Here is a 72,089-nt window from a genome sequence, read left to right as displayed (position 1 = left end):
AACTAATGAAGAGGGGGCAGCTGGGTAGCTCAGTGGATTGAGAGCCAGGCCTAGAGACGGGAGGTCCTAGGTTCAAATCTGGCCTCAGACACTTCCCAGCTGTGTGATCCTGGGCAAGTCACTTGACCCCCATTGCCTAGTCATTACCACTCTTCTGCCTTAGAGCCAATACATTGTATTGACTCCAAGATGGAAGGTTTTAAAAAACAAAAAACAAAACTAATGAAGAATGTTAAAGTTAGAAAGTGCAGTGGAAAGAGCCCTATATTTGGAGTGAGAGGACCTACATTTGAATCATAATTCTGACAGTTATTGTCTAAGTAACATTGGACAAATCTCTAATGAATTGCTTTAAGTCCTAAATCCTAAATCCATGTACAGGAATTGGAAATTAAGAATACATATTCAGAACTGGTGCTTTATAATCAGATAGGATCTCATGGAACAACTAATCTAGTATACTTTAAAATTTATTTAGTTATTTGTTTGCTTTTAGAACATCGAAAGTTCACTCATGGTGAGAAACAGGATCAAAGACTTTCTGAGTATTGTTTCTTCATCTAAAATCCTATTTATGTTTATATCTAAAATTCAAAGATTTAATTAGTCTAATGGGTCCTCTGCAAGTAGATATCTGAATGTAATCCTTAACAGAAACAAAGATATGAAAATAATTATCTTGGGGGATAATATACTGCCAATCTGCCCAAGCAGACCCGTTTTGCCTTGGATCTCCTTATTTGAGTATTGGCTACTTTTCACAAAATTCTGAAAACTGAAAAACACAATTCTAAAAATTCTCAGACTCTTTGTTCTGAATATTTTGCCAGAGCAGAAGATCCTATAGATTACTTTCTCCACACTCCACCTGCCAAAACAAAAAATGACAACCCAAACCTCGATAGAATCATTAAAAATGCTGGCATTTCTTTGGATAAGATACCAGTGAGAGCTTTCTTAACCAAACAGCCCTCTATATATGCTAAGAGAAGAGAGCAGAAGATGGAATACCTCAAATATCTTCACAAACCAATAATGGTCTTCAAAATAAACTTTGTAGTATAAGAAAATGTTCTCTATTTTGTCATACTTTTCTTCCAAAGGCACGATCTACATTTGGAGTCCTCAGTGAGGGCTCTTAATGTCTTGTGTAATGCTGTTTGGTGTACTTGAATGTCCTGAAAAATCTATGTAAGATCATACTAACATTTAATGTAGGACAAATAGAGTATATTTTACCTTGTATTATTGCACTTTGGAGGGGCCACCATAGGGTGGGGTTAAAGCAAAATACTCTAAACAGAGATTTCCAAGAAATAAGTTTAAGAGGTAGGTGTAAGCACTCTCCACAAACCCCCACTACCAATTAACCTTTTTTTCCCAAATGTTTGGGGTTTCTAATGGTTAAAGGAAATCATCTTCAGCACAGCTGGATCTTTTCTGCATAATTGACCCATCCTGCTTGATCTGGTATTGAATTGTTTACTCCATTTTAGTAATTAACCATTATCAGCCTCATTAATGAAACATAAACCACCTCTTATAATCATTTATAAAACACTTGTCAAACAAAATTTAAACAAAGAACAGGATCCCAGCAAGTAACAGGCTTTTAAAAGCTACTGAAATGAATTACAGGAGTCAATTTAGTTACTTTGTTGTTGTTTTTAATTTTTTTTAAGAGAAAGCTAGGGATCAATAATATTCTTGTCACGAATTTTTTGTTTGACATCTCTTATTCAAGGACAATTATATTTGTACAGTAACGTTGATCTACTAATATAAAAACATTTTTGAACACTTATTTCTCCTTAAATTATATAAACCAGATTCCCATGAGTTCATTTCATCTCAAGAAACCTTATTGCTCATTCTAGTTAAATTTGTGTTGAATGAGGAGAAAAAAGGGCATTAGAAATGGTAGGAAATGGCTTAGTTATATTTGTTATCAGTTGACTGAAACAAAACCATGAAAGTTAATATATATGTGTGTATATATAAAGGAACGGAAGGGAAAGGATGGAATGAGATGGGATGAGATAGGAATAAGGCAAAGAAGAGGGGAAAATTAATTCAAAATATAAGGAATAATAATGTTTTCCATGTCAGCTAATGTTAGTAAGATACCTAGGCAGCTTAGCAAGGTGAATAGAGTGATGGGCATAGAATCAAGAAGCCTTGGGTTCAGATCTCACTACAAATATATATTTGCTAAAGGACCTTGAGCAAATCACTTAAGTAACTCGAGCAACTCTGTAGGACTTACCTATTAAGTCTTTAGGAGGAATTAGTCATTCAATCAACAAGCATCTACTAAGTGCCTTCAACATGCTAGGCATTATATTAGGTACAGGGGATACAAAGAAAAACAGAGTCCAATAACAAAGACATAGAAACAAAGCAGATGCCTATTTAACAAACAAATACAGATGGAAAGGCAGAGTCCTGTGCTATATAAGAAACCATGAATATAATGAAAACAGAAGAGAATGGGAAGGCATGTACTGATGCAATAGAAAATAAGCAAAATGAGAAAATAAATGTATACAATGACTACAACAATAGATAGGGAAAAGACAATAAACAATATAATTTTTAAGATTCTGTGAAGTTATGATGACTATGCTTGGGCTTTGAGATGGGAGAAGGTTCTTCTTCCCTTTCAGTGCGGAAGTTGGGGACCACTGGTATAGAACATTGGATATGTCAGACTTCGGTGGTATATTTATTAGTGTTAATAAACTGAGTTGGTTTTTCCTTCTTTTTGTTCTTTGATGTAGCTGACAGTTCTTGAGAGGAGTTGAGGGAGAGATACAATGGGAAATAAAAGTGATATGAAAATCAAAAATATCAAAATTAAGTTTTTTAAAGAAAATCTCTAACCTCAAGGAACACATTCTATCAGAGAAATCAAGATGTTCTGATACAAATATGTGCAAAATAAATACCAGGTAATTTGAGGAAAGGACACAATCAGCTGGGATAAATAACAAAGGCTTCATGTAGGAAATGGCATTTGAACTGAGTTGAGAAGCAAAATATTCTAAGCGGTTGAGGAGAGAAGGAGTGTATTCCAGGCATCGAAGACAATAAGTGAAAAAGAACAGAGGCAGGACAGCTGGGTATCTCAGTGGATTGAGAGCCAGACCAAGAGTTCCTTGGTTCAAATTTGACCTCAGATACTTCTAGCTGTGTGACCCTGGGCAAGTCACTTGACCCCCATTGCCCAGCCCTTACCACTCTATATTGGTTCCAAGGCAGAAGGCTTAAAAAAAAAAAAAAAAAAAGAATAGAGGAAGGAGACAGAGTACTGTGTGAATAGAGAGAAGGGGGACAGAAACAAAACATATAGAAGAAGAAATGACAATATTTGGCAACTCATAGGACATATGGAGCAAAAGAGTGAGAAGTCAATTATAAAACTAAGTTTATCCTTGGGATTTATCTATGTGACTTCAAGAGACTCATCAACCAACTTAGATTTTTAAAAGAAAGGCACAGACTTCCAAGTAACATGACCATAAAGATAGAGGACTAGACATTTTCTCTGGCTCTCATGAACTTTCTAACCTCTCCAAAATAGATTTTTTGCGTAAAAGATAGGCAATTTAAATTGTCTTCATTGTCTAGTCTAGGGCCTTGGGGAGCTGCTCTGTTCCCCCTCTTCCCAGTGCTAGAGGATATTTTTTGCATATCCCACCCCTCTGTCCAGTCACCCAAAGCAAGCACTTTCTCCTCAACTCTCTCTGGTAATCTGGGGGCTCAGAGACAGTTTGAATTTGCCCTCTGGGCCCTCGAACTGGGAAAAGGTTCGCCAATCCTGGTCTAGGACAAGAATCCAAATGAGGTCAAAATCCTGTAAGTTAACAACCAAAAAGTCTAATACTCTCTTAACCACGCACTCAGTACTCCCTCCCTGACCACCCATTGCACTCTGGCAATCAGGATGCACAAGATGGCGGACGGGCTTGCCATAGAACTCTCAAATCTACCCTTGCCCCAGTGCTGAGGAGATCTGAATTGTAGATGTTTGGTCAAGCTGTGATAGCAGTCAGCAGTGCAAAAGCACCAACAGAGAGATCTGCCAGAGAACTCAGAAAGGACAAATGTGTGGCTGTGAGGTACTTCACCAAGTTTGAGGAAAAGCAATAGCCAGTTTTGTCCCTCACCAGAAGTTTCTTGAGCCAGAGATTAAGGTTGGTGAACCATAAATTGCCTTGGGTGTGAGGAAGTTGAGATGGCTTTGAGATCTAGCCTCACAGGGAAACCTGCACCAAAAAGGAAAAAGTCAGAAAGTGAACAATAGGAGACAATAAAGAAAAGAGTCTGAAATGACCAAAGATCTCATGAGGAAGAAAATTCAATTTAAAAAAAAAAACAGATAAAACAATAGAGAAAATAAGATATTTGTTCTTTTTTTTAAAGTGCTTAGCACAGTGCTTGGCACAGAGTATATACTATATAAATACTTATTCCCTTCCCTTCCCATTTTCTTCCCTTCCCTCTAATAACAGAAGAGAATATAATCTCCAGATAAGGTCAAAGGTTTTAGGCATCTATGAACAAATGTTGCAGGACAAAAGAAAATTAATCAATACCTGATGATGCAAAGGACCTTGTGGATTCCCAAAAGAGAATACAAAATTACAGCAGGCTGTCTTCAAGAAGTTCAAAGGAGAAATGAAATCATGAAAACAAAACTTTAGGCCTATGCAGCAGAAACAATCAGCAAAATGGAAAAACTTGAATCTATGGTGGAGAATTTCATCAAAGAAGCAAAAGAGAGAATAACTGATTGGAATGCAAATACATGGAAGCAAAAGACAATTTGGAAAAAGAGAAGAAAAAGCAATAGCATTAAAAGAAAGCATGATCTCCGTACAAGCAAAACACTTTGATCTTAAGAGAGGATATACAGAGTCAATCTAAGGATTAAAAGGCCCACAGAAGAACACAAGTCAAAAAACCTCAACACAGTGCAATAAGTAATACAAGAAAATGCCAAGAACTGAATACAGAAAGCAGAATCCAAAGAATGCATAATTTGTCTCTAGAAAAAAAAAAATATGGGGCAAACTCCAAGTAACAAAGTAGTTAAATTTAACCATTCTTCTGACAATAAATTCTACAAGCAATCAAAAGAAAGAACTTCAAAGAAAAAAAGAAAGGAAAACTAAATAACAAGGCAATTCTGCATCCACCAAAAACCAGAGGAAGGAATGGAACAATGTGTTCTAAAAAGCAAAGGAACCTCGAGATGCACCTGAGGTGGCATATCATATAAATCTGAGCATAACCATTAATAAAAAAAAAAAGAGGTGTTCTAAACATTCCTAGAAAGAAAAGTAGACCTGAAGAAATTAGTTTTTTCTCAAACATGCTAAACAACAGAAATACAAGAAAGATAAGCAAATTTTGCAACCAAAAACAACCAAAACAACAAAATAACAGACCACTAAGAAGTTTTTCCTAAATGCACACAAGGGGACAAGAACAAAAATAGAAATCAAATAGAATATGGAAAAACAGGCTTGAAAAATCATAGTCTAAACTTCACAACAGGGCAGCAAGTTGATGCAATGAATAGAGCACTAATCCTGAAGTCAGAAACACTCATGAGTTTAGTGTGGGCCTTAATCAATACTGGCTATTGGCCTTCCTTGGTAAGTCAGGAGCCTCCCATTTTTAACAAGCATTTCTTTACGTGGAACTCAAAGCTCTGAACATGACAATATTAATCTACTGGATATTCCAATCTAGAATCTTCCTCTGCCATCATCCTCCTGATGAACCTAAGTCTTGTAGAGTATTTGAAGTCACAAAGTCACCTCCAAGCCTGAATACATTTATCCTGAGGTTGAGGTTGGTACTCCTAAATACAGGAGTAAGACACAAAATAGAAAAGGCAGCTAGGGCTTTAATATAGTCTCTGGTTGGAGTAAGCAGTAGATGTACTTTAGTTACCAAATGCTCACAGCCACAAGACAACTAAGGCAGGAAAAAGGACAAACTACCTTTTCCCAAGCGCTCGTAAAAAAGAGATTCAAAAGCATTGTTGATGAGAAGAACCCAACCTCCAGTAGATCACTAACTTTTAAATCGCTTTTGCATCATTGATTCTTACTGTTCATTTGTCAGTAAGGCACTGCTTCCTCATTTCAAACTCTTTGTATGAAACCAGCTGCTGTTAGAAACAGCCAGGAGCTCTGTCATCCCTTAAAGTGTGTAAGCATTTCAGCACTGAATAGGCACATATGGTCAACTGAAAGCCCCTGTTATGTTCTGTAATAAGAGGATTAAACTGGTAAGGTTGTAATAAGTGGATAAGGCAGGTGAAATTGTAATAAGGGACTAAAGCGGGTAGGGTGATAAAGTAGTTGTAATAGGGATAAGGCAAGTGAATGGGGTTTGTGGGTCCCTAAGTCAGTAGATGGGAAAGGAGGGTAGAATGGTGGAGGTAGTAAATTGAGGTGGTAGGAGGTGTAAGGGAATGACTGAGTTTAGGGAATATCAGACGTTGAATATAAAGAGCTGCAAAGGGAGAGGATGAGGTAGTTGGGCAGGCAGCTGTAGCAGGGAGACACAGACTGGGTACACAGGTTTGAGACAGAGACACTGAAGGGAAATAGACTGAGCCCACCAGATAGGAAGGGCACTTCTACAGACAAAGGTTGGGCCAGCCAGAAGTAGCTTGAAACTGACTAGAGGGCTTTCTAGTCAGTTTCTCAGGTTCACAAGGAAGAGTCCAGAGGAAGTACAGAGATCACCACTTCCTCCAAGATGGATGCCTTCAACTCCCCTCAGGACCCACAGAGAATACTATTCCTTTCTCTCTATTTATCCCTCTTTTATCATTCAACCAATGATTTAGCCAAAGGTTTGATTAAATGACAACAGGGTTTATTGAGTTTTAGGGTTGATTGTAAAGGATGGAGGGATACAAGGTATCTCTAACAACTGCCTAGGGAGAAGCTTCAGGTGGGGGAGGGACACAGGAATGTGAGACTGAGACAGGACCTGCCTTATTCAGTCTCTGGAGGTTTTGTTGCCTTTAAGTTTAGGGAAGTTATACACAATGATTCAGTAGATAATTTGTATCAAGGGTAAGCTCTACTTGACTACGAGGAAACTAAGTCTAAAAAATTTGAATGCTACCACCCAGATCCACCCTGCTTCCAAAAACCCACAGGAAATTAGAAAAGGAAATAAAGATTGGGATAGGGAAGGTCAGGGAGATCCAGAGGAATTAGCTATACTACAAATCTTTTTTTTTTTTTTAAACCCTTGTACTTTGGTGTATTGTCTCATAGGTGGAATATTGGTAAGGGTGGGCAATGGGGGTCAAGTGACTTGCCCAGGGTCACACAGCTAGGAAGTGGCTGAGGCCGGGTTTGAACCTAGGACCTCCTGTCTCTAGGCCTGACTCTCACTCCAGTGAGCTACCCAGCTGCCCCCTCTTTTTTTTTTTTTAAGTGAAGGATTGTGTGCTTTTATTTGTAATCAGATTCCAACAGTTCCTTCTTTGACTGTGGATAGTGTTTATTTATCATGGGTCCATTGGATCTTGGAACCTTGTTTTGCTGATAATAGTTTAGTCCTCTACAGAAGATCATCATACACTATTTCTGTTACTGAAGACACTATTCTGGTTTTGCCCTCTTCACTTTGTTTCAGTTCATATAAATTTTTCCCTCAAAACATGTATAGTCAATCAAAATAAGTTTCCCCATTAGTTAAATTTTAAAAAAATGATCTCATCGTGTATTTGGAGATATTAATCCTCTGGAATTGTAGGTAGTCATTATGTTGATAAAAATTCCTAATTATTTCTAAGTTCTTTGTCTTTACTGATTTGATTGTTTGCTTTAAAAAAAAAAAAACAGAACCTTTACCTTCTGTCTTGGGATATAGAGGCTCCATTTTTGTCATGTTATTTAAGTAGACCAAATATTTTTTCAATTAATTTTCTAGTTTAATTGTTTTGCTATAATATCTATTGCATTTTCTTCTACTTTTAAATCTTTTAATTTGTTTTACTATATATATTTTCCTCCTGGAGTCATTGCATTCTAGTTGGGCCATCCTAATTATAAATGAGTTTTTTGTTTGTTCATAATAACAAGTATTTATATGTCACTTGTACCAAGTTTTTCATTTTATTTCCAATTTTTTTCTTCCATAGATTTTGTTTTACAACTTCTCAAATTTCCCCATTCCACTTATTTTAAAAAATGTTTTTGAAAGTTTTGCTTAATCTTTTCCATAAATTCTAATTGATATTGTGCCCATCATATTTTTCTCAAAGATTCTGCTTGTAGATATATCAGACTAATTTTCTTCTTTTGGGATTATTTCTTGAATTTTCCTAGTATCATAAAAGCTTTTTTTTCAGTGAGATCCTTTTTTTAATTGTTTCTTGATTTCTCATGAAATCATTAGTTTCTAGATGGTCAATTCTGATTTTTAATGCTTGATTTTCTTCTGTCAATTTTTGATTGTTCTTTTTCAATTGGCCCATTTCTTCTTCCATTACTTTCCTTTCTCCTTGCATCATTTCATTTCTCCTTGCATCACTTTCATTTCTCTTTCCCACTTTTCCTCTGCCTCTCTTAATTGGGTTTTGAAGTCTTTTTTGAGTTCTTCCAGAATCTGTGTCCAATCCATATTGATGGTCTGAGGGCTGAGAGCTCTGATAGCTCCCTCCACCTGCTGATTCAATTGACCCTTTTGATGCTAATAGCTTAAAGACTTGCCTCAGGCTTGGGTGTAAGATTGTGATCTCTCTCTGATCTTGATCAGTTCAGGGACTGATTGAATTCTGGCCTCAGGCTTTGTCTCAAGTTTTTGGTCTCAGTGTGTACTTAATCCAATCAGACACACCCTTGATTGTCCTGTCTGGGAGATCTGCCCTGAGCTTTAGCCAAAAAAATCAGTACTTTGTATTTAGTACTTAGTACTATCTTCTACCCCGAAGTATGAATTAAGTCCTTGTCCCAAACCCAGACTAGAATTCCCTGGGCTGTGTAAGTAAAGTTTTGCAGGATTTGCAAGAAGTCATGTCTGGGGGCAGGGCTGCCAGTTAGATACTTGGAATCTTGGGAGATTCCTGATGCCATGCCAGGGCATGAGACCAATCATCAGTTGTGCTGTGCCCTATATAAGGGAGAAAGAAACTGAATTCAGGGACTCATTCTGGAGCCAGGGATCCAGGGTAGTAGGGACAAACCTTTCTCTCCTCAAGTTATTAATCAAGCCAAGAATCAACCAGCATACCTGAAAGTTACAGAATTACTACTGAGCTTTAGGGTCAATTAACACCATTCAACAAATTATTACAGAAGATGTATACATCTAATTATCTTCAATCAAGCTCTAATCTAATCCATCTATAGGCAGGCAGTGTCCACCAAAGCGGGTCAAGCAGGCCAGTGTGCCTGGCTGGCTCAGCCCAGCCTTCAACATTCTAAAGCTCTTAGATTATATACTTTGAGCTACCATTAGATTTCACTTAGAGATTCCTAAAACCCTCTTCCCTTTCCTCAGTTTCCTTGTTATTTGATTGCATCAAATAAAATCCTTAGTTATAAAACTCAAACCAGTTACTGACCTTTTGTGGGTTGGCCTGTCAACAAGGTTGCCTCGAAGGAGTTCTAGGGGAACTTAAAGGGACAAAGAGGTATCCAGCTTTACTCTATCAAGCTGTGATTAATTACCATCATCAATTTTAGTAGTCAGATGCTTTATTTTTTTTAAATTTTTTAATCATTTATTAATATTCATTTTTAACATGGTTACATGATTCATGCTCCTACTTTCCCTCCCCCCCACTCCTCCCACCCATGGCCAACGCACATTTCCACTGGTTTTATCATGTGTCCTTGTTCAAGACCTATTTCCAAATTGTTGTTAGTTGCATTGGTGTGGTATTTTTGAGTCCACATCCCCAATCATGTCCTCCTCAGCCCATGTGTTCAAGCATTTGTTTTTCATATATGATTCCTCTCCTGTAGTGGGTAGCATTCTTTACCATAAATCCCTCAGAGCTGTCCTGTGTCATTGCATTGCTGCTGGTACAGAAGTCCATTACATTCAATTTTACCATAGTATATCAGTCTCTGTGTACAATGTTCTTCTGGCTCTGCTCCTTTCGCTCTGCATTAGTTCCTGGAGGTCTTTCCAGTTCACCTGGAACTCCTCTAGTTTATTATTCCTTTTAGCACAATAGTATTCCATCACCCGCATATACCACAGTTTGTTCAGCCATTCCCCAATTGAAGGACATTCTCTCCTTTTCCAGTTCTTTGCCACTACAAAAAGTGCAACTATAAATATTTTCATACAAGTCTGTTTATCTATGATCTCTTTGGGGTACAAACCCAACAATACTGGATCAAAGGGCAGGCATTCTTTTATAGCCCTTTGAGCATAGTTCCAAATTGCCAGAAAGAATGGTTGGATCAGTTCACAACTCCACCAGCAATGCATTAATGTCCCAATTTTGCCACATCCCCTCCAGCATTCATTACTCTCCCCTTCTTTCATTTTAGCCAATCTGCTAGGTGTGAGGTGATACCTCAGAGTAAGCTACAAATCTTAAGAGAAAAGGTACAGAATCAAGGCCAGGTTTTTAGCCCCAAAGATTGAGTTCAGTTGACCCTCCTGCTCTGACCGAGCCTCCAGGATCAACTGCCTCTAGTCAGGGTTCTAAACCCTTTTCAACTGTCAGAAATTCTGCAGTAAGGCTTTGCAGGGTTGATTTGCACCTTTTGCACCACAATTCATACACACTTTCTTCTTCACACCCAGACAAATGTAAACTTTTGACAAGGGATTGTTTCATTTTTTTGTCTTTGTATTCTTATTACTAGCATAGTACCTGGCACAGGATAGGTACCTAATAGATGCTTGTTGACTGCTTGACTTCTATAGCAGCAGGAACTCATGGTTACATCCATGCCATATTGAAATATCAAAGTAGAACTCAGCAATATTTCAAATTAAACTCACACAAAATGGTCAATATCTTGTTTCCAATTTTTTTTTAATTTTTTTTTAACATTTATTAATATACATTTTTAACATGGTTACCTGATTCATACTCCTCTTATCCCCTTCACCCCCCCCCCCCGCACTCCCCCCACCCATGGCCGATGCGCATTTCCACTAGTTTTGTCATGTGTCCTTGATCAAGACCAATTTCCAAATTGTTGGTAGTTGCATTGGTGTGGTAGTTTCGAGTCCACACCCTCAATCACGTCCACCCCGACCCATGAGTTCAAGCAAGTTGTTTTTCTTATATGTTTCCTCTCCTGCAGTCCTTCCTCTGAGTGTGGGTATTGTTTCCAATTTTTGAAAATTGTATTTGGCTAGTTCATTTGGACTTGTAAAAACAGCATATTTTCTACTTTCAAAAAATTATATGTGATTAATAAAAAACTTAGAAGACTTGAATATTAAAATCTTTTCTTCGCTTATATTGGGAAAAAATTTCCCACTAAAGTTCTCTAACATTTCACAATGGCAGAGAGGTAAGCTGGGGTTCTTAAAAGTTCTGTCAGTTAAGTCCAAGATTTGGCAGACCCTCTCAAGCTAGAAAAGCTTTATGTGCAACTGATAGTGTGCCTAGCTAAGGGCAGAGAAGCTTATCACCAGAAAACTAAGGATGAGGGGATGAATGTTTCTGGCCAAAGTTCTTATATATTTTACTAAGGAATAGAAGGATGGCCACCTACAATAGGGTTATGTATAAGTACCCATATAGTTGACATCACACATTTTTTGAAATATTAAAAAAGGTATATTTTTGAAAGTAGTAGAAGAGCAAAAACCCATGGAGTCTGATTTTGTATCTGATAGATACTCTTCACCTTTTGTAGATACATTACCCATCTATATTCATGGGCTGTTAATAAACCAGATATTTTGTGTCTAGATTAAAGATGTGCAATTCAGTTCTCTGAAATATTTTCATTTTTTCCTTTGCTATTAATAAACAATTACTACACATAATAAGTACTAAGGAAGCTAGGGGAAGTGAGTATTAGCTTTTATTTATGATCTTTAATTTATGACATGTGTAGACTTTCTGGAATTGTCATGTTCAGTGCATAAAGGATGCTAATATGCCTTTCTAAAGTATATAATCTCAGGTTGCAATTGAGAAACATTTATAGCTCAGATTTGCTTTAGATTTAAAAATCACTTTATTATCTCATTTAATTTGCACATATCCCTTAGAGCAAATATTGCTAGTATTATAATCCTCACTTTATAGATAACTAACTTGAAGCTCACAAAGGTTAAGAGCTTGTATAAGCTCATGGAAACTGAAAGGGACTTTTTTTAAAAGCATGTTTGTTTTATTGATAATGCCCTGTAGCATTTTTTTTTAAATTCAAGGCCCCTTTTTGAAAACATAATTATCTAAAGTTCCATATGTTTTGTTTCTTTTCAGAAATGCAAGTCATCCCTTTTTAGTCTGCTCAATTCCTGTCAGAATGAATCATATATATTTTGATAAGATGCAGTTACAAAGATAATAGTTATTTAAAAGCATTAAAGCATTAACCTTTAGCAACCTCATTTTTCACTATGTACACATACTTGAATATTTAATCAAACCAAAGTTAAGAACTAAAATGTTGGAGTGGGTATACTTACCTATTCTCTTCAGTTTAAAAAAATAGTTATGATAAGAAGCCCATTAGAAAGAGAACAAGGCATAAAACATTGTCTTAAGAATTCTGTATATATAGTGAAGTTCTCTAGATATTCTTTGTTTCAGAAAACATTATGCTGATTGCAGTAGAATACTTTAGGATTTTGTCAGTGAGATGTATAATATTCAAGAAAGACATATAATTCATGAATGAAAAATCAAATGGATGAAGAACAAATATTGTCCAGATTGTGGCAGGCAAATTGAAGAACAATCCGTCAAGTTGGCCCACTAATGCTTCATCCTCTGGAGTTAACCACCATATGTCAAACAGCCTTTTTTCTCTGCCCAGTGTTAAAGAAATATGTAGGTAGTAAATGAGATATATATTTAATGATGGTAATGATGTGTATCTGTCTATAATCTCTTCCCCTGCAGTTGGTGGGGAGGAACACCTACTCTTCTCAACCTGCCTGCTGCTGTAAATTATCCCCTTCTCCCTGACAGGTTTGGTTGATAATCTGTCAGTAATTCCTTTAACAGCTGCCCAAGTACCCTTGAGAGGATAGATGGATGGTTAACCTCTCCAGGCCCAACCCTGGGTTGAATAGATTGGTAATGGGCTATTGATCAGCTTTGGATAATGATCAGGATCTGACTGCGTATTTGAACTCCCTTCCTGAGGGCTGTGATAGAAAGACCGCTCAGGAAGGTACTTGTTATTGAACACTATTTTATCTATGAATAGGGAAAGTATAACAAGGTCAAGGATTGGGCATTGGAAACCCTATTATTCTATTGTCTTTTTTTTTTTTATTATTACATTGTTATATTGAATCTCTGGGAGCTTGAAGTTCATCTTTGATTGACAACTAAGTCAGTTGGATGGAATGTTCCCAGGAAAGCATGCGAGGGGCAGGAGGGGCAGGAGGGGCAGTTGAGAATCCTGAGGAGAGATTCTGGGTCTTTGACCTGTGCTGAGGCTAGAGATCAGTGGATCCTGGTCTTGGAGGGAGAGGGTGCAAATATCTCTCTGCAAACTCTTCCTGTACTTGAGATACCGTTTTCAACCTGTACTTAACCACCACCTTGGTGTCTACTGCCCTTAGATATTAGGAGTTTCATCATCTAGATATCTAGATGGGAGGGATCCGGGAAGTGGGCAGGAGACGAAGAAGAGGGTGGAAAGGGTGGACATAACTCAACTGTTAAGGCTGAAGATCTGAAGAAGAAGAAGCTGAAGATTTCCCAGCAGTTTACCTACTCTGGTTTAGTCCTGGCCAGGCTGAACCAGAGGGAAGCTACATTGATTCTTCATCTGCCAGCAGTTGAGATTTCATTAGTAATAATTAGAGTAGGGTCTCCTATACCACATTCCTTTACCCTTATCCTTCCTGTTTAATATATAAAGTTTAAAGTACCTTCCTAAATCAGTTTCAAAGTTTGTTTGGGAAGGGAGAAAACAAGTCGTCAGAATACAAGTTGTTATCCTAGCTAAAGAGCCCAAATCAACATATCAATTAACCCCAGGTGGGTCCTGAAGGGATATACCTCTTGACCTGAAGGATCCTGCCTGGGCAACTGTTATAAAGGAAAAGGGTCATCTTATTCCTCTCTGTACATCATTTCTACCACCTCAAATAGATATAAGAGACCTCCGATAATTATAACAAATCAAAACTGAGTATCAGTTTCAAGGCAGAAGAGTGGTAAGGGTAGGCAATGGGGGTCAAGTGACTTGCCCAGGGTCACATAGCTGGGAAGTGTCTGAGGCCAGATTTGAACCTAGGACCTCCCGTCTCTAGGCCTGGCTCTCAATCCACTGAACTACCCAGCTGCCCCCTCCTATTATCTATTAAACTAATTAATAATCAGGACTGGAGGCTACTAAACTGGTGGAGGCTTGAGATCTTCACCCTCTCTCTCTATCTCTGGCCAGACCTGGCCACAGCCAAGCCAGAAAATAGAGAAGGCTATTGCTGCTGATAAATATTGATGGTCTTTATTCTCCCAGCTCTCTCACCAAATAGTGTTGATGGTTCACTAGCTCTCACAGTCTAGCAAGGAAATAGATTCAGGCTTTTCCTACCCTCTTCTTCTTCAACCTCTCAGACACCTTTCAACCACCCTTCAGCCCCCCACTGCCCAGATTGAACCACAGAGGCTTGCAATAGTCTCAATTCAGAGATTGGTGATCTCCAGTTCTGAGCCTCTGAATCCAGAGACTTCCTTCAATGTAGCTGTCAGGGGGTATATAAATGGTGGGGCTAACTGAGGTTTGCCACTGGCTCATAGCACCTGGGAACATTCCAAACTCTCAACTGCCATCCCTGTCATTCAAGGTGGCATCCATCTCATCCCAGATTATGAATATAACACCAGTGGCTCCTTTCTTTCTCCTTTCTTCATTGATAAGTTATTCCCAGAATTTCCCCTTTGAGGAAAGGCCCTAAACTAATTATCTTTCATTCCCTAGACTTTGCCACTATGCCCTGAATGGGTAATATTTCAGATACCTCAAAAAAAACCTTTCCAGTTCCCTTTTTTGTGTTTCTTTCCCCTATTAGAATATCAGAACCATGAGGGCAGGAACTTGCCTTTGTTTTTGCTTGTATTTATATTCCCAGTGCTGAGGAAAGTGCCTGACAGATAAGTAAGTGCTTAGTAAGTGTCTGTTGATTTGAATTGATTTAGTACATTAATTTGGGACAAATACTACAGTTAGACCATGAGCCAGGGCCATGGACGCATTGTGATAGAGGGAAAAGAATACCTGACTTATAGCCAGGTGAATCCTAGAATCACATTCCCTCTTACCAGTCGTGTGACCAGGAGCATGCTCCATGAGCTTCATGTGAAATGTAGATACTATCTGGAAGCAGTCACCTTACAGGGTTATTATGAGGTCAAACAAGATAATATTTGTAAAATGCTTTATAAGTGTCAACTGTGATTATTATTGAGAACGAACAGAAGAGGTCATGAGTTACAATTAGAACATAGTATAGAACTTTCAGTCATCCCATACTACCATCTGATACCAAAAACATCTATCTTTTAACAATCTTTTCCCAGCGATGTCATGTTTGTGATTCATAGAACATCAAGATCTCAAAAAAAACCCAAAATGGGTGATCCATAAGGCAATAAAATAAATAATAGGAATACCCTTCAGGTTCTTCAATATTCTATCATCTTAAATCTCCATTCTAGTGTGCACCAATCAGCACAAAAATAAAAGCCAGAAGCCTATAGGTCCTAGGGAAGGAGTCTAACCACATAAGCCTGGCCTCCATGTGTAGTCTAGTGAAGCCTTCCAGTTAAGAGACCAAGGGAAAGCTAGGCAACCATATAACCTACAGCCACATCCCTCTGATCTCAAGTTTGGGTCAAAAGCTTGTGAAGCCAGAACTTGGAGGGCAATGATCAGGGCTCATCTGAATTCAGACATCCTAGAATAAAATACAAACCAGCCTCATATAGACTAGCCCTCAAAAACAGTTTCTATGCCACTCATATAGATTGGCTTTGGGCAATATGCTGGCTAGAGATGCTTCTGAGATCCTAGAAGAGCACAATGCTCATTATCTAGATACCAGATAAAACAAATCAATACCAAAAAAGACTTCAATTTTCTTGTCAGAAAAACTTAGAGCATGGTTTTGACAGAAATCCTATTTCATGAAATGACTAGAAAAATGAATAAACATAAAAATATTGATAATAAAAGAGTATAATAGAGCCAGCAATACTCAAGACACAACCCTATAAGGAGAGGATGATGCCACAGAACCCAGAAACAAAGCTTTAAAGAAAATTACAGATGTCATAAAATTTTATTTGAATTCCTAGAAGAAATGAAAGTTTTTAAAATGAACATATAAATTAAATGAAATATCAAAGTAAAGAATAGAAAAGGAAATGAGAGTTTTTGAAGAAAGAATTGGAGGAGAAATAAATAGTTTAGTAAATGATATATAAACCTTACTCAAGTAACAGATTCCTTGAAAATTAGATTGAACCAAGCAGAAATCAAGGATACCATGAGAAAACAGGAACTATTATAAAACAATTCAGACAGAAAATATAGGAGAAAATGTACATTATCTCCTACTAAAAAATAAAAACCTAGACACCATATTTCAAAAAACCACAAATAAAATTGCCCAGATCTATAAGAACCAGACCAAAGTAAAAATAGAAAGAACATACTAGTTATGTCTTAAAATAAATTAAAAAATGAAAACTTCCAGTATCATAGCTAAAATCAAGAGCTTTCAAGTAGAACTTATAATCATAATAAGACATGGAATGTCATGATCATATAAGACTTGGAAACAACCACAACAAAGAAGGCAAAAGTTTGAGAAAAGAAATATTAGTAATTATTTTGCTCAACTTTATGCCAATAAAACTAATACCACAAGTAAAAGTTATGAATATTTTAAAAATGTCTTCAAAATATTTTATAATTAAATATTTAAAATAATTTAAAATTTAAAAAAATGTTTAAATATAAAATGTCAAGATTAACAGAACAAGAAATAGAGGATTTAATCCAAAAAGGAATTGAACAAGTCATAAAAGGGCTCCTAAAGGGAAAGAAAATCCAAGACAAAATCAATTTCCAAGTAATTCCATCAAAAATAAAAAAATAATTCATTTAAATGCTACAAAAGCTATTTGGAAAAAAAAAAAGAAAAGGAGTTCTATTAACTTCCTTCTTTGATACAAATAAGTTCCAGATAGCTAAACAAAGGAGATCAAATAGAGGAAGAAAAAACTTTAGATCTATATTTCTAACAAATATCAATGTAAAAATTTTAAATTAAATATTTGCAATATTAGCAACAAATCACAAAGATTATATACCATGACTGTTTTGGATATATACCTGGATTGTAGAGCTGGTTCAATATTAGGAAAACTATAATATGATTTACCATATTAATAACAAGGACAATGAAAAGCATATGATAATATCATTTGATGCAGAAAAGTTTTGACAAGATCTGATATCTTTTCCTGTTTTAAAAAAATACTAGAAAGCATAGAAATAAACATATATTTCCTTAATATGATAAGCAATATCAATCTATAGCCAAGAGTCAATATTTTCTGCAATGTGAATAAACTAGAGTCTTTCTAATAAGAGCATGGTAAAGTAAGGATATTCATTATTACCATTCCTATTCAATATAGTGCTAAAGTGATAAGACTATAGGAAGGAATAAATATAGGCAAAGAGAAAACAAAATTACCACTTTTGGCAAATGATAGGATTTATTTAAGAGAACCCTGGAAAGTCAACTTAAAAAAGTACTTGAAATGATTCAACCTTCATCAAAGTTGAAAGATATAAGCCAAACACATAAATTATCAGCATTTTTGTTTATTACCAATGAAATCCAGCAGGAAGAGAAAGAGAGAGATATTTCATTTAAAATTATTACAGATTGTATAAAATTCTTGGGACTCTATCAGCTAAGACACACAGAACTATATGAACACAATTAAAAAACACTTCACATAAATAAAAACAGATCTTATTAATGAGAAAAATACTAGTTACTCTTGAATAGGCAATACCAATCAAATCACCAAAGGATTTTAAAAATAAGATTTAAAAAACAAAACCCAATGAAATTCATCTGGAGGATCAAAATGTTAAGGATCTCAAAGAGGTTACATATGTTTAAGGTAGAGAAAATGTGGAGTCAAGAAAAGAAAAAAGGAAGGAGGAAAACATACATAAGGAGGGTCCATTTGAGGCACTGGCTTTGAACCATTAAGCTAGTTGTAGTGGAATCACACCAAAGTTGAGTCAGGGACATATAAGACCTATTACTTCTTTCATCAGGAATAGAGTGACAGAAAACTGTAATGAATACAATTTTCCATGATAAATGGAAACATAAATGAAACTGAAATTTTCATTAATAAGGACTATGCAGTTCATATCAAGTTGCACTGTTAAAGACAGTAGAAGAAATCTGAAGGTGGTAATAATATGGTTTGTAGTCTAAAGAAGTAGTCTCAGTCTTTGTGCTTCTAATATGAACAGAAAAGGAGTGATATACAATTGTAATGAACACATAAATGGAGACATAAATGAAACTGACCCTTCTTATTTCTTTCTACCTGAACAATGCAAAAGTTTAGTTAACCAAAATATAGATATCAAGCTTCTGCTGTGCTTTGAACACAAGACTTAAACTGAAGGATTATACTGTGGGTTTTCAGAATGCCTCTCTCTAAGAGAAAAAAAGATCACTTTGTTCTTCTAGGGTTTTTTGGCTTTGGAGGGATTTAGGTTGATAGGGTTTGGTTTGGGTTTTTTGTTGTTGTTTTTTGTTTTTAATGTTAACATTTGGTAGCTTTATAGACTCCAAAGAAATATTTTAGCTACAAAAATTCAAAATCACATTGCTTTTATAATTATGAATAATATTTTGAAAAATCCTGTTTTAAGTCATCCAATATTCTGAAGCTAAAGTTAAGTTGAGCTTTTTTTTTTTTTTAATACAGTTTGGCAAATGTGTAACAAAAAATGAGATCAGGCTAACTGAGCTTCTGTTCTTATTTGAGTTAAGGGATGTTTGCTATGAAAGGGAACAAATAGAAATATTACTGATAAGGTGAAGAATCAACAGATTAGTAAGCCAGTACTTATCAGACTGTGTTTAAGGAGTATTTGAAAAGATAACCAAAACCCTTTTAGGTCAAGGATGTCTACTTTAAATTTATAAAAATGAATAACATTTGCATTATCATTATAATTATAAATTTAGGGAGCTTTGAAGTACTTTTAAAATGCATTTTGGTTTATGATGAATTTTGATTACTTTTAAGGTTTTAGAGTTGGGGTTTGGTGGGAATTATTTTCTTGCAAAAGTTTTTCATTCAAATTTTATCCACTACTGAATACTTTTAGCACTTTTTTAGAAAAGGAAAGAAGGCATTGAGAGTAACTGTGTCTATTTAGATTGTTTAGAAACTACATTTTATAGTCCAGAAACACTAGAAGAAAAAAAACCTCAGTTTTTATCAGAGAATTTAAGTGGCATACCCACCATCTTACCATCAAGGGCTAGCCAAAAGCAGGATCTTGATATGGGTCGCTCTGACTCCCAAGTCCAGTACCTTGTCTATTGAGAAATCCTGCCCTTCACTATATTCAGGGCCCTGTTTTGAGACATAGAAACATTGTCATTAGATCAGTAATTTCCTGATGAAATTTCTTTCAGTTCCAGCTTTCATGACATGGCTTCCTTCTCTCATGACTTCTGATTGACCTTAGCTTTCCTAACACAGTTTCCTGGGAAAAAGCACAAGAAGTCCCAGTCAAGGGTGTACTGAGCTTCCCAGATTCTGTGATGCCAGCTGGAGATTATGTGAGTTGCCAAATCAGTCTCCAGAGGGAGACTCGGAATGGAGTACAGGGAGAAAGGGCTCCTGCAAAGATGCAAGGTGCTCCTGTATCCTTGTTGTATTTTTATTTTTGAGGCTTAAGTGACTTGCCCAGGGTCACACAGTTATTAAGTTGTTGAGACTGGATTTGACATCAGGTGTTCCTGACGCCAAGCCCAGCACTCTATTTACTGTGCCAACTTCGTTGTATTTTCTTGCTATATGTTAGAGCAAAGCAGAACTCTGTCAAATTTTGCTCAGTGATTTGTAAGGACCTCATTTCATCCCAATCTCTAAATAAACTAAAATAAAAGAGTGCTGATGGTAGAGGTATACCTACAACGAGTACTATCCCTGGAACACAGTAGACAGTTAGCAAATGTTTATTAAATTTTGATGACGTTTGACAAAATTTCAAGTTCATATTAAAGTCATAAGTTAACTTGGCTTCAAAATTCACTTAATCCACTAAACCCCAAATTTTTATTTACTCTACTAGGAGCATTCACTTTATTTTCCACAAACCTAGACCAACCATGCTACTAATTGGCTTTCATTTTACCACAGACCTGAGCTCCAGCTTCTATTTTTGACCTAAAATTTGACTTGTATTGTCTCACCATCACCTTTTTTATTCCTATTCACATGCTATTGAATGGCACTAGACAAGAATCATAACACTGTGCTGACAGGTCTACTACAAAAATATTACTAATTTTTAACTGTGCCCTAGTTGATTCACTGTCCCACTCACCACCATGGCTTTTCCAAACCTTTTCTTTCTTCCTCAGACCTCCAACAAGATCCGATTCTCCCTTTTCTATGCTGAGAACTTTGTCTTGTATTTCTCAAAAAAAAAAAAAAAAAAAAAAAAAAAAGAAAGAAAAAAGAAAAAATTGAGGCCATTGACTCAGAGTTCCTCCTTCTTCCTGACTTACCTGACATCACTCAGTTGAATTCTCCTTCACACATCAGAAATAAAAGCTTAAAACCAAGACAAACTTTGTGCGTTCCCTTGATTCCTTCTCATCTTCCTCGATAGATTGCTTCCTCTAGTATCTCCACTTTCAAATCTTGGATCTCTCCCTGTTTACTGACCCTGCTGCCCACAAACATGTCCAGGTATTTTCTATCCTACTATTCCTGCTAGCTATCTTCCTACATATTTCACTCTCCTTCTGAGCTAAACTCCTTGAGAAAGTCATCTACAGAGGCAGAACCAAGCTGGCAGAGTAGAAGCAGCATATTTTAGCTGAATTCTACCAATATTCCCCTCTAAATGATTCTAAAATAATGCATCAGATCAAATTCTAGACTGGCATAGCCAATAAAAGATCAGAGTGAGAGATTTTTTCTGCCCAAGACAACTTAGTAGGCCAGAGAGGCCTGTGACTTTGGGTTGGGGGCTTGGACATAAGCTATACCAGCAGCAATGACAGCAGCAGCAGAAACAGTTTTAGGAGCTCTTACTGAATAGATACAGTAAGGGGATTGGATAAATAGATTATAAGGAACCCCTGTGAAAGCACTGAGCAAAGAACTAGATCTGAAGATTGTAAAAAACTATATACCTTTATAACATGAACATTTTCTTTTTCAAAGACAAATGGGGAGGGCAGCTGGGTAGCTCAGTGGATTGAGAGCCAGGCCTAGAGACGGGAGGTCCTAGGTTCAAATTCAGCCTCAGACACTTCCCAGCTGTGTGACCCTGGGCAAGTCACTTGACCCCCATTGCCTACCCTTACCACTCTTCCACCTATAAGTCAATGCACAGAAGTTAAGGGTTTAAAATAAGAAAAAAAAACAAAACAAAACAAAACAAATGGGGACTGGAAAACGAAGGGATGCCCTTCAGTTGGGGAATGGCTGAACAAATTGTGGTATATGCTGGTGATGGAATCCTATTGTGCTCAAAGGAATAATAAAGTGGAGGAATTCCATGTGAACTGGAAAGACTTCCAGGAATTGATGCAGAGTGAAAGGAGCAAAGCCAGAAGAACTCTGTACACAGAGACTGATATACTGTGGTAAAATCGAATGTAATGGACTTCTGTACTAGCAGCAATGCAATGACCCGGGACAATTCTGAGGGATTTATGGAAAAGAACACTACCCACATTCAAAGGAAGAACTGCAGGAGTGGAAACACAGAAGAAAAACAACTGCTTGAACATATGGGTTGAGGCGGGCATGGTTGGGGATGTAGACCTGAAAAGACCACACCAATGTAACTATCAATAATATGTAAATAAATCTTGATTGATCACACATGTTAAAACCAGTGGAAATGTGCATTGGATATGGGGGGGGGGGCGGGGTTGAAGGGCGGTGAAGGGGAAAGTAAAAACAAGAATCAAGTAACCATGGAAAATGTTTCTAAAAAAATAAAATATTTTTTAAAAATGGGGGAAAAAAAACAAACAAATGGGTAGGCACTATGCTAAATAACATAAAAAATTAAATCAGTTTCAGTTTTAGGGACAGGAAAAGACTTGGTATTGATATAGGAGGAGGAAGAGGAGAAAATATATAAAATATATTTAAAATGATTGAGGAAGACAAACTGGCAGAGGAAAGCAACATTCTAGCCAAACTCTCCCAATATTCTGCTCTAAATAACTTTAAAATAACACATCAAAATAAAAGAAAAAATAAAATCAAATTCTAAAGTGGAATTACCAACAAAATGTTGGGATGAGATTTTTCTAACCCAAGACCACTTAGGAGGCCAGAGGGAGAGGTCTATGGCACTGGGATAAGGGCTGGCTAGGAGTGTAGTATGGTAGTAACACCAATTGTAGCCCAGAGACCACAGTAGTAGTACCAAGAACTCTCATAATCTAAAGAAGGCAAGAAGACTGAACACCTGGTTAGAAAGAGATTAGAGGGGATCCCTGTAGTAGCACTGGACTCAAGACTGAGAACCATTTGGTAATTCTACTGCCCATTACCCATTTCCAGGTTGCAGTTCCAGTGCAAAGAGGTTTGCTTGTAGTCCTAAGGAACAAGGGACCTATCATGATAAGGCTGAGAATATTAACCAAGAGATCAATGGCAACACCTCTCCCTGGATCACATTACCTGGGAAGCAACAAAAACTTACAGGTCTCCAGAATTAACTGGCGTGTTATTTGGAATTCTGGTGGTTCATTTGAGCCTTAAAATATTTAGATATATGACGAACTTCCTGTGGATGTTTAGGGAATTTGGAAACTACACTTCCCATGATTCAATGAGTTTCCCATCTTACGTGATGATGTGAGCCAATGTAAAGCATAGCTTAATTGAGAGGACTCGATTGGGGGCGGCCCCTTTTGGTACAAGGGAGCCAGGTGGGAGAAGATATGGCAGGGAATTTGAGTTAGATCTTAGCAGGTGCGTGGTTATCTTATATTTTACCAACATGGCCTTAATTAAAATATTAATATGTCTTTTAATATCTTTCTACATCAATTTTAATAATAACACTGGGAAAAAAGCAGGGCAAAAACGTCTTAATTTTGGGACAGTGAACAGAGTCAAAGTCTAACAAAAAGTTCAAAGTCAAGAAATAGGTTGGGAAAAGGAACAAAAAACCCAAAACCTGACCATAAAATCTATAGGGTAAAAGGAAAGATCAAGACAAACTCAGAAGAAGACAATGATTGAAAACACATACAAGCAAAGCTTCAGAGAAAAATAGAGATTGAACACAAGCCTGACAACAATTCCTAGAAGAATAAAAGAAAGACACTTTTTGAAGGAGCTAAAATTTTTTTAATCAAATAAGAATAGTAAAGGAAAAATGGAAAAAGAAATGAGAGCAATGCCAGAAAATTCTAAAAAGAAAATTAACATCTTGGTAAAAGAGGTTCCAAAAAATACAGAACAAAATAACTCCTTTAAAAGCAGAATTGGTTAGGTGAAAAAAGAGGTACAAAATAAAAAAAGAATATGGCAAAAGACTTACAGATGTGGATAGTGGTAGATCCGCTCAGAGATCCCCCTGAATACCCAACTGGGTATTCTAACCTCCAGTTACTGAGAGTGAAAATGAATCACTTTCTCTTACTGGGTCAGTTACACAAATACCTTGGAGACAATTGTTATAAAAAACAGTATCTCTTTTATTTTAAGAGTGAATACAAACTGAGGATCAGAACAAGGGGTCCCTAACTCTAAAGGATCTAGATAATTTCCCACAATCCTCTACACCCCTCACAAAAGGGAGCTTTCTGGATAACTTAACTCCCTGTTTTTATCTAGGTGTCCCCAAAACTGACTAAGTTGACTATCTATGACCCTCAGTAGTTGGTTTGATTTATTCCCCAAAAACTGTCTCCAAAAACCATTATGAATGAAATGCAGAAGCTAAGTTCACCCCAGGGGGTCTGACCTGACACCCTGAGATAAAATCTCAAAACTGATCTGACAGGATTTTTTTTATAAAACCTTCTGAAAAGCACAGAAAGTATGGCCATATCCTTTTCTAGATCTTTCCCAGTTAAATAGAGTACCTCCAAAGATGAATTAGGGATATAGTCCTTCTCCAGTCAGGTGAGGTAGATGAGCTCCAATAAGCTCACCTTTCCTCCACTGTTCCTGGACAGGAAGCCCTCAACCTCCAATAGGAAGTCAAGTCACTTTAGCAGTTGTCACTTCCAAACTGTTCCTCCTCTGCCTTTTGCCTTCTAAAATCCTTTCCCTTTATTTCCTAGTATGTGCCTTAAAGACAGCTTTCCATTTCTCTTAAATCTTATCCTATCTCTATTCTTTTCCCATTACAAAAACCTAACTGAAGAAAATAATTTCTTAAAAATTAGAATTGGACAAATGAGACTAATGACTCCATGAGGCATCAAGAAATGATAAAACAAAGTCAAAAGATTGAAAAACAAAACAGAAGAAAATGTGAGATATTTTATCAGAAAAAAAAATGTAAAAAAAAAGAAAAACAACTGAAATGAAAATTCCTAAGAATGTGATAACCAAATTCCAGAGATTTCAGATCAAGAAGAAAATATTGCAAGTAGACAGAAAGAAATAATTAAAATATGGAAGAGACATAGTCAGAATCACACAAGATTCAACAGCTATCATGATAAAGGAGCAAAGGGCTTGGTATATGATATTCCAGAAGGTAAAGGAGCAACCAAGAATAACCTATACATCAAAACTGAGTATAATTTTACAAGCAGGAAAAATGGATATTTTAATGAAATAGAGGATTTCTAGCCATTCTTGATAAAAAAAATGTCAGAACTGAATAGAAAACTTGACATTTAAAATAAGACTCAGGAGAAGCATAAAAAGGTAACATGACTGAGAAATCATGAGGAGCTTAATAAGGTTAAACTATTAACATTCCCAAATTGGAAGATGATTACATATAACCTGAAATAAGTAACTGGGGTAACAAGTGAAACACAAGGATGCCAAACACAATCAGGACCACATCCACAAACCCACAAGTGATAGGACTCACAAGATACATTGGAAACCTACACAAGAGATGTGGGAAATGGGTAATGACAGAGTACACACACAGGCTGGTAACTGACAGCTGGCGGTTACTGGACCACCACCCTAGTCAGGGAAATTCAGGGTTTGAAAGTTATCTTACTGTGGGCTCTTTCTTGGGGTAGAGGAAGATACAGTAAGTATAAAAAACAGTTTAATAGAGAGTTTAAGGGATAGGTGATAAGGGAAAGGTCACACTAAATCTAAATATCTAAGGATAAACTCAAGGGACTGGAAGGTGGAAAACACACTACACTGACAATAACACAGGCTGTCAGGACAAGCCTGGCTGTTCAGAAGGGGAATGGATGTCTCACTATTTTGTCTTCTTTAGCTCTAATGATGATCTCAGCTTTCCAGGAACTCAGATACCACAGCAAATAAATCTTCAGAGAGATGAAGTCAGGGAGATGAACTAGTCTGGTATGTCCACCATCCAGAACCAAATTCACTGCTCAACCTGATCTTCCCCTCACAGGATAGATGGTTTCTTGTGGGAGACAATCCACTTTCCTAGACTTAACTTCAGACAGTTAAGTCAAGCACCTAACTGCCATCAGCCACACCAGAGTCTCTCAGGAAAAAACCTCCTTCTCTTCCACTGTTCCACATGTGGATCCTTCAGCACTTGCCTGACAGCTCTGCCTGCTAACTCATGCTTATTACTTAAAACTCCTAATTTCCTCATAACAAACCACAAGAACATTATCATCATTAGGGCAGTTAGATGATATCTACTTAGACAAAGGGCATGAATGTGACTCTATTATGTTGAGGTGATCTCAACAGAAAAATAGAAGACTGAAAAAAAGGGATACACTAGGAGAAAAGAGAAGGGAGAGGGAAAGAAGGAGTAATTATCTTACATAATAGGAGCCATGCAAAGAAAATATTTTATGATAGAGAGGAAACTAGAAGAGGGGGAAATAGAACAATATTTGAATCTCACTTTCATCTGAATTGATTCAAAGAGGGAAGAATATACATATACATATATTGTATATATATATATGTATATATATATACACATATATATATATTGTATACACACACACATACACACACACACTCACTCATTTGGGTATAGAAATCTAACTTACCCAACAGAAAAGTAGGTAGAGATGACACTAAGATAAAGCAGGGGTGGAAAAAAGGAGGGATAATTAAGAGAGGCAGTAGTTAGAAGTAAAACAGTCTTTTGAAAGTCAGGGCAAAAAACAAAAAAGGACAAACAAAAGAGAGTATTATAAAGGAAATATAGAGTTAGCAACTTAATTGTGAATATGAGTGGAATGAACTCACCCATAATTAACATGCTTAGTAGAATGGATTTGAAACCAGAATCTGAAAATATGTTTATAAGAAACACAGCTGAAACATAAAGGCACAGAGCTGAAATTAGAGACTAGAATAGAATCTGTTAGGCATTTTTGTTGTTGATTGTTCAGTCAGTCATAGCCAACTCTGTGATTCCATGGACCATAGCACACCAGGCCCTTCTCTCCTCCACTATCTCCTAAGGTCTTCCAAGCTCATGTTTGTTGCTTCTATGACATTATCTACCTCATCTTCTGCTGTCCTCATCTCCTTTTGTCTTCAATGTTCCCAACTCAGAGTCTTTTCTAGAGAGGTCTGTCTTCTCATTACATGGCCAAAGTATTTAAGCTTTATTTTCAATATTTGTCCTTCCAATGGGTAGTCTGAATTAATTTAAGTATTGATTGATTTGATTTCCTTACTATCCAAAGGACTCTTAAAAGTCTATTCCAGCATTACAACTTGAAAGCATCAATTCTGTAGCACTCAGCTTTCCTTATAGTTGTATAAATGGAGATTTTGAACCTTGGACTGCATCCCCCATAAGTCTTTAGAATTTCCCAGAATTCCCTTTAATCTCTCCTGCGCCTCCAAGTTTGCGTGGTCACATTGTTTTATAGTGGGCTGTAACTCCTCCCTCTTTCTCTTTGGTTCCCCGGGAAAAGCTGGATAGTTAGTCTCTTTTGTTAGTTTACTATTAATAAAATATTTGTAAATATAATATTTTAGTACTTTGGCATGTTAATTTTAATCTCCACATAGTCCAAATCTCATAGCCATATATTACTATGGGAAAAACCATAATTTTATCTATATGAACCTTTGTCAGCCTTGCTCTGTCTTTTAGTATGCTGTCCATATTTGCATAGCTTTCTTCTAAGGAGCAAGCATCTTTTAATTTCAATGTTGCAGTTACCATCTGCAATGATCTTTGAGTTCAATAATATAAAATTTGACACTGTTTTCATTTCTTCTCTCTATATTTGCCAGGAACTGATGGGAGCAGTTGCTGTGATCTTAGTGTTTTTGCTGTTTTTTTTTTTTTCATATTAAACTTCAAGCCAGCTGTTACCCTCTCTTCTTTCACTCTTATCAAGAGCCTTCTTAATTCTTCTTCCTTTTCTGCCATTAGAGTAGTGGTATCTACATATCTGAGATTGCTGATATTTCTCCTGGTAACCTTAATTCTGACTTTTCATTAATCCAGCCTGGCATTTCATATAATATACTCTGATTATAAGTTAAATAAATAAGGTGACAATACAGCCTTGTTATGCTCCTTTTTCATTCTTAAACCAATCAATTGTTCCATGGTCAGCTCTAACTGTTGCTTCTCCATCCACATACAGGTTCTTCAGGAGACAAGTAAGATGATCCAATACTCCCATCTCCTTAAGGAATTGCCACATTTTGTTGTGTTCCACACAGGTTTAGTGTAGTCAATGAAACAAAAGTAGATTTTTTTTCTGGAATTCCCTTGCTCTCTCCAATATCTAGTGAATGTTAACAATTTCGTCATTAGTTCCTTTGCCTCTGAAAATCAGCCTTTATTTCTGGTAATTCTCAGTTCACATATTGTTGAAGCCTAACTTACAGAATCTTAAGCATAACTTGGCATATGAAATGAGTACAATCACCTCCACTTCATATTTATAAGGGATGTTACTGTAAAGGGGAGCAGTAATGTAAGGGGTTAAAATTAAAGGGTTGAACTAAGTTATTTAAGAGTATGGTCGCCAGGATTAATTACTCAATTCCAAAATGATTTTTGTGGTAATTTATTTTACAAAAGGAGAGAAAAAGAGTGAAAGTAGAGAAATGGTAAAGAAGGCAGAGTAAGAGATCTAGCTTAACAAGCTAGACTATGTGCTCAAGCCCTGGATTACTCCAGGAGGGCTCCAAAAGCCACAGCCAGAGGGTCTAGGAGTCAATTAACAAGAGTTTTTAGCTATGAGGCCTCCTCCCAGATGAGTGGCCTATCCAGAGGCTAGTACCTCCAGGAAAGGTCAAGGAAGGGAGTCAGCCTTTTTCACTCACACACGTGGTAGTTCTAAGGAGAAATAGAAAACAATCCAAGGTCCTCAGCTGGAGCTCCTCCAGGGTCCAGTTCAAGGAGAAAGAGAGCTTATCACAGGAAGTTCTGGCCACTTTTAAAGACCATTCTTTTGACACTTTCTGTGCCTTCCTCCCATTTTACATGTACCAATTACAGCCAAAGCTTTGCTTAGGACTGCCCAGGGGGCAGTCAGTTGACTCTGATTCATCACTTACTATTGCATACGTGGGTCACAGACCTCCCCCACTTAAGGAAAAGTGGGGTGTTTACACTTCTAGTGATTAAATCTAAAAACGGGCAGGGGAGAGTTAATCCCATCTTCACATTATTTAGCTCATACCTATACAATTTGATAATTTTTCCTACTTACTTCAGTTTGTCTGAATTGTACAATAAGAAGCTTACGATCTGAGCCACTGTCAGCTCCAGGTTTTGTTTTAACTGACTGAACATAGTTTCTCCACCTTCAGCTGCAAAGTACATAATTAATCTGATTTCATTATTGACCATCTGGTGTTATATTGATTTCTGGGACAAGATAGACACCAACTTTAAGTGACAAGGCTGGCAGTTGAACACCTCAGAATGTACCCAGATGCTGTGAGCCAGGGCAAAAAGTCCTGGAGCCAACCCTATAAATACCCACCAGGCCCATCACATGTGGCTCAGTCTGGAGCAGAACTTGGGAGGTGGGAAGTCACGAGCAGGAGTAGGCCTGTACCTGCAACCCAACCTGTCTTACTGAGAGAGCTAGAGAGCGATCACCATCATTGACAATAGAGTTGAGAGAGAGCAGTGATACAGCCACCAAAGATCATCAATAGCCTTCCCTAATCTTTGGCTTGGCTCCAGCCAAGTCAGGCCAGGGTTAGTGTGAGGGTGAAGACCCTCTAGTCTCTACTTGATCTAGCTTTCTCCAATACTCTGATCATTAGCTTAGAATATTAGCAAATAAGGTTCCCAAATCCTCCATCCTTTCCCTTTGTTCCCAACCCCATTACTTAGAACTTAAATATAGTGTTTATTATCAAGTATCTTTCCTGAGTAGTCAGTATATGAAAGCCCTTGGGAAGGGGAGATTCTTACACAGTCAGATCTTCACCATTATTCAAACAATGCATCAATAGCCTTTATCAATATCTATTCCAACCCCAGGCTGAGGAATTAGAGAGGTTAACTACTGTTATATTCATAATCTGGGAAGTGATGGATGCCACCTTGAATGACAGGGATGGCAGTTAGAAGATTCGGAATGTTCCCAGGTGCTGTGAGCCAGGGGCAAATGTCGGTTGGCTCCATGGTATAAATACACCTGACAGCCACTTTGAGGGAGGTCTATCTGGAGGTCTCTGGACAGAAGTCTCTGGACTGGGAAATCTCTGAGTGGGTGGTGAAGGGAGGCACGGAGGTCTATGAAGAAGAGGGTAGGAAGAATCTGAAGCTATTTCCTGATAGACTGTGAGGGCTAGTGAATCACCAACACTGGTAGTGAGAAAGCTGAGAGAATAAGATCACCAACACAGCTGCATCAATAGCATTCCCTATTCTCTGGCTTGGCTGTGGCCAGGTTGGGGCCAGAGGTAGTGGAATGAATAAATCTCCAGCTTCCACCTGATCAATAGCCACCAGCCCTGATTGTCAACTAATTTATAGATAATAGATTGATGGGGTCTCCAATCCCCAAATCTAGTCCTTGTTATCCTTTCCCTGAGTATAGATAAAGAGTGTTCAACAAGTACCTTCCTGAGTGGTTCTTATTCACGACCCCTGGGGAGGGAATCAAACGCAGTCAGATACCAAACGTCATTCAAGGCAAATCAACAGCCCAAATACTAATCTATCCAACCCCAGGTTGGACCTGGAAAGGTTACCCATCTATCTAACCTCTCGAGGATCCTTCTTGGGCAACTGTTAGAGAGAAAGGGTTACATCAACATCATTGTACATCTATATCTCCCTAGGACCCCTTTTATTTATAACACTACACACATGACCTCTCAGTGGTTCCCTGTCTGGGCAACCGTTATAAGAGATAGCTGACAGGCTCAGTTGAGCAAGCCTGCCAGGAGAGGAGAGGCATAGCTTTTACCAGCAGCATCTACACAGAGGCCGTGGGTAAGAGTGTGCTCTCTCTCCCTCCAAATCCAATCCACCTTTCAAAGCCTCCAGAGCCTCTAGCATTATTATTCATTCCTCCATTTTTTTTAATAACACTGGTGATGTCCAAATGTAGAGTTGCCTTTTCAGTTGTTGAAAAAGAGTGTTTGCTATGATCAAGAAGATATCTTGACAAGCTTCTATTATTCTCTGCTCTGCTTCATTTTGTACTCCAAGGCCAAACTTGCCTGTTATCCAATTATCTTATTTATTTATTTATTCATTCATTCATTCATTCATTCATTTATTTATTTATTATTTATTTGTTTGTTTGTTTGTTTGTTTGTTTGTTTGTTGGTTGGTTGGTTGGTTGGTTGGTTTGTTTGTTTGTTTGTTTGTTTGTTTGTTTGTTTGTTTGTTTTTTAAACCCTTAACTTCTGTGTATTGGCTCCTGGTTGGAAGAGTGGTAAGGTTGGGCAATGGGGGTCAAGTGACTTGCCCAGGGTCACACAGCTGGGAAGTGTCTAAGGCCAGATTTGAACCTAGGACCTCCCGTCTCTAGGCCTGACTTTCAATCCACTGAGCTACCCAGCTGCCCCCCTCCATTTATCTTTTAATTTCCTACTTTAGCATTCCAATTTTCTATGATGAATATAACACTTTTTTGATACTATTTCTAGATGTTGCAGATCTCCATAGAATTAAGTAACTTTGGCCTCTTCAGCATCAGGAGCATAGACTTAATACATAGTATTACTGTGATGTTGAATAGTTTGTCATAGATTTGAACAGATATCATTCTGTCATTTTTGAGATTATACTCCAATACTGCTTTTTCTTATCCTTTTATTGACTCTGGGGGTGACCTCATTCCTTCTAAAATTTGCCAATACTATATAAACTATTTGAAAAAATGGGTAAAAGAGGCCTACCAAACTCCTGGCCTTTCCAGTCTGCTTAAACCTTCATAAGAATCCTCCCCACACCCCCTATAATGAATTCCTAAATTTAATAATACTAGCCTCCTTGCTAGTCCTAGAACAAGAAACTTCCTCAGGGCATATTCACTGGCTGTCCCTCATGCCTGGGAAACTCTCCCTCTTCATCTCCACCTACTCACCTCCTACAAGTTCCACCTAAAATCCAGTCTTCTACAGGAAGCTTTACCCAACCCCACCTTAATTCTAATGCATTCTCTATTTCCAAGATCACTTGTTTGTGCAATTATTTACTATCTTCCCAATTAGACTGTGAACTCCTTGAAAATAGGGAATTTCTTTATATTTCCAGTGCCTAGCACAGTGCCTAACACATTATTAAGCCTAGTCATTAATATATGTTTATTGACTGTCTCCTGGAAGAGATATGTAATCCAAAGATCCAGGACAATTCTGAGGGATTTAGGACAAAGAATTCCATCCACCTCCAGAAAAAGAACAGATGGAGTCAGAATGCAGATGAAAGTATATGATTATTCATTTCTTTATTTGGGTTTGTTTGAGGTTTTGGTTTTATAGGATTGCTCACTTGCAAAAATGAACAATATAGATAAAAAAAGAGATCTGGAGGTTCCAGGTTAAGATGGCGGCAGAGTAAAAAGCAGCTGCTTGACTTCTCCTAACCCACGCATATAGGACTCCTCAAGAAGACATAAAAACAAATCCAGAGGAAAGAAGGGACCCCACAACAGAGCACAGCGTCGGAGGTACTCGGAAACAGGGCATTTCCATGCTATAAAGGGGTGAAACAGCTCCCACAAAAACACGAGCGGAGCAACCCCTCCCCCACCCCACACCACCTACGGCGCCAAAGCCAGCGCACAGGAGTCGGAGCAGGTTTGGGGAACCCATCGGGTCATTGGCAGCTCACCAGGGCTTGTTCCAGGGAGCAGCAAGACTTGGGACCCCCCCAGGAGGCTGAGGAACTCACGGACTCTGAGCCCAGACCCTGAGCCCAGACCCTGAGCCCAGGTGCAGGCGAAGGGGCTGACACAGGCGCCGGCTGAGGCATGGATTAAAGTACGGACTGGGGTGCGGACGAAGGGGCTGATCGTGAGTGCAGGAGCGGACCTTGAGTGGGGACCCAGTGCAGAGAGGTGCTTGACTGTGGAAGCAGCTCCCTGAAACTGTTAAAGGAGCTTCAGGCAAAAGAACGAGCAAGGAGACCACCAGGAGGCTTGTCCCAAAACAACTATACCTGAGACCTCGGGAATCTCTAAAGAGCCACAAACAGATCCTGGGCACAAGCATAAAGCTGAGAGGGAACTCAGCCTAATATGGCAAGCCATCAGGAAAACCAGAAGAGAAAGATGAAGAAGAAAAAAACCTTTAACACTTGACAACTTTTACACAGAAAAAATCCAAACAGAGGAAACAGTAGAGGAGAACAAACAATCCAAACCTTCCCAAAACAATGAAAACGGGTCACAAGGTCTTGAAGAGTTCAGATCTGAGATCATGAGAAAGATGGAAGAGATCTGGCAAGAAAATAACAGTTTAAAAGACAGAATTTCACAATTGGAAAGTGAGGCAAGTAAATCAAAGACCAGAAATGACCAGATTGAAAAGGAAAACCAAAAGATTGTAGCGGAAAACCAATCTCTAAAGGCTAGAATTGAGCAATTAGAAAAAGATGCCCCCAAATCAAAATAATTAATAAGAAAATTGGAGACCAAAATCAAACAGCTGGAAAACAGGTCAGACCAAACTGAAAAGGAAAATCAAAAGCTTATAGCAGAAAACCAGTCTCTAAAGACAAGAATTGGGCAAGTAGAAGCCAATGATCTATCAAGACAGCAAGATCAAATAAAACAAAGTCAAAAGACAGATAAAATAGAAGGAAACATGAAATATCTCAATGAGAAACTGATAGATCAAGAAAACCGGTCTAGAAGAGACAACCTGAAAATCATTGGTCTTCCCGAAAAACCAGAAATTAATAGAAATTTGGACTCCATATTAAAAGAAATTATTCAGCAAAATTGCCCTGAAGTTCTACAACAAGAGGGCAATATAGACATTGAAAGGATCCATAGATCACCTTCTACACTAGACAATGAGAAGACAACCCCAAGAAATATAATAGCTAAATTTAAGAGCTTCCAACTAAAAGAAAAAATATTAAAAGAAGCCAGAAAGAGACAATTCAGATATCAAGGAGCACCAATCAGGATCACACAGGATCTGGCACCCTCCACACTAAAAGACCCCAAGGCTTGGAATATGATATTCAGAAAGGCAAGAGAACTGGGTTTACAACCAAGGATCACCTACCCATCAAAACTGACTATATTCTGCCAGGGGAAAGTTTGGGCATTCAACAAGATAGAAAATTTCCAAGCATTTGCACAGAAAAGACCAGGACTAAATGGAAAGTTCAATATCCAACCACAAAAATCAAGAGAAACATGAAAAGGTAAATAGGAAACAGAAGGGAAAGTGGGAAAACTCATATTTTTTAAATTTGCCTCTTTAAGGGCTTCAATAAGATCTAATTATTGGTACTCCTATGCAGGGAAATGTTATGTATAATTCTCTGTATTGAACTCTGTTCACCATTATAGCATTCACTATTATAATAATTAGAAGAATTATTCATAGGGAGAGGTTGGAATACCAAATGGTCTAAGATAATATGGGTGGGAAGGAAAAAGGGGGATGAATAGTAGAGGACACCAAGAGAATCTTGAAGGAATAAGAAAAATTGGATATTTTATTACACACAAAGAGGGCATGGGAAGGAGAAGGGATGAATACTATTATAAGAAGGAGAGGAAGAGAGCATTAAGAGGTAATATTTACACCTTACTCTCCCTAAGAGGGAAGAATAGTTATATCCATTGAGATATAAAACTCTATCTAACCCTACTGAGAAAGTCAGAAGGGATAAACCAGGGGGAGCAGAGGAGTGGGGAGGTCAAAAAAGGGAGGGGAGAAGAAGGGGGAGGGAATTCATTAGGCCTTTAAAAATAAAAATAGGGGAATAATGAGGGAGGGGGTAGAAAGGGAAGTTAATCAAGGGAGGGGATAAGGGATACCGGATTAAAGCAAACCACTGGTTTAAAAGGAAATAGTTTAAGAAGAAGGGATAGGAATAGGGGAGGATACGAAAATGTCAGCGAATGCACAACTGACAATTATAACTCTGAATGTGAATGGATGAACTCACTCATAAAATGGAAGCAAATAGCAGAGTGGACTAGAAACCAAAATCCTACCATATGTTGTCTACAAGAAACACATATGAGGCAGGTGGACATACACAAGTTTAAGGTTCAGGGCTTGAGCAAAATCTTTTGGGCATCAAATGAGAAAAAGAAGGCAGGAGTGGCTATTATGATCTCTGACAAAGCCAAAGTAAAATAGATATGATTAAAAAAGACAGGGAAGGTCATTACATCCTGATTAAAGGCAGTATAAACAATGAGGAAATAACACTGCTCAATATGCATGCACCAAGTGGCATAGCATCCAAATTCATAAAGGAGAAACTGGCAGAGCTCAAGAAGGAAATAGACAGTAAAACCATACTTGTGGGAGATCTAAATATTCCTCTTTCAGATCTAGATAAATCAAACCAAAAAATAAATAAGAAAGAGCTAAGAGAGATGAATGAAGTCCTAGAAAAATTAGATTTAATTGATATGTGGAGAAAAATAAATAGGGACAAAAAGGAATACACCTTCTTTTCAACTGCACATGGTACATTCACAAAGATTGACCATTTAATAGGGCATAGAAACATTGCAAACAAATGCAAAAGAGCAGAAATAATAATTGTAACTTTCTCAGATCATAATGCAATAAAAACAATAATTAGTAAGGGCACCTGGACAGGCAAATCAAAAACTAATTGGAAATTAAATAATATGATTCTCCAAAACCAGCTAGTCAAAGAAGAAATCATAGAAACAATCAATAATTTCATTGAAGAGAATGACAATGATGAGTCATCCTACAAAACTCTGTGGGATGCAGCCAAGGCAGTACTCAGGGGGAAGTTTATATCCTTGAGTGCATATATTAACAAATTAAGGAGGGCAGAGATTAATGAATTGGGCATGCAACTTAAAAAATTAGAAAGCAAGCAAATTAAAAATCCCCAGATGAAAACTAAATTAAAAATACTAAAAATCAAGGGAGAAATTAATAAAATCGAAAGTAAAAGAACTATTGAATTAATAAATAAGACTAGAAGCTGGTATTTTGAAAAAACAGATAAAATAGACAAAGTACTGATCAATCTAATTTAAAAAAGAAAAGAAGAAAACCAAATTGACAGTATCAAAGATGAAAAGGGAGACCTCACCTCTAATGAAGAGGAAATTAAGGCAATCATTAAAAACTATTTTGCCCAATTATATGGCAATAAATATAGCAATTTAAGAGATATGGATGAATATTTACAAAAATATAAATTGCCTAGATTAACAGCAGAAGAAATAGAATACCTAAATAATCCCATATCAGAAAAAGAAATTGAACAAGCCATCAAAGAACTCTCTAAGAAAAAATTGCCAGGGTCTGATGGATTCACAAGTGAATTCTATCAGACATTCAGAGAGCAACTAATCCCAATACTACACAAATTATTTGATATAATAAGCAAAGAAGGAGTCCTACCAAATTCCTTTTATGACACAAATATGATACTGATTCCAAAGCCAGGGAGATCAAAAACAGAGAAAGAAAACTACAGACCAATCTCCCTAATTAACATAGATGCAAAAATCCTAAATAGAATACTAGCAAAGAGACTCCAGCAGGTGATCAAGAGGATCATCCACCATGATCAGGTGGGATTTATACCAGGAATGCAAGAATGGTTCAACATTAGGAAAACCATCCACATAATTGACCATATCAACAAACTAACAAACAAAAATCACATGATTATCTCAATAGATGCTGAAAAGCCTTTGACAAAATACAGCACCCATTCCTATTGAAAACACTGGAAAGTATAGGAATAGAAGGTCCTTTCCTAAAAACAATAAACAGTGTATACCTAAAACCATCAACAAGCATCATATGCAATGGGGATAAATTAGAAGCCTTTCCAATAAGATCAGGAGTGAAACAAGGATGCCCATTATCTCCTCTATTATTTAACATTGTACTAGAAACACTAGCAGTAGCAATTAGAGAAGAAAAAGAAATTGAGGGTATTAAAATAGGCAATGAGGAGACTAAACTATCACTCTTTGCAGATGATATGATGGTCTACTTAAAAAATCCTAGAGAATCAACTAAGAAGCTTGTAGAAATAATCAACAACTTTAGCAAAGTTGCAGGGTACAAAATAAATGCACATAAATCATCAGCATTTCTATATATTTCCAATACATCACAGCAGCAAGAGGTAGAGAGAGAAACACCATTTAAAATCACCCTAGACAATAAAATACTTAGGAATCTATCTACCAAAACAAACACAGGAATTATATGAAAACAACTACAAAACACTTTCCAAACGATTAAAACTAGATCTAAACAATTGGAAAAACATTGATTGCTCATGGGTAGGACGAGCTAACAATAAAAATGACCATTCTACCCAAATTAATTTACCTATTTAGTGCCATACCTATCAAACTACCAAAAATCTTTTTCACTGAATTAGGAAAAACTATAACAAAGTTCATTTGGAATAACAAAAGATCAAGAATATCAAGGGAAATAATGAAAAAAATGTGAAGGAAGGGGGCCTAGCAGTACCAGATATTAAACTATACTATAAAGCAGCAGTCATCAAAACAATATGGTACTGACTAAGAGACAGAGAGGAGGATCAGTGGAATAGACTTGGGGTAAGTGACGTCAGCAAGACAGTATATGATAAACCCAAAGAGCCCAATTTTGGGGATAAAAATCCACTATTTGACAAAAACTGTTGGGAAATTTGGAAAACAATATGGGAGAGATTAGGTTTAGATCAACATCTCACACCCTACACCAAGATAAATTCAGAATGGGTGAATGACTTGAATATAAAGGGGGAAACTATAAATAAGTTAAGTGAACACAGAATAGTATACTTGTCAGATCTCTGGGAAAGGAAAGATTTTAAAACCAAGCAAGAGTTAGAGAAAATTACAAAATGTAAAATAAATTATTTTGATTATATACAACTAAAAAGCTTTTGTACAAACCAAAACAATGTAGCCAAGATCAGAAGGGAAACAACAAACTGGGAAAAAAATCTTTATAACAAAAAACTCTGACAAGGGTCTAATTACTCAAATATATAAGGAGTTAAATCAATTGTATAAAAAATCAAGCCATTCCCCAATTGATAAATGGGCAAGAGACATGAATAGGCAATTTTCAGGCAAAGAAATCAAAACTATCAATAAGCACATGAGAAAGTGTTCTAAATCTCTAATAATTAGAGAAATGCAAATCAAAACAACTCTGAGGTATCACCTCACACCTAGCAGAATGGCTAAAATGAAAGAAGGGGAGAGTAATGAATGCTGGAGGGGATGTGGCAAAATTGGGACATTAATGCATTGCTGGTGGAGCTGTGAACTGATCCAACCATTCTGGATGGCAATTTGCATCTATGCTCAAAGGGCTATAAAAGAATGCCTGCCCTTTGATCCAGCCATACCATTGTTGGGCTTGTACCCCAAAGAGATCATAGATAAACAGACTTGTACGAAAATATTCATAGCTGCGCTTTTTGTGGTGGCAAAAAACTGGAAAACGAGGGTATGTCCTTCAATTGGGGAATGGCTGAACAAACTGTGGTATATGCTGGTGATGTAATACTATTGTGCTAAAAGGAATAATAAACTGGAGGAATTCCATGTGAACTGCAAAGACCTCCAGGAACTGATGCAGAGCGAAAGGAGCAGAGCCAGAAGAACATTGTACACAGAGACTGATACATTATGGTAAAATCAAATGCAATGGACTTCTGTACTAGCAGCAATGCAATGACCCAGGACAATTCTGAGGGATTTATGGAAAAGAATGCTACCCACATTCAGAGGAAGAACAGCAGGAGAGGAAACACAGAAGAAAATCAACTGCTTGAATACATGGGATGATGAGGACATGATAGGGGATTGAAAGTACCACACCAATGCAACTATCAACAATTTGGAAATAGGTCTTGATTAATGACACATTTAAACCAGTGGAAATGCATATCGGTCAGGGGAGGGGTGAAGGGGAAAGTAAGAGCATAAATCTTGTAACCATGTTAACTTTTCTAAAATATAAATATTAATAAATGTTTAAAATTAGAAAAAAAAAGATCTGCAATCATTAAAATAAGTTTGGCCCTTCAGTCCACCAAGGAAAAATCAAGTAGATAAAGAATGTCTATTGATCAGATTATTCATTAATGGCCACACCAAAGATGTCTGACAGTATATATAAATATATATGTGTTTGTGTATGTATGATATATATACATATATATATACATAATCTGATACAATCAATATAAATGGACAATTAGTAGGCCCAGAACTGACTAGACAGAAGAGAGCAGATATTTATAGACAGAGACATATATTTCATATATTATATGCACATATGATGTGTGACTATATATATATTTAAAAACATTACTGCTTGGAAGGAGATTCAGACAGGTTACCCCTATTAATTGAAACTGTTTCTGCCTTGACAAGGTCTCCATATATTTTATAATATTTGGAAACAAATTAAAAATTCCCCACTCCACTTAAGCAAAGATTCAGAACTGGCATAGACACCTCTGCTTTATCAAACAGAATAATAGCAATCTAAAATATTAATGTACTTTGAAGAATCATTTCTTTAATCTATTGAAGAAATAGGGAAAGGAGGAATGCTCCTAACTTTAGATAATGGGTTAGTTTAATGAGGCTTCTTCTGCCTTCATCTGCTCGCCACCCTAATCTTCAGGGAGATCACAATTCTTCCTTGAGCTTGACTTAGGTTCCCTTTCCCTTTAGAAACTGGCAGGCCTTTAAAAATGATGTTACAAAACAATCTTGAGCTAGGCTCCTGTCTCCTTGGGACCTATTCTCATGCCTAGAATGTTCTACCTTCACTTCATAGCAGCCATTGCTTTCTTCAAAACTCAGTGGAAGCATTCACTATCTTTAAATGAAATCCTTCCTGATTATTGTGACTATTAGTGCCCTCACTCCCTAGTTTGCCTTAAGTTATTTTATATCCATTCTATATATAATTAGATAAAAATATTAATGAACTTTTTACTCTGTCAAGGGCTTTTTCCACATCTATTGACATAATATATAGTTTTTATAGGGATAGATTTTAAACCACACATGCTATTTCACTGGTATATGGAAGACCTCATGAGGAAAGTGACCCTCTCAATGCAGATCACCACCTGGTCTCCAACTTAGAGTATTAGAGAGTTGAAGGTTGAGTGTTTTGCCCAGGTTGCATCTATCTATCTATCTATCTATCTATCTATCTATCTATCTATCTATCTATCTATCTATCTATCTATCTGTCTGTCTGTCTGTCTGTCTGTCTATCTATCTATCTATCTATCTATCTATCTATCTATCTATCTATCTATCTATCTATCTATCTATCTATCTATCTATTAGTCTGTCTATCTATCTATCTATCTATCTATCTATCTATCTATCCATCCATCTATCTATCTATCTATCTATCTATCTATCTATCTGTCTGTCTGTCTGTCTGTCTGTCTGTCTGTCTGTCTATCTATCTATCTATCCATCTATCTATCTATCTATCTATCTGTCTGTCTGTCTGTCTGTCTGTCTGTCTGTCTGTCTATCTATCTATCTATCTATTAGTCTGTCTATCTATCTATCTATCTATCTATCTATCTATCTATCTATCTATCTACCTATCTGTTAGTCTGTCTGTCTGTCTATCTATCTATCTATCTGTTAGTCTGTCTATCTATCTATCTATCTATCTATCTATCTATCTATCTATCTATCTATCCACTACAGAGCAGAAACAAGACTTGAACCCAGGTCTGCCTGACTCTGAAGCCACCACTCTCTATACTGCATTATTCTGCCTATCTTTGTTTTTAATGTAATTAATGCTTATTCTTTGCATCCCCGGCATAAAGCCAATTGTGTCAATAGCAGACAATTTTTTAGCTATGTTGTTATAGTTGTTTGGCTAGAATTTAATTTAAATTTTAAAATCAATATTCCTTAATCATATTAATCTATAATTCTCTTTCTTTGCTTTATACTCCATGGTTTAGACACAGAACCATATCCAAAGGAGTGTGGTAAGTTTTCTTAGTTTTTGAAAATAATTTATAAAGCATTGGCATTCAATTTTCTTTAAATGTTTGACAAAATTGACCTGGACCAAGGTGTTTTTTCCCCCAAGGTATTTTTTGATAAATAAATCCTTTCTTTATGCCTTCTTAAATTTCATTTTTTGTGACTGATTTGTTTAAGATAGCTATTTGAAGCTGAGTTAATTTGAGTGAGTGTTATGTATTTTTGGAGGTAATTCTCTTATTTATTTTAAAAACTTGAGCCATTGCTAGCATATAATTATATGAAGTGAGTCTAATAATTTTTTTTAAATTTCTGCTCTGTGAGTTTTATAATTCACCTTACTTGTTTTTTATTTTGGTAATTTGATTTTCCTTGCTCCTATTTTGGTGGCTAATTAAAAAAAACCTTAACTAAATGAAAGTTAGTTAAAGGTTTCTAATTCTATATTTTCAATGGTGCTATTTTTAGTTTTGTTTATCATCTTTAATTTCTATATAATATATATGTGTACATATATATTTCTCAAGCTTTCAAGATTTATTCTTTTGTGTTTACTTGGGGTTAATTTATTGATTTTCTAGTTTCTAAATACATATCATCTCTGTCTTTCTCTCTGTCTCTCTCTCTGTCTCTCTCTCTCTCTCTCTCTCTCTCTCTCTCTCTCTCTCTCTATTTCCTTCTTCCTCCTCTCATTCTGGCCAACTCTTCATTTTGACTAGTGCTGTTATACTTGGTGACACTATTGTGTGCCCAAGGAGAAGTCACCTTTCAAAACCTTGGAAGGCCTTTTACCAAAAGATAGAAGATACCTTAAAGAAGAGGTAGCCCTGTACTGGGCACAGGCTTATTTAGAAAGCCAAGAGCTCATTGAGACTTGCAGCTCAATGGAGAGTTTTAAGCATAGAAGAATATTTCTCCTTTAGCTAGCTCTAATCTGCCAATGTGCTATCCATACCTTCTATCCCCTTCCAGTTATTCTCCCTTTCCTTCTGTTGACTAAGTAGAACCAGTGTCTTTTGCCTCTTGTTGGGTGAAGAGAGGTTCAAGGCCGAGTCATTAATGTCAGAAGAAGGGGCAAGAACCCCCAAGATAAGGACCCTGAAGGGGTGGTTTCTTGGGATTATTGTACCTAATATATGGAAACAGGCTAGAGTTATGGATAGAGTTGCTGAATGGAAATTCTTAAGTATTTGTTTTCCAGTATTATTTTGAGGATATTTTTAAGCTCATCAAATGGACTCAGCTTCATTACTCTATATTGGGGCATTGTTTCTTTTTTATAAAGTTTTGAGGTTTAAAAGTTTTAGGAAAAACATGATTCTGACATCTTTTGGGACTCATAATCTCTATTAATTTTTGTTGTTATTGTTTTAATCCTTACCTTCCATCTTAGAATCAATACTGTACAATAAGGCAGAAGAGGATGGGGGGGCGGGGAGTAATGTGACTTACCCAGGGGCACAAAGTTAGGAAGTATATGAGGCCAGATTTGAACACAGCATCTCCTGATTCTAGACATGGCTATTAATCTACTAAGCCACCTAACTGCCCCCTTTACTATTTATTTTTTCAATCAACAAGCATTTTCTGTACCATGTACCTTGTAAGAGATAAACAAATATGAAATTGAAAAAATTCTTGGATGCAAGGAGCTTACACTCTACAGAGGAGAAACAATACATTTATAGATAACTACGAGAATATATATATAGACATATATATATGTATATATTATATTTAAATATATATATTTAAATCCAAAGTGATGGGAAAGAAAGGAGGAGTTGCTGGACAGCATGAATGGAGGAACATTCTAGAAAGAATTCTTGAAGGTGTCACTTAAGCCTCTTTTATTACTTTTTTTCCTCCACTTCTTATCTTCTTCCATTCTCTATGATTCCTTCTGAACTTTCTTTCTGTTTCTCCTCTCATTACAACTAATCAGTAGTAAAACCCAGTCTTTTAATCAGTCACCAAAGACTCTAAAGCAAGAGTATGATATCTCTGTGTTACAAATTAAATTTGTCCTTTAGCTTCATTTAATTTGGCCCACAAAACATCAAGGGTAATTTCACCTATGCCTGCTGGTACAGTGGTTCATTCACATTCATAAAAGAAATGGCAGGTAGATAGCACAGCAGAGAAAGTACCAGGCAGGGAGTTAGGAGGCCTTGGGTTCAAATCTGGCCTCAGACACTTCCTACCAGTGTGACTGGGCAAATCACTTAACCCCATTTACCTAGCCTTGCTCTTCTGTCTTAGAGTTGTTACTAAGACAGAAAGTAAGAATTTTTTTCAAAAGAAATATTCACACTCCGTTCCTCATTTAGGAGGTACAAAGGAATTCCTGATGAATGTGATGGCTTATAAAGACACTAGGATCCACTCCTTGATTAAAAAAATATATGAATTTTAAGTATGTATGTGGTGCTATGTTTATTGTTTTGCCCATGTAGATTATGTGTGCCTACATGGATCTGTCAAGATGCTCATAGATAATGAAGAACAGATATCTCTAATCTTTTCCCCAGCCCCATTCTTCTCCAAGGCAGACTAAGTCCTGCCAGGAGGGGAAGCAGGAAATTGAAATCAGAGAATGGCTATTTTAGTCTCCTCAGAGAGAAAGTACTAGGCTAGAACTATATCTATCTGTTCCCCAAATATTGCTAGTCTAGAGAAAATATATTTTAGGTTCAAGCTGTGCTCCTGATAAGTCTCTTAATAGGGAAGGAGTGTTCCAAAGGATATTTCTAAGACGACATCCTTTCCAACAAATGCCAGGTTTACCATGAACCAGTGTAGCAAGTAAACCCATTTGTCTGAGTCTATAGCAAAAGAGAGATCAAAGAAAGTATGCACAGTAGAAAACATACCAGACAATGCATAGAGCAAATGAGCTGTCCCAATGGGAGCATGAAATCTCAACTCAACTGATTGTCTCAGATCTCATCCAAAGGAAATTCCCTAAAGTCTTTATCGTATTAAGCTGGGGATAGAAACATGATAAAGATTACAAGCTTCCTCTACATGTTGGCTTCTTCCCAGAGTTTTTCCTTCCCTTCAGGGACCTGAAGAAAGTTTAGAACAAACTTGGAAGGTAAAGACCAGGATCACTCCTTTCTGAAGCTCCCACCATCTTCTCCCTGGACCACTGAGTAATCTTAGTCTTCACTAATGGAAAAAGTCTTATGTAATTGCCTTTGAGCCAGGGATTTCAGAATAAATGAAAAAAGTATTTATTAAGTACTTATTACTAAACATTTTTTTCATTTAACATGTAATGCTTTATTTCATTTAACCTCTGTCCTAAGTTCTATAGATACAAATAGAAAAGCAATTCAGTGTCTCCTCTCAAAGAGCTTACCTTCTAATAAGAGAAAAAGAACATATACAAATGAGAGGTTTCAGTTACCAGGAAGACAGAAAGGTCCTTAGGATACAAAAAACAATAAATGGTAAGGAATCTTCTTTAGTGTCATTTCCATTGATAAAATAATATTCATTCCTAATTTTTTTTAAAAGACTCATTAATTCAGCATCATGATCAAACTATTACATTTAGCAATCAACAGCATGGGTGCAAAAAAAACCCCTAACTAAAACCCTGTGTTTGAATGCTTTATACTTTCCACAGAACAAAAAAATAAAACAACCCATTATACAATTTGTCATAAATACAGTCCCACTCACACACAAAAAGTATTGTCTAAAACATGTCTTCTTATAGCAGCTAGGCCCTGCCATAAACACCATGCTTGGCTGAGTTTACAAATCTGTTGGAATCCACAGCTTCCCTGTCATTTCTCTGGCTTTCCTCTCCTGCTAAGATTGATTTTCTAACAGTAAATAAAATCTTCTGCCACTGCCTTAACTACTGCTACTATTGGAAGCACCATAGCTACCTTGGTTACATGGTTTGGCAAAATATTGACCCCCACCATAAGGACCTGAGCTCCTGCCTCCAATGTTTCCTCCCTTCATTGGACCATAGTTTGAAGACTGGTTGTTATAGTTGTCAAAATCATTGCGGCTTCTACCACCTCCAAAGTTGCTTCTATCATTGCCAAATCCATTGTAGCCATCTCCACTTCTACCATATCCTTCTCCACCATGACTGCTGCCCAAACCACTACAACCACTGAAGTTCCCACCACAGCTCAAGTTATCATTCCTGCCAAGGCCACTTCCACAGCCATCACCAAAGTTTCCAGAATCATTTTAGCCTCTCTGACTAGACAAAGCATAGGTCATTCCTTGCTTAAACAAGGGTTTCCTTATTTCACAGTTGTGGCTATTTATCGGAAGGTATTTTTGAATGACAATCTTATGGACAGTCATGGTCATCAAAAGTCACAGCCCATTTTTTTTTGCCACTGTTCAGTTCATTATGATTTCAGTCACTTCAATTTTTCCATGTTGTTCAAAGTGGTCTTAAGTAATATCCTCAGAGTCTCAGTTAGTGGGCACTTGGTTTTTGAGATTCGTCTCTGGAAATAGTTCTCTTTGGTTCAATAACTCTGCTATCAACGTTGGGAGGTCTTGAATTCATGGCTGCACCTCCCTCTTCCACTGTGGCATAGGTAACAAAACCAAATCCCCTGGAACATTTGGTACTTGGATCCTTCAAAACCAGGCAGTCTATAATATGTCCAGATGCTCAGAATGGCTCCTTAGACTCTCACCCATGGTGTCTCAAAGCTCAAAGCTCAGACTGTTATAGGGGAGCAAATTAGTGAACCCCTGGGTTCGGGAAGGAAACCATTCTCAAGAATGAGAGGACTCCAAACTTAGCTTAAAAGTAAAAAAGAAAGATTTATTAGTACGATAGGATTAATGGCCAGCAAGACAGCATGAGGAGCAGCCATGGGAGGCCCTCTCCGAGTCCCCCAGTTCTCGCCCTTTTGTATCCTTTCTGGTAGTGTGTACGTGACTCCCTGCACTCAGGCAGGGAGTTGGTGCAGGGTCAGTCCTAGACCCTCAGGGCCTAGACTGTCCGGGTGTGTCCAGGAGGTGTATCTCTTTGCCTATTTCAACTCAAAGGAATTCCCAGGACAATGGTCCTTGCCTTGGGGGTCTCAAGGGCAGGAAGGGGGAAGGGAATTCCCCTGCTCACAGCCTGCCAGAGTCAAGGGGTACAGGGTCCCTGCCATCTCTGCACAATGCCCATGTCAAGACTTCCCATGATGAGCTTCCATAGCTCTCAGCAGCCCAAAGAGCCAATTTGATCATTAAGAGGCTAGACTGTGACTTAAAAGAAGCCATTGACTCAGGTCCCATCCGAAGGTTGCCATAAACTGTGAAGTGGGTGAAGGGACGACGGTAGGAGGATCGGAGGAATGGGCGAAAGGGGAGAGGAAGGTAAAGGAAAAGAAGGCAGGGGTCCCCAGCCCCAGCAGGGGGAAAATGACCAGAGCTCTTCAGGGGCTCAAATAAAAGATCAGAGAGCAACTTTAGGGTTTAGAATAGCTGGGTTTTATTTAAATTAGGAAAGGGAAAATCTAGGAAAAACTAGGAGGTAGATAGAAAGGGAAAAAGGCGGGGGGGGGGGGGGGAGAGAGAGAGAGAGAGAAAGAGAGAGAGAGAGAGAGAGAGAGAGAGAGAGAGAGAGAGAGAGAGAGAGAGAGAGAGTGAGCGCTCAGGATCCTGAGAGCCTCTGGGCTGGAGAGCAGACCCTCCAGGGTAGAGAGAGAAAAAAGATGCCAAACTCTCTCTTTTATACTTTCTCTGACATCTCCCACAAAAGAAGTGGGAGGTGTCGGGGGAAGTTGTAGCAGAGAGCCCTGGGAGTTGTAGTCTTCCAGGGCTTACAACAATTTCAAATGACACACTATATAAATAGTCAAAATCAGAACTGTTGACCTAAATTTAGAGGAATTATAAAACTATATATACATATATGTGTGTATGTCATACAGAATCACACATTTTTGCTGAATAGGACTATGAGATACTTTGATTTGTAATGCAGGGTCCAACTGGCTAACAGTTTCTAAACTTATAAGGAGGGTTCTAAACTTTACTATTTTGTGTCATGAACTTCTTTGCCAGTCTAGTGACACCTATGGGCCCCTTCTCAGAATAATGTTTTCAAATATATAAATCACAAAGGAAACCAATTATATTGAAATAAAAATGTAATTTTTCCCTTCCAAGTTTAAAATCTATTATTTACAGACCAATTCCGGGGAGCTGAAGTTATGAACACATGCTCTACAATAATAATAGTAACCAGCATTTACACAAAACTATATGGTTTGCAAAGTGCTTTACATATATAATTTTATTTGATTCTCATAAGAACCCTGTGAGGTCGGTGGTATAGTAAAATAAAAGAAACTTGGGCAAGCATGAAGTCGTGGCTATATAAAAATGCATATATAACTAAAGTAGCAAAGGCTAAAAACTCTAGTAGTAATACTAGTAGTAACAATAATAATAATGATAATAATGATTTGCATTTAACTTTAGGGTTTCCAAGGTCCTTCAGTAGGGCCTTTGAGAATCACAAGAGAGTATGCGATAGAAGGAAGTTCATTTTATTTTTAAAGAAACTGAGGTTGAGGAAGTTAAGACTTGCCCAAGGTCACGCCCAAAAAGCTCTTCCCCTGCCCTATGCTATTAGGCTCCGCCTCCTCCCCCCCTCACCTCAAAAGGGAGAGCCGGTTTCTAGGAAACAAGGGTCAGCGCCCGGGCAGGAATGCCATGCGCAGGCGCAAGGCTCAGGCACTCGGTGGAGCCCGGGGAATACTCGCCTGCGGCGATCGGAAATGGCAAGGTAGGATTTTCGTTTACGGAAGTGACGTCAGTCGCCGTGGGCGAAGACCCGGAACCGGCGGCGTAGGAGTCGGTGACGAGTGCCGCTGCGGATCCCGCTTCGCCCCGGTCCTCCCTCCGTTATGAGCTGCACCATCGAGAAAATCCTGACGGATGCGAAGACGCTGCTGGAGCGGCTGCGAGAGCACGACGCCGCCGCCGAGTCCCTGGTGGATCAGTCAACTGCCCTGCACCGGCGGGTAGCTGCGATGAGGGAGGCGGGCGCCGTCCTGCCCGACCAGGTCAGGCGGGGCCGTGCGGGGCGCCCTAGGCCCGGGGGCGAGGTGAAAATCTGGGGGCCGGGAGGAGGAGGGCTTCTTTTTTCTCCCTGTGGCCGGGACGCCGCGCCGGTCCCGCCCGATCTTCCGCTGTAGTTTGACTTTGGTGGCGGTTGGTCTGTCTGTCTGTTTAACCAGTATCAAGAGGATGCCGCGGACCTGAAGGACGTGTCCAAATACAAACCGCACATCCTGCTGTCTCAAGAGAACACGCAGATTAGAGATTTGCAGCAGGAGAACCGAGGTCAGTTTAGCGACCGGAGGTCATTCCCAATTTCTTCCCCAAAAGACCTTGCTTTCCGAACCGATAGTTTAGGCTAGTTAGGCTTTTCCTCCTACAAGGAATAAATGAGAATATAGTGTAGTACCTCTGAATTGGTGACTTTTAATAAGTATATGGAAAGTAGGACAAATTAATAGATGCCCTTTTCAGTTTTGTCGTAGATTATTGAGACGTTTTAATTAAATTCAGTACATGCAATTGAAGTCTTTCTTTATCCTATGATTATTATAAGATTGTCATAATCATATTTAACAGATATGGGTTCTTTCTGCTGAGGACTTTCAGATGGGTTTAGTTTGATGTTCTAAAGCAGTGACTTACAGACTGGGATCTGATGACATCCTTAAAATGCTACTCAAATTTACTTGAATTTAAATGTGGGAGGAGAGGGTGATATATTAGTATTGAATTCTGCTGAACAGGAATCAAAGACTGATTTGTAATGAATGAAACATTGGCTAGCAGCACAGTTTCTAAAATTATAGGTACCATTAGTAAGTGTAAATATTTTGGCAAGTGTTTCAGTATCAGATGAGGTGGGGGGGAGGGTTAACACTGTCTCAGATATCACTGCCAGTTTATTTTCACTTATTCTTTGATAGAGTTATGGATTTCCTTGGAGGAACACCAGGATGCTTTGGAACTCATCATGAGCAAGTACAGGAAACAAATGCTACAATTAATGATTGCTAAAAAAGCAGAGGATGCCGAACCAGTCTTGAAAGCTCACCAATCTCACTCTTTAGTAAGAAGTTTCCCAATTATATTTGTTATATTTGTTGAATTAAGCCTAGAAATTGTTTTTATAAATTTCTTGCTTTGTAGAGAATTTACTCAGGGAGTTTAGTTCAGAAAGAGAGAGAAATGTAAAGGATGAGAATTAAGCAGAAATAGTAGGATTCCCCCCCCAATTGTTTTTTTTCTTTTCATGTTTATCAGCTTATTGTTACTGTGTATATTTATACATATATATAAATGTGTGTGTGTGTGTGTGTGTGTGTGTGTGTGTGTGTGTGTGTGTGTGTGTGTGTGTGTGTTAACCCTTACNTGTGTGTGTGTGTGTGTGTGTGTGTGTGTGTGTGTGTGTGTGTGTGTTTTAACCCTTACCTTCTGTCTTGGGCAGAAGAGTGGTAAGGGCTAGGTAAAGGGAGTCAAGTCATTTGCCCAGGATTACACAGCTAGGAAGTGTCTAAGTTCAGATTTGAACCCAGGACCTCCCGTTTCTGGGCCTGACTCTCAATCCATTGAGGTACTTAGCCACCCCCAATAATAGTCTTGATTGGAATTCTGTTTTTGTTATGATTCTGTAACAAAAAAGAGTAGTGAATGAAAGAGAAGAATCAATAGCAGAAATATTGAGCACTTCTGGACTGTTTATACAGGTTAGAGCTGTGCATTTAGTTTATACTAAGCAATAGCAAATGTTTCTAAGACTTCTTGCTATATTCATTCAAAAAGCTTTTCTGGTTTTTTTAGTTCCTATAGAATATACAGTGTTTGGCCATGGTAGATAAGAACAAAAAAAAAAAATAGGAGTGCTGTTCAAGCACTTGAATTTATCATTTTACTGGAGAAAGCCAATACATTGGAACTTCACTCTAAAAGCATTTGACATAGAGTTCAATATAGTATGAGACAGAGACAGATCCCTTGAAGTACCCAGGGCCAGGAAACAAGAAGAGATAGACAGGAGAGACGGGCTTCTAAAAATGAGAAGTTCTGCAATTGTGGGATGTGGGAGTGAAATTTTTGATTGATTGGTCCTCATGCTGCTTGAATCTTCCCATAAGCACTTTACTTTTTGGCTTGTTTGTTTTCTTCAGGGAAGTGCAGAATTAATATACTTAATGTCTTAATAGGAAATTGAAAGTCAGATTGATAGAATCTGTGAAATGGGAGAAGTGATGAGGAAAGCTGTTCAGGTGGATGACGACCAGTTTTGTAAGATTCGGGAAAAACTAGCCCAACTAGAGGTAAGAATGTTATTTTTGTTATTGGAAAAGTATATCATCTTTCAGACACCTTAGTGATGATCTCTGCAAATGACTTTCAAATCTATATATCCAACCCTAAAACTCTATATTGCTTACTTCCTGTTGGATGTCTCCACTTCGTTGTCCCTTGGGCATCTCAAATTCAACATGTCCAACTATCTTTTCCCCAGAAATCCATTCGCCACCAAAGTACCTGGTTTCTGCTGAGGGTACTACTATCCTTTCTGTTACTTAACATGTTCTCAATTTTGGAGAAAATGACTTTCTTGCTGATTCTCCTTGCCTCTTTTTACCATCTCTTCCCTATTATTAATCCGGGATTCATGGTGGCCAAACACTGTAATATCTCTTGCATCTGTCCCCATTTCTCCCTCTAATAAACTATTATAATAGCCTCCTAATTGATAATCCTACCTCCAGGCTATATTCTCACTAATCACCTAGGCCTTACTCAAAAATCTTTGATGGCTCCCTGTTTCCTCTTACACATGCTCTTCTTTTTGGCATTTAAAGAATTTTATAGCTAACATTAACTACCTTTCTAATTTTATTTCACACTCTGTTCCCATCAGGCTACCCTTCTAGCTATTCCTTATGTTCCAACTCCTACAAGTGATCCCATCTCATCTGGAATATATTCCTTCCTCATCTTGATCTCAATCTCTATCTTCTATCAAAGCTCAAGGTGTTACCTTCATGACACATTTCCTAATCACATTTGTAATTGGCACTCTTTCTTGAAACTGCTTTGTCTTTTCTATTATGAATTTTGAATCTCTAGTGGAATGTAAATTCCTTGAGGGCAAGTATTGTTTCATTTTTATCTTTGTGTCAACAATACCTTCCATATATTAGGCATTTAAAATGAATTAAATTGAATTATTTTCAAATTAAAACATTCTCCTTCCTCCTTACTTATAGAGGTAAGAGTTATAGAGTTACTTTAAGTTCTTCTCTGAGATCTCATTATATTCATTCAAGAAGTGTTTTCTTTTTATATATTCTATAGAATATTCAGTGTTGGACCATGGAAAGTATTCAGTAAACCTTTGACTGTTTACTAAGCTAGAAGAGTGTTAAAAAAATATTTTTTTCTTGTTTTTGAGGAATCACTCATTTTAGCTGGAAAAGCTAATACATTTGCACTTCAGAATAACAGTATTATTTGTCATGGAGTGGAATATAGTATAAGATAGTTCCCTTTTTTTAGAGGTAAAAGTAAAATTTAAATTTGTGATCTTGACTGAGCATGAAAATATTTCATTCTAGAAGTAGAAAAGGATGCTGTGGAACTCATGAGCAAATACAGGAAACATGCTACAATCAATGATTGCTAGAAATAGAAAGTAAAAAGAATTTCATCATGTCTTTCTATTTTTCTTTTAAAAACATCTTATTGATATCCTTTTTTATATCATTGATATTTTTCAACATGTTCCTTCTCCCCTCCCATAAGCAATGTTTATAACAAAGAATTTTTTTAAAGAAAAAAACAGCCTAGCAAAACTGACCATCTTATCAGAAAAAGTCTGACATTATATATATAGAATTCCAGACCCACTGTCTCCTCCTCAGTAAAAAACTGCTTGTGGGCTATAATAAGATAATATAATTTGGCAGCAGGCAGCATTGTTTCCATTTTTTTATGTTCTTGTTATTCTTCTTTAAAAATTTTTTTTAAATTCTAAGCTTAAACTTTCCTTTTACCAAAAAAAAAAAAAAGTGCATTTAAATATACATGACAGAACAGAGAAAGAGGCTAGTATATGAAAGGGTAACCCAATTTCATACCATTTGCTAAAATAGCTTCTAACAAGTTCTATACCATACTTTAAAATGTAGCCTATTTCTCCTTTCTTTGGATTTCTTTGCAAATCTCTTGTTTTATTGCAATCTCTTGTTAACGCATGAGCTGTTTTAAAAGTAACTCTATTTAGGAGGCAGTTAGGTGGTTCAGTGGATTGAGAGCTAGACCTAGAGACAGGAGGTTTTAGGTTCAAATCTGGCCTCAGACACTTCCTAGCTGTGTGACCCTGGGCAAGTCACTTAACCCTCATTGCCTAGCTCTTGCCACTCTTCTGCCTTGGAGCCAATACGCAGTATTGACTCCAAGAAGGAAGGTAAGGGTTTAAAAAAAAAAAGTTACTCTATTTAAATGTTGGTTAACCATTGTATAGTTTTTTTCTTTTAAGAAAAAAGACACTACTCAAATTTTTACTTCATTTACTGTCACTTTCCAGCCCCGCTGCACTTTTAGGCAAATACAAACTTGTTGGTATAAGCAACATTCTTTGAAATCTAAAATAAAAAAGCTAGGGGAAAAAACCTCTTTTTTCAAATCCTTGCCCCATCATTGATCTCTAACTTTGTATTGCTCTCACCATCACCTCTTTTATTCTTGATCACATACTGCTTAATGGAGCTAGATAAGAATTAACACTGTGCTGATTGGATCCACTACAAATATGTTATTGGTTCTTAACTGTGCTCTCTATAGCAAGACAATCCTTTTACACTTCCCTGGTTGATTCACTGTCCCACTCACTGCCATGGCGTTTCCAAACTTTTTCTTCCTTCCTCAGACCTCCAGTACGATCTAGTCCTTTTCTAGACTGAGAACCTTGTCTCGTATTTCTCCAAAAAAAAATTTGAGGCATTCACTCAGAGCTCCTCCTTCCTGTCTTACCTGACATCACTCAGTTGTATTCCCCTACCTTCTCCTCAACAACTGGAATAAAGGCTTAGAACCAAGACAAACCCCTTTATATGTGTCCTTGATCCCTTCTCATCTTCCTCAGTAGATTGCTTCTTTTAGTATCTCCACTTTCTAATCTTGAATCTCTTCCTATTTATTGGCTTTGCTGCCCACAAACATGTCCAGGTCTCTTCTATCCTTTTCTATCCTACTATTCCTGCTAGCTATCTTCCTATATATTTCTGCCTCCTTGTGAGCTAAGCTCTTTGAGAAAGCTATCTACAGAAGGCAGAGCCAATAGCAGAGTAGAGGCAGCATCCAAACTGAACTCTCCCAATATTCCTTTCCAAATGACTCTAAAATAATGCATCAAATCAAATCCTAAATGGCACAGCCAACCAAAAGGTCAGAGTGAGACATTTTTGCAGCCTAAAACAGAAAGATTACAGGGAACCCCTGTGAAGGCATTGAGTGCAGAATTAGGAGCGGTTTAGCAACCCCATTACTGTTACCTAGTTTTAGTTTCAGAGTTCTGTGGGTGGACAGAACTTTCAGTTGCAAGAGAGCAGGGGTCCTTATTGCAATTCCAGAGGAGAGAGGAGTGCTAATGCAAATAAAGAAAATTATGAAAAAAGAATTAACAGCTTTGTAAAAATGTCACACACAAAAAAATGCTGAAGAAAATACCTTAAAAAGCAGAATTAGCCAACTGGAAAAAGGCAGAAAAGCTCACTGAAGAAAATAGTAACTTTAAAATTAAAATAGTAAAGTGGAAGCTAATGACTCCATGAGACATTAAAGAACAAACTAAAGCTATCTACACTCACTATCTCCACTTCCTCTCCCCTTACTCCCTCTATAATCCCAATTCGTCATTCAACTGAAATTGTTCCCTACAAAGTTACTGATGATCCCTTTTACCAAATCTAATGGTCTTTTAAATATCTTCGTCCTTTTTGATCTTTGTGAATCCTTTGGCACTTTCAAACACCCCCTTCTGGATACTCTTTACCTTTTTGGTTTTTATGACACTGCTTTCTCCTGGTTCTCTTACCTGCCTGACACTTCTCAGTTGCCTTTTCTGGATCTTCATCCAAGTCTCAGTCACAAAACCCGAATGCCCCCATAAGGATGTGTTCTGGGCCTCTTTTATTCTCCCTTTATACTTCCATTGGCCAGGATAGGGGATGGGGGATCTTTATTGATCAAAAAATATATATTTTATTTTTTACTCTTCCTCTGAAGCATGCCTCTCCCCTACTTCACTTTATTTTTCCCTATTTCTTTGTCCCATTCAGATAAGAGTAAGGGTCACCTAATGTCCATTCCTCCCACTCTTCCCTTTTTTAATACTCTTTACATATCCCAATTATGAGAAATAAGTTCCACCCCTTCTTTCTACACTAAAGTATTCTTTTTTACTTTCCCTTCTTTCCCCTCTTATTCCCTCAGAATTAGACCAGTCTAATCCCAGGTTCTTTTTTTTTTTTTTTATCTAACTCCTTTAATACTCTTAAGGCATTAAGGTAGTCAAAGACACTTGTAGTTCTTACATTTTAATATGGGGAAGGGGGAATAAACCCATCTTCATACAATCACTTGTAACTGCTTAAAGAAATTCACCTTTCTGGGTTTCTCTTGACTCTTGTGTTTACATTTTTAAGTTCCCACTTAGACTCTGATCTGTTCATCAGAAATGTTTTGAAGAATTCTTTTCTATTAAAACTTTACTTTTCCCTCTATTGGATTATACAGTTAGGTAGAATAAGTTACTTTTGCTTGTAAATTTATATATTTTGCCTTTTGGAATATGTCTTTCCTTATTTTTAGAAGAAGTTTCTGAGTCTTGTGTGATCCTGACATTCTTAATACTGAAACTTCTTTCTGTATGCAAGTAGTATTTTTCCTTTGGTGTGGAACCTTTGGATTTTATCTTTGATATTCCTAGGACTTTTCTTTTTCAGTTTCCTTAAGGAGGTGACTGATATGTTCTTTCTATATTTCACTCCGTTGTCTGATTCTAATAGATCTGATCAGTGTTCACTTATGATTTCTTGAAATGAAATATTCAGGTTTCTTTTTTTTAATAATGGCTTTGATTTTCTTATTTTTTCAGTCTATTAATTTTGCCTAAATATTTCTTGCTATAGATATTGATTTCTGTTTGTACTGTCTGTTACTTGAATAAAGTTTATCATTTTATTTCCTAAGTTATTCCAGTTTTTTCCTCAAAAATTTTTAATTTTTTATCTATTTCTTCTGGGTATTCATGTAGTCAAGTGTTCAGGCAGATAAGAGAACCAGGAGAAAGCAGTGCCATAAAATTTTTAGTTTTTAGTCTCTGCTTTTGGTTGTTTTTAGATTACTCTAAAATCCAACCAGGACAAACTGGTTATTTTATAGTTATCTTTTTTTGCTTTATTCATCTCTCTTGCGCTTAGTTCCTGAATTAGAGTGTGTAAACTCTGCCTCCACTATGTTTTTGGATGGAGTGGTGGGCCAGCTGTGGGTTTCTGAACACTATGGGGCTTGGTTACATCATTTTATGACTAAGGTGGAAACAATACCTATATAGTAAGTTATACTAGGATGATAACATTAACATACAAATATAATTGAGGATAGGGAGGAAAGGAAGCAAAAGAGAGTTCAGAGAAAGAGTTATAGGAATATCTGGAGAGGAAGAGAAAGAATACGAATAGTTTGTAGTGAAGATTGGTAAAGGTTTCCACAGAGGAGGTTGAGCCTTGAAGAAAACTATGAATTCTGAAAGAGATGCATTTTAAGTTAGATGATGACTTACTTATACATATGGAAATGAAAGGTGGAATATCTTATTCAGTGAAGATGAAGTAGTTCAGTTTGGCTGGAACATAGACCCTGAGTCTAAATAAATAACACTTTGGAATGCAAGAAACCTCTTAATCATGTGTTATTAAAATAAATATTAAAAAAAAACAATATTTTTAAATAAAAGCTGACTTAAGCAGTTCTCAAGGCTCTTGAGGCTTAAGTGATGCCTAGGAAGAAGATCCCTTTAGGAGATTTCATGATTGAAATTAATAATTCCTACAAAAGAGCACAGTTAATTCTGCTTTCAAATTTCCTATCCATTTTCTTTTTTTGTCTCTGTTCCTGCCAATTAGATTAATAGAAATCTCTTACTAGAATGCTCCTTTTGGCATAGCTATTAGGACTGCTTAGCACAAAGTGAGTTTTGATCACAAGAGGGAAGTTGCTATGTGCAAGAAAACTTTTGTGATCACTGAAAGTGCCCAAGAACCCTAACAAATAGTAAGAAGAGCTGCACTGAATATTTCAGGGAAGGAAAAACTAGAAAAGACACGTTGCTGATGCTGTTCCTTAGGGAAGAAGTACACAATGGTGCTTCACTCAAGAAAATTCATCACTCAAGTGTCTGGTAGCAACATTTCGGTGCTGTGATCCTCAAAATACAAATACTGTGCCAGTTTGGGGAAATTTGTTTATCAGAGGCTCTGCAGCCCTATAAATACATTTTCTAGAAGTAGACATAGGCTAAGACTATCTCTTTCTGTCCTCACTAAATGGGCTTGTTTGAGATTTGTAGAATAGAATTTAGGGATCCCAGACAAGCATTCAAGAATTTCTAAATAGCTCTGTTTCCATTTGATAGGATGTTCATCTATTTTGAAGAAGGGCTGATTTCTTTCACTTTCATTCAGTTAATTATTTATTTGATAATAAACAATAATAAGGTTTAAGTCTTATGTTTTCACGTAACTTTTACTCTGGTGGTAAAAGATGGAATTTATGCACCACAAAGAGATAAGTAAGAATATTAAGACAGTATATGTTTAACTACTGAAAAGAGTGCTATAAATGTCTTAGTCATAAAAAGGGCATCTAGATGGTACAATGGACAGAAATCACTGAGCTTACTAATCAGGAAGAATTGAACTCAAATGCAACTTCAGACACTTCCTAGCTTTCTGACCCTGAGCAAGTCACTTAACCTCTGTTTGCCTGTTTCCTATAAATTGGCATTCATAATAACTCATACTTTCCAGTGTTATGAGGCAAAAATCAGATAATATAAAGTTTTGCAAATATTAAAGTGCTGCATAAATGCTAGTTATACTGCTAAGATCACCTACCTAATTTTTTCCCCTAGAACCTTAGATTTTGGCATGTGAAATCTTTTAAAACAGGGTATATCTACATAATCCCCTGTCTGCAAAGGTTTTGGGGTTTGAGTTTTGCTCTGAACCTGTATAGAGAATACCTATTAAGGAAATACCTTCTACCAATACAAATCAGTAACTCTTCTGTAACCCAAAGTAGTAGACAGGTGGGGACAATGAGACATTAAGTGACTTTTCCATGGTTACATAACCATTGTATGTCATAAGCAGATTTCAGCCCTAGTCTCAATCTCTTGGCTCTGAGGTCTATAGTATATTCCTTCTTACCTATCATATAGCCCTTGACTTCATGATAATTGCATTTTTTTTCCTTAGAAGGACAAAGAATTGAGTTATCCTCAGTTTGAAGAACATTATCTGCATTTAATTTCATAGCTAAACCTTATTAATTTAGAATATACTTTTAAAATTTGGAATAATACAACCAGACCTGGGCTGAAATTTAGTTTTCTAAATTTCTATTATAAATTTCTATTCTGGTAGATAAATACTTATTAAAAATGAGCCACTTATTCTTTAAAGACAGATACAATAGGAACTTTATATGTTATATTTAGAAATATTTTAGCAGTTTGTTTTCAAAGTAATCTATTTTCTGTAAAAATATTCAGTAATTGAGATTTCATTAGTAGTCAGACTGTCTCTCATTTAACTAGCAACTTCTGTATGCAGTATAACTTTCTAGAACAGGAAAGCCCTTGTTAGTATCTGGAATTTAATAAAAAAAAAGTTATTCTAGTTAATCTCCTAATTCTGTATTTTTTTGAAGAAAAGTACTTTATAATTTTACTGCAAGTTCTACCATCATATTCTTGCCAGTCTCACGCCTCTTAACTTATCCTGGATGTTTTCACTTGGGTGTTCTGTACCCACCTCAAAGTCTTTCCCAAAACCAGTCATTGTCTTTTCTCTGAAATTATTCCTCTCTTCCCCCTTGCATTGTCCCTGTTTCTGTCAATGGTGCTGTTATCATTAGCATTTATTGAGGAGCTGCTAAATGAAGGATGAGGCTGGGGCTAATATACAAAAAGGTATAAGATGCAGTCTCTGTTGTCTTCAAGGATCTTATAGTCTAGTCTGCTTTGTCAAATTTTAAATTTGTGCTTCATTCTTTAGTCCACCATATCTAGTCAGCCACCATGTGCAGCCTTCAAAATGTCTTTCACAGCAATTACTTTCACCTCACCATTCTGGTCTAAGCTAACTTCACCTCGTGCCTCCTGTTGTACTTCCTGTTTTCAACTTCTCTTCTTTCCAATTCATTCATATATTTGCTTCCAGACTAATCTTTCTAAAGTTGTTTTTTATTTTATTATATCACCTTTAGCATTTTCATCATGTCTAAACTCTATTCTTTCAAAGTCATTTATAATCTGATCCCACCTTCATTCTATTATTTTCTTGTTCTCACAGTGCAAACCATACATGGTAGTCATATTGGTTTCACTTAACATGCCATGCTTATTCCCATTTGTGCTTTTATTCATATTGTTTCTTTTGCTTGGAATGCCTATTCAAGTTTTACCCATACCTCAAGGACCAGTCTACTTCATGAAGCTTTCCTTAACTACCCTAATCTTCATTGATCTACCCCTTATCAACGCTTTTACAGCACTTATATTTTATACCATGCGTTTCTTTTTAATAAATAAAATTTATTGACATCTTTTGTTTTTACATTATTAACATCTCCCCAGAGCTCTCTCCCTACCTCCTCCCAGAAAGTTATCCTTTTTAACAAATAAAAAAGAGTAAAAACTAATTAGCATGTCAAAAATATCTGCATCATTCTATACTTACAGAGAGGTAATACCTTCTCATACATGCCATGGGGCCAAACTCCATGCTTATCTTTTTTAACACCAGTATTCTTCCGGTGATACCATATGACCCCAAATCATGAAATATCACTTCAGTTATCAAAATTAATACTTTTCCATATAGCATTGGAGTGATGTAGGATAGACATAATTAAGCAAAAAGCTGTGTAGAAAATATCAGAAATGTACCGACTACACAAGGAAGTAAGGTCATGGAGCAAGAGCAGAGCTAGTTTACTTGCTCCACTAGTCCCCACGGAATGTCAGGTGATCTGGAGAACAAGGACAAGAGTTAGGGAGAAACAGGTATGGACGGGTTCAGTCTCCCTTACTGGAGAGAGTACTCATGTTGATGAGATTGCAGACCTATTGAATATATACATATTGTCAAATATAAGTATATAACAAAAGTAGAAACAAAGATAAAAACAAAAAATGATCCCTGCCTTCAAGGAGCCCATACAATGAGTGAGCAGTTCTAACAAATTCAAAAACAAAAAGTTCTAACTAGAAGAGAAGAGGTAAGACATTCACCAAATTTAGTATGGCTGTCATTTATTATGGATTTCTTATAAGTAGAGTTCTACACTAAGGAAGATTTTTTTCTTCAAATCTATAAGTTCACTAGTGTGAGGAATTGACCTCTTATCAATTGATATTCGAAACTACTGTACAGTTTTTAAATTCAAAGGGTTGTCTGGGCACTGATACTTTCTAAGTGAATTATCCAAGGTCACATGAAATGCTTCAAGATAGGACTTAACTCAGGTCATCCTAACCCTAAGGCCAGCTTTTTCTCTATTTCATGGCGCCTGTATTCTCAGGGGAGAATACAGGTTAAGTAAGATGCAGTCCTTGCCCTTAAAGAGCTTGTATAGGGAAGATATACTACATAAAATATACACAAAAATATATATACACACACAATATAATTTTATGGTTAAACTTTCATACAAAATTGTGTGTGTGGTCATGTGTACGTACACATAGGGATGGGGACTGGACCCATGATTTCACTCCCTGTTGAAGTATAGTTAACTCCCTAGTGAGGAAACTACCAATGCAAGTTGGCAACTTCTGAAATTTAGATTTAGAGTTCTCTGGAATACTGAGGTTAAGTGACTTGCTCAGATTCATATAGTCAGTGTGTATCTGAAGTAGGATACATACATATACACAGGTGTTTGTATGTATACATATATATGACATAATTTGTACCTTTTATATATGTATTCAAAGGAATGGTACATAGTATTATTCACATTTACAGAATTGCTGGGTAATATAAAGATTCTGATCAAAGATCATGAAAACTTTGATAAAGCAATCAATTTCCAGGAAGAAAAGTTTCTTGTGTATGTGTGTATATTTAAATATATATGTTTGTGTGTTTTACATATGTATGTTAAAAACACACATATAAAAGCAAAGTGCCTTAGAGAAAATGTCATGAAAGAGAAGGCATTTGATATGGGTCTGGAAAGATGAGTTCAGCAGAGATAGAAGAGAGGGCATTTCAGCTGTAGGGAACTTATAGGTAAAGATACAGAGCCTAGGAAAGTGGGATCTGAATGAGGAGTCAGAAGGAGGCTGAGGAGTCCTGTTTGGCTGGAGTAAAAACTATGAAAAGGAAAGTAATGTAAAATAATGCAGTTATATGACAAGACCATGTTTAATGGTACAAACTGAATGCTATAATGAGAGCAGAGGAAGGAAGAGCTGGCTGGGATGATCATAGAAGAGTAAGAATCTAAATTTGACCTTTATAGAATAGGTAGTTTTTCTAAGAAGTGATGAGAGGATAAAATTCCAGGTGGAGAAAACGGCAAGAGAAAAGGTAAAGAAATGATAAAAGTCAGTGTCTTTTCAATATTTTAGATTTTTCATAGATTAAATTGATTAGAGCATTAATTTCCTGTTGAATAGCTATGGGATATATAATACAAAAAGGCAATTTGATTATAGGTTGTACAGCCCTTGAGTGCAGTCTAAAAAATTTTGGACTTGGGTAGCTATGAAAAGGAATGAACCTAAAAACTGAACTAAAAATGATAGAAGATGAAGAAAACTGTGCAACACATAACCACCAAGCTAGATACCATAAAACAATGGTGTCAGACTCCACTAGAAAACCCTGCAAGAAGCATATATACTTAAAAAACCACAAGTTAACATCATCTATGTTCGTTTTTATTTTGTTAAACATTTTCCAGTTATGTTTTAATCTGGTTCATACTGCCCTTGGGAGTTTTGAGGTAAGAAGTTTGACACCTCTGCTGTTGGGTGTGGCTGTTATTGAGGAAGAATAAAAACTGAAACACCCAGGAGATAAAAATCACAAGAGATAATAATCCAAGAAAAGGCCAGGCCCATACCCTAAATGTCTACACACCATGCACAAAGTTTAGGTTAGAAAGAAAAAACTGTAGGTCCTCATGTAAGAAGGCTGGGTTTGCCTCAGAATCATCATCAAGACCCAAGACCAAAAAACTTGTAGTGGAAGGGTATATCTTATTCAAAGTCAACTGGGTAGATAAAAGACTTGGGATTAAAAGGGAAGGAGAGGAATACCTGCCAAGAAAGTGGGTAGCATTACAAAAGAAAATAAGCTTATCAGGCAGATAAGGTAGAGTAGGTAAAGATTATGGAAACAGAAACAAAAGCAGGATTGTCATCTAGAGTATACCACATATGATGGAATACTATTGTGCTATAAGAAAAGATAAGCAGAATCATTTCAGAAAAACCTGGAAAGACATATAAACTGATGCAAAGTGAAGTGAACAGAACCAGAAGAACATTGTGTATACTAACAGTAATACTGTAAGGATGAACAGATGTGAAAGGCTTAGCTACTCTGATCAAGACAGTGATCCAACACAATTCCAAAGGATCCATGATGAAAAATGCTATCTACCTCCTGAGAGAACTGATGAATTCTTGGGTGCAGATTGAAGTATTTTATTTTTTCACTTTATTTTTCTTGCTTTTTGTTTTGCATTGAAATATGTTTTGCATCTTTTCACATGTATAATTGATATGTTGTTTGCCTTTTCAATGGGTGAAGGGAATTGGAGGGAGAGAATTTAGAAGTCAATTTTTTTTAATGAAGGTTAAAAATAAATTATTATTTTTTTAAAGTTTTTCACATGTATGATTGTGTTATAAGAAATGACAAGCAAGATCTTTTCAGAAAAACCTGAGAAGACTTAAATCAACTGATGCAAAGTGAATTGAACAGAACTAGAACATTATACACAATACCATCTATAATGGGCTGAGAGCTTTGTGCCATTCTACCTCACTTAAATCTTGCTTATTGGGGGGGAAGGAGTCAAAAGACATCACCAATGATGTCATTTTGGTCCTCTTCAAGAATACAAAGAACAACCACCAATTGTAATAATGATCAACTGTGAAAGTCTTAGCTACTCTGATCGATACAATGATCCAAGACATCTCCAAAGGACTTATGATGAAAAATGCTATCCACCTCTAGGGAAAGAACCACTGAATTCTGAGTATAGGTTGAAACATACCATTTTTCACTTTCATAATTTCTTGCTTTTTATTTTATTCTTTTTTTTCAGTATGGCTAATATGGAAATATATTTTACATGACTTTAAAAAATAAAAGTATCTCCTGGACAGAATAGGAAAATAGATGAATTTGGAAAACAGATCACAAACCTAGCACAAAGGCATAATATAGTAGTGATGCCAAAAGTATAGACCAACCGATATTTTTTGACTGGCTTTAATGGTAATTTAATACTTTAGAGGGTGGAGACACCAACAAGTAGAATTTCTATTTAGCATTTGATTCTCATTAACAGAGAGGAATTGGTTTCTGGAACAGAAGTGATAGGTCCTAGGGGATAGGGGAGGTAACCATTAAATAAATGTCTGTGATAGAGAAGAGAATAGCTGGACACAGTCTAATATGCTCCCCTCCCCCTCCTAGATTTTGGCAGAGCAAATTTCAAGGGCTTCAAAAGGAAAGAAAGATTTAGTGAAATAAAATTCTCTTGGCTAAGTTGAACAAGAGAAGATAGAAAACTCAAGAATGAAATTATGAAGGTTAAAAAAAAAAACAAAACAAACCAAAACAGATATGCAGATCCTGACTTGGATATATAGAACAACTTTTTTTTTTTTTTAAGATTCAAATAGATTAGAAGATGGAAGCAAGGGCAGGTAGCAAAGTATAAATACAAAAGCATGGTACAAGTATAGTAAGCTCAAAAAAGTTCTGGCTGGCAAGGAAATCTAGGGATGTGAAAAATGTTTTGTTTTTGTTTTAAATAACTATTGGATTAAAGAGAAAAGTCTAGGGCAAATGGCTGCTCAGTACAGTTAAAGACTATGATAGAGAGATCAGAACTGTTCAGTCCTTATTACCCTATGTTCTGTGCTGATGAGTGTAAAGAACAAGATGGCTAATAGTTTATAACTAATATAAATAAAGGAGCTAGATAGAGAGCACCTTGCTCTTTGGAATGAATTCAGGTCACCTATCCCAGATGAATTCCATTCCCCCTGTTCTGAAAGAACTAGTAAGAATGATTGCAGAGTTATCCAAGACCTAGACCTGGAGATGGGCAAATGCTCCATTTTTCAAGAAAGGGAAGATGATTTTTGGCAGCTATATGCTGAATGGAATGAAAAGAAGAAATGAGTCATTAGAATACCAGTTAAAAGGCTATTGCCATAGTCCAGGTGAGAGATAGTGAAGGCCTGAATTAGGTTAGAGACTACCGGAGAAAAGAAATGGCAAGAGAAAGATAGAACTGATAAGAGTGGTCAACTGATTGGTTCTGTGGAGTACAAAAGAAAGAAGGGCCTAGGATAGCCTGAGGTTAAAAACCAGCATCACAGGGTAGATGACAATGGCCTGAACAGAAAAATAAAATTTTAGGGTATTGGGGAGTTTAAGATCATAACAAGTTTTATTTTGGACAAGTTAAATTCAAGATGTTATGGGGACATCTAGGTAAAGGTGCTTAGCAAGTAACTAGCAATGTGGGACTGAAATTCTGGAGAGAGGTTAGAATTGGATATATAGATTTAGGAGGGGCTGTATGTAGAAGTGATAAATGGAAACCATGGAAGCTGTTGAGATTGCCAAGAGAGGGGGCAGAGGAAACATAGAAAAGGATCACTCCAGTCAAAGGAAACTAGGAGAGAGCAGTGTCAGAAGATAAAAAGGTAGGACAACTTAAGAGTACATTCTTTAGGTAGAGAAAAAATGTCCAGCACAGACCGGGAGCCAGAGAACACCGGGAAGGAAAGGAAGAAAGATATTTAAAGAATGCCATATAAGGAGGCTATGATTCTGCTCTACTCTACTTGTCAAGCTATATCTGGAGTATTGTGTTCAGTTCTTTATAGCCCATTTTAAGACAGACAAGCTGGAGCACATCCAGAGGACAGCAATCCAGTACTCTGTCCTGTGATGACTGGTTGAAAGAACTGAGAACATTTAACCTGAAGAAGGAAAGATGTGGCTGAAACATGGCAACTACCTTTAAGTAATCATAGAGTTATTAGGTGGAAGAGAGAATTAAGCTAACTGTTCTTTGGCCTTGGGGGAAAGGTGCACAGAGTAAACTTAGAATTGAAGAATGAAAATTCCTATAATCAGAGTGTAATGAACTTCTCAAGTAGGTGGTTTCCCTGTCTTTGGAAAGCTTTACACAGAAGTTGGATAAAGGATACTCTCCTGATTCTCTCGAGTGTTAGTTCCCTTCTTCCATGTTTGTATTTATTTATTATTTCTCTTGATATACATGTTCTCTCCTCTCCACCAGAACAAAGTAAGTTTACTTAAGGACAGCAGTGCTTTTGTCTTTGTATCCCTTGTGCTTAGCATAGTACTTTGCACATAGTAAGGACTTAATAAAATTGCTAATTGAATTACTGAATTTGGGATTGAGTTGGATTAGAATCTTATCTCTGGAATCCTATGATTCTGTGTGATCCTAAGAAAGGTGAATGATTTCTTACTGGGAAATACAGGAGCTCCTTCATGAAGAATATGGCCTTTGAGTTGGACCTTGAAAAATGTACAGAATTTCATCAAGATGAATAGAGTTATTTCAGCTCTAGGTACTGTACAGACATAGAGATAAAAATCTCAGGCCATGTATTGTGGGATCATGAATAGGAACATAGTAAACATGTTTGCTGGAACATAGCATTTATGGTAGGCAATTTTGTGAGGTAAGACTGGAAAGATAAAGTGGTAATAGCATGTCTTGAATGCCAGTTTAAAGAGTTTAGCCAAGTGGATTTGTCTGATCTCTAAGGCTCCTTCTAACTCAGATGTAAAATCAAGGTGAAGGGGAACCACATAAAGAAAAGGGGAGAAAAAGGCATTATTTCAGTTTGAAACTAACTAATTATAATGAAATATCAACATTTAAACTGTGAGGTAAGCAGAGTGTGCTCTTGCCCATACTAGAAGGGCAAAATAAGGGCCACTCTTTAAAATCACTTTTTTATAAATTCACATTTTTTGACACTTAATTTTTCATTTTCTATTGCACATAAGTATTATTTTTGCAATAAATCAAGTCATGTATTTACAGTAAAAGATCAAGATTCTATTGCAAAAACTCACAGGGATTATCATTTTCTAATTTTCCCTGGGATGCATCAATCCCTCAGGTCTCAAGTTTGGTCCATGGTCAGGGCCCATTTTTTTCTTCAAAATGAAAAGTCTTGTCTCCTATTCCTTGGTCCCAAATACTATGTTTGGTGATATTTTTCAGGGGAACAAAAGATGAAATGTCCAAACGCCTTTTTGTTTTGCAGCTTGAAAACAAGGAGCTTCGGGAACTGTTGTCCATCAGTAGTGAGTCTCTCCAGGTGAGGAAGGAAGACTCAATGGAGAGTGCTTCCCAAGTCACCAAATAATGCTCACCTTTTGAACAACTGCTGGAGAGCACCCTGCAGGGAAGGGAATTGGTAGTTATTTGCTCTTTTGTGTTGTCTGTTCAGTGTCATCTTCCTGCCTCAGGTTTGTTTGGGGCCAGAAGTACCAGGTGGCAGCTTGTTTGCTAGTCAAGATCAGCTTCTTGCAAATACCATTCTCCTGATGAGTCAGTGAGGGTATATACCTGACTTTCATTGAACTGTCTACTCTTTTTCCAGGAGATGACTTCTGCTTAATTTTTTATTTTGGGGACCTCAGTTTATTCAAACTATGTTTCCATCTTGTTTTGTTTTTTTTTCATAACTCCAACAAGTAGAACATTTCACTGTGAGCCATCTACTTATTTTGTTTAATAGTGAAATGGAATTCCAAACAAGGAACCCAGAGCTATTTGTTTTGGAACTAGATTTTGGCGATTTTGCCAGAATAATACATTTATATAGAGTAAAACTAGCAGTTTATCTATTTGTAGTATCATTCAATTTCTCTAATGTTTTCAAACTCTTTGGTGCTAGGAATTGGGGCTTTGTGACCTAGTGTCCTCACTCTTATTTTGAGAGCATTCATTTTAGCCAGTCTCAAGAAAATATACTTGAAAATTATAGTCTAAGATGTCAGAGATAGTAAAATTGTAATATGACTAAAACCATGTCTTTTTTTAATCTTGTTTTTCACATTGTATTTCATTCAAAGGCTTAAAGTATTTTTTCCCTAGCAACTGAATATTTTTCAACTTTGTCTGCCCCAAATTTTTGTCTTGTTGGAAGTCAGCCAGCCAGTTTTAAGGTACCTCAACCTCCTTTCCTTCAATTTTTAATTGCTTCCTTGTCTCTTATAAATTGAATACAGGTGTGGTGCTTAAGTTCCCACCTCTTCCTTGAATTGCAGGGGTTTGTTTCTTCATATTTCAGCACTGTCTATTTCACCTTGATATTTTCCCCAAAAAGTTCAGTGGAGAAAAAATTACAAAGCAAAATTCCCAATTGGGGAGATTGATGATTTCCACTTCAGTTCCAAACACTTATCCAGCCCATGAAGAACACACCTTATTAGCACAATGTTTAGCTTGATAGCATTTCTTGAAGGTCTCCTGTTGGTTTCTAAGTTTGAATATCATTTGATATTGTTGCTTAAACTCTTTGGTTTTAAAAACAAATTCTTCTACCACATATGTTAGTTTCATGGTAACATATTTCTTGTAAATATCCTGTAGCTGCCACCTTCCTTATCACATTCCCCCTGCCCCATCCAAGATTACTCTTGGGATTTCAAGCTTACCTTTAGGAAGCAATATTCAAACAGTATTGAGGTTCAGGACAAGAAGTCCATGCTTCCTAAATATTCAACATAGTTTTGCAGCAAGGAGGCACATACATTGTCTAAGAGAGCTTATTGTGAAGAGGTTGGGGATGTTTCTTTTGCACAGTCACAAAGAATTTTATTGCTGTTTTCACAGCATTTTACCTTCAGCTCCAAGATCAAACTATCTCCCAGAAGTCATATATTTCTGATGCCAGTTGGTTTTTCCAGTGGATGGTGTTTAGAGGGACAGACTTATGATTTGAGAACTGGCCATTCAGTGTTTGAATACAATTTTTTAAAAAGCACTCCTGTCCCTTTGTGCTAAATATATATCTTCTCCCCCAAAAGCAAATGAATTATTACCCCAACTTTTATGCCTTAAAGTTATGCCATCAGTGCCACTTGGAGTCATACCAATAGGTACCCCTTGTCTTTCTTTTAACTGATTGTAGTCATTTTAATGGAGTTGTTCATTGGCACAAAATCAAGTGACTGGTTAAGGTACATAATATGGTGTTTATTACACTGGGATTCTCTATCATCTGCCTTCTACTGCTGGAGCCATTTGAAACATCTCTTTACATCTCAGGTTAAATAAATATGTACAGTGAGTGGTTTATCCTCCCTCCCATTTACAAAATAAAATGAAATAAAGGTTTGAAATGTGTTTCTGATTGAAAGTAATTTACAGTGCTTTCAGTACTGTTTCTTAAACATGAAAAATATTAATATGCAAGTTGGTTTTAATGTCATGTGAAAAGGGGCAATTATGAAGCCAGTTGAAAGTAGAAGTGATGGTACCATTTGGCAACCTCCTCATGGCAAATTGATGTTCAAATGGAAAAAATAAGAAGTATATCTTTGCAAATAAAACAGAAATGTGGGGTAGATGAGAGTCCTCATTGGGTATCTATGAAGATTTTTCTGCCATTGAATGCTTGCCACTTCTTATGATTCTGACTCAGATTTTGTTTTATATTCAACTGGGAAGTTTGTCTAAAATTTTTGCTTAGGAAAATCTACTCCTTTCTGATAATCCCATGCTCAAATTGCTGTTTTATTTCCTGGAAGTGAAATGGTATGTCAAATTTTTTTAAGTTTACCAATTAGTGAGTGATTGGAAAGCCATTCTCCAGAAGTATCTAGCTAAATGAGTTATATTAAAAATGAATGTTACTTTTTGTTAATTAAATTAATTTTTAAAAGAGAACTATTTCTTCAGTGTTAATACACGATCTTCACTGCTTATCTCACAAAGTAACTACCTGAAACATCTGACTATAGAGTCTCTTTTCTTTTTTTAAACCCATACCTTCCATCTTAGAATCAATACTGTGTATTGGTTCCAAGGCAGAAGAGTGTATAAGGCCAAATTCGAACCTAAGATTTCCTGTCTCTAGGTCTGGCTCTCAATCCACTGAGCCACCCAGCTGTCCCCTGAATATAGTCTTTTGAAGAAGCAATTTATAGTATTTTGACCACAGATAATGAATTGACATTCTCCCCTTAACAAATCAAGACTTAAGGGAAATGAAAACACATGAAAACTTTGAGATGAAGGGCTAGACTTGTGATTTCACAAAAGTGGGGAAGTCCTTGTCTTTAGTCCTCTTCACTGAGGCAAATTGGCAACCTGGCTGAAATATACAATATTAGAGTTGTCTGGAGAGGCACCAAGATGTTAAGTGATTTTCCCCATGTTCCTGTGTTAGACTTCAACTCAGGTCTTCCTGCTCCAAATCTGACCCTCTATCCACTTCTTGGAAACAATATGGAAATGGATGCCATTGAAATGGGTCCAAAAAAGGTATGTTTAACAAACTAATACTTTCCCACTGCTACTACTTACCAAGCACTGGAGAAAAAGTAAAAGCAATCCCTGACGTCAAAGAACTTCTATTCCAATGGGGGATGTGTACTTTATATAAATAGGGTACATTAATCATCTGATTAATCTTCTGTATTTTTGCTGCCATTTATTTATCATCTACTCTTTTCTGGTTTCCAGCTCCATCACTCAGTGGAAATTCCTTAACTGCTAAATCATACAGCCTTTTCTCAGTAATTAGCCTACTTGATTCTTATGCAGTGTCTAATATTGTCCCACCTCTGACTCCTGCACACCTCTACTCCCATGACTTCAGTGATACAATACTCTCATTTTTTTTTCCTCTTGTCATTTAATCTTTAGTCTCGTTTGTTGTGGATTATTATCTATCTTCTATCTCCTCCTAACTATGTGTTCCCCAAATCTCTGTAGTTGGCCTTCTCTGCCTGTGATCTCAATTGGTCCCATAGGTTTACTACTATCTATGCAGATCACTGACAAAAGTGTATATCCAGTCCTCATCTCTCTCCTGATGTATGGTCACATATTGCTAACTGCCTGCTGGACATCTCCATCTGGATGCCCCATCAGTATCTCAAACTCAGCATGCCTGTAACCAGACTTAATTTCTTCCTCTCAAACCACATCCTTCTATCACTCAGCCTCTTAATCTTGAAGTCATCTTTGACTTTTTCCCCTTTTTCTTAAGCTCCATGTCCAATTAGTTGATGTCTTATAATTTCTACATGTCCATACACAGCCTTTACCTATTTAAGCTCTTCATCACCTCCTACCTTGGCTACTGCAGTAGCTTTGTCATTGGCCTCCCTTCTACAGTCTGTTCTCCACAACTCTATCAAATTAAACATGCTCAAGTATAGATTTGACCCTTTCACCTTCCCATCTCACCTCCAAAACTTCAAAGGTTATTGCCTGTAGGATAAAATACGAATTCCTCAGTTTGGCATTTAAATAAAGCCCTCTATATTGGCTTCTACCCACTTATTCCCTAATTACACCCCTTTACATATTTTTCATTCCAGTCAAATTGGCCTGCTCGTTGTTCTCCATATATGACAATTCATCTTCTGTCTCATTTCTTTGTACAAATGGCCCCCATGTCTGGAATATGGCCCTACTTCACTTCAATTCTTAAAGAATTCCATTTCCTGAAAGTTTTAGCTCAGGTGTCAATTCCAAAAGAAGCCTTTCCTGATCTATGATCTTCCAGTTAAACGAACACTTTCTTGAAATTACTTTATATTTCTTTGTATTTATTTATAATGAGATGCCGAATTACCCCTCAGACTCTGAGAGGTTGCATAACACAAAAATGGTTAAAAATCCCTGTACTAAGATCTCTTAAGGTCCCTTCTAGGTGTGAGGCTTTGAATTTATATGAGAGATTGTTGGATGAATACTTGATATAGCATCTTGCATGCTTTAAACTGTTACCAGAAATATCAAGAGTGAATCTTCCTGACTTGATTTGGATTTTGCCCCATAACTGATATTTCACTTGTTCCATTCATGTTCTTAGCTCATCCTCCTATTCAAAGTACATTTCAATAAACATTTATTAGGCCCCTACTATGTGCCAAACACTATGTCAGCTTTTTGGGCTACAAAGATGGAAAAGGAGCTTTCATGGAGCATAATTATTATTTTTCTGTTGTCTTTTTCTGGATTACATTTATAATAGCATTTCCCCCTATTCCTCTTGCCTTCCTCACATTAGTGTGAATAATTGATTGTAATTTACTAATTAAATCCTGCATGCCAGGCACTGTGATGTCCAATTAAATAATTCCTAATTGCAAGGAGTTTACATTTGAGGAGGAGGAGGGGAGTTGGAAGATGGACAGCAGGGATGTATATATATGGTGATTACAAAGTAGTTAAATTCAAGGAAATTGGACCCCAAAATCCCATCTGCATCAGGGGTAAGATATGAATCCAGATCTTTCTGACTGAGACCAGCTCTCTATATCATACTTTGCATAGTAAATACTTCATTCATACAGATCAACTTTCCATCTCTTTGCTGTGGAACTAAGAAGTCGGCCACAATAAGAAGTCGGCTGGGTTTTCTTCATTTATAAGTTAGAGATAACATACCTAAACCTCACTGGATTATGTTTAAAGCATTTTGCAAATATTACAACACAATATAAACTTTAACATTTTCATTACTATTACCTTTGCCTCTTAAAATCTCTTCTGAGGAACCTTTTCTGATTTCACAGTTGTGTTTTCTTATTCTCCAATTAACTTGTACTTGCTTATATGTACACACATCACCACAGCAGAATATAAGTTCCCATACGCTGAGTTGAGTTTTTGTTTTAATTTTATTCTCAGATCTTTGTGCCTATTATCAGTGAAGGCCAGGTCTAATCAATATGGATGGTATAGTCTGTCTTTCTGACTCTTGTCCTCATCTTCCTGTCCAGGCCAATGTGTACAAAAGCTTTCCATACTATCATACCTTGCTCTGGCTATCTTACCAGCCCATCTCCTTTTCCAGTCATATATCTCATTGATGATCTCCCCAAATATAGTTTTTTAAGTGCAGCTTGGGTAAGTGGAAAGGGAACTGATCTCAGAGCCAGGAAGGTCCACCTCTGACAACACACTCACTGTGATTTTGGACCAGTTACACATTATCA

At 37.0% G+C, this 72,089-nt stretch overlaps 1 protein-coding gene and 1 pseudogene across 2 annotated transcripts; one reads left to right on the top strand and one right to left on the bottom strand.

Annotated features, from left to right (window-relative positions):
- Nucleotides 1–45,108: 45,108 nt before the first annotated feature.
- On the bottom strand, nt 45,109–45,972 carry LOC123246724 (annotated as a pseudogene).
- A 2,192-nt stretch (nt 45,973–48,164) lies between these two features.
- On the top strand, nt 48,165–68,802 carry SIKE1 (suppressor of IKBKE 1). Of its 2 annotated transcripts, none has more exons than XM_044672394.1 (5): nt 48,165–48,341; nt 48,516–48,621; nt 49,263–49,405; nt 50,520–50,633; nt 66,170–68,802. In XM_044672394.1, the coding sequence occupies exons 1-5, from the start codon at nt 48,183–48,185 to the stop codon at nt 66,269–66,271; spliced, it is 624 nt and encodes a 207-aa protein (XP_044528329.1). In that variant the 5' UTR covers nt 48,165–48,182; the 3' UTR covers nt 66,272–68,802. The 2 variants fall into 2 exon arrangements, with proteins under 2 accessions (XP_044528329.1, XP_044528331.1); XM_044672396.1 differs by having other exon boundaries at nt 48,165–48,356.
- Nucleotides 68,803–72,089: the final 3,287 nt, after the last annotated feature.

The sequence above is a fragment of the Gracilinanus agilis genome, chromosome 4 (assembly GCF_016433145.1).
Source record: "Gracilinanus agilis isolate LMUSP501 chromosome 4, AgileGrace, whole genome shotgun sequence".
Lineage (NCBI taxonomy): Eukaryota > Metazoa > Chordata > Mammalia > Didelphimorphia > Didelphidae > Gracilinanus > Gracilinanus agilis.
Note: the sequence above shows the minus strand (reverse complement) of the source record. Positions and strands in the feature narration are given on the sequence as shown.

Bases quoted from the DNA above. Each gene is read 5' to 3' on its own strand.
- SIKE1 (XM_044672396.1), top strand. From the start codon at position 48,183: ATGAGCTGCACCATCGAGAAAATCCTGACGGATGCGAAGACGCTGCTG. The intron at 48,357-48,515 runs GCGGGGCGCCCT...CTGTTTAACCAG, and splicing joins ACCAGGTCAGGCGGGGCCGT to TATCAAGAGGATGCCGCGGA. The intron at 48,622-49,262 runs GTCAGTTTAGCG...ATTCTTTGATAG, and splicing joins TTTGCAGCAGGAGAACCGAG to AGTTATGGATTTCCTTGGAG.